Source organism: Macaca fascicularis, chromosome X, assembly GCF_037993035.2.
Source record: "Macaca fascicularis isolate 582-1 chromosome X, T2T-MFA8v1.1".
NCBI classification, from domain to species: domain Eukaryota; kingdom Metazoa; phylum Chordata; class Mammalia; order Primates; family Cercopithecidae; genus Macaca; species Macaca fascicularis.
In genome coordinates this window covers 78,299,685-78,370,946 of record NC_088395.1, presented here as the reverse complement: position 1 = coordinate 78,370,946, position 71,262 = coordinate 78,299,685, and the positions used below count along the sequence as shown (strand labels likewise).

Sequence of the window (71,262 nt, the reverse complement as noted above, 5' to 3'; positions counted from 1 at the left end):
TACTTATTTAATAAAAATCCTTAATATATACAATTTTATTAACTCTAGTCCTCATGTTGTAGCTTAGGTCTCTAGACTTGTTCATCCTACGTAACTGCTACTTTAAAATCTTTCTCCTACATTTCCCCATTTCCTCCCCTTCCCCCAACCCTCCCCCTGGTAACCACTGTTGTATTCTCTCTATATGTATTTGACCTTTTTTAAGATTCTACATGTAAGTGAGTTCATGCAATATTTTTATTTCTGTGTCTGGCTTACTTCACTTAGTATAATGTACTCCAGGTCTATCCATGATGTGGCAAATGGCGGGATCTCCTTTTTTAAGGCTGAATAATATTCCTGTGTGTGTGTGTGTGTGTGTGTGTGTGTGTGTGTGTGTGTGTGTAGGTGAAAATGGATAAAGAAAATCAACTTAGGTTGTTTCTATATCTTGGCTATTGTGAATAATGCTGCAATGGACATGGCAGTATTGTGATTTCATTTCCTTTGAGAAGGAGGTGAAAGATCTCTAGAAGAAGAACTACAAAACACTGCTGAAAGAAATCAAAGATGACAAAAACAAATGGAAATACATCCCACACTCATGGATTGGAAGAATCAAGGCTGGGTGCAGTGGTTCACACCTATAATCCCAGCACTTTGGGAGGCCAAGGCAGGTGGATTTCTTGAGCCCAGGAGTTCGAGACAAGCCTAGGCAACATGGTGAAACCCTGTCTCTACAAAAAATACAAAAATTAGCTGATCATGGTCGCATGTGCCTGTGATCCCAGCTATTTGGGAGACTGAGGTGGGAGGATCGCTTAAGCCCAGGAGGCAGAGGTTGCAGTGACCAAGATCACACCATTGCACTCTAGCCTGGGCTACAGAGTGAGACTCTGTCTCAAAAAAAAAAAAAAAAAAAAATTGATATTGTGAAAGTGACCATACCGTCCAAAGCAATCTACAAATTCAATGCAACTCCTATCAAAATACCAAAATCATTTTTCGGAGAATTAGAAAAAGAGTCCAGGTGCAGTAGCTCTTGCCTATAATCCCAGCATTTTGGGAGGCTGAGGCAGGAGACTCCCTTGAGCCCAAGAGTTCAAGGCCAACCTGGGCAACAAAACAAGACCCCATCACTACAAAAAAAAATTTAAAAATTAGCTGGGCATGGTGGTATGTGCCTGGTGTCCCAGCTACTCAGGAGGCTGAGGTGGGAAGCTCACTTGAGCCCGGAAGGTTGAGGCTGCAGTGAACCATGGGCATACCACTGCATCCCAGCCTGGGTAACAGAGTGAGACTGTCTCAAAAAAAAAAAAAAGAAAGAAAGAAAAAGAAAAACAAAAGAAAAGAAAATCCTAACATTCATCTGGAGCCAAAAAAGAGCCTGAATAGACAAAGCAATCCTAAGCAAAAATAGTAAATCTGGAGGCATCACATTACCTGACTTCAAATTATATTACAAGGCTATAGTAGCCAAAACAGCATGGTACAGGTATACAACTAGATACATAGACCAATGGAACAAAATAGAGAACCCAGAAATAAAGCCAAATATTTACATACAACCAGTGGATTTTCAACAAAGCATACAAGAACATAAACTGGGGAAAGGATACCCTATTCAATAAATGGTGCTGGGAAAACTGGATAGCCACATGTACAAGAATGAAACTGGACCCCTATTTGTCACCACATACAAAAGTCAACTCGAGATGAATTAAAGACATAAAGCTAAGACCTGACACCATAAGAATTCCAGAAGAAAACTGCCGGGCCTGGTGGCTCACGCCTGTAATCCCAGCACTTTGGGAGGCTGAGGTGGGTGGATCACCTGAGGTTGGGGGGTCGAGACCACCCTGGCCAACATGGAGAAACCCCATCTCTACCAAAAACACAAAATTAGCCGGGTGTGGTGGCACATGCCTGTAATCCCAGCTACTCGAGAGGCTGAGGCAGGAGAATGGCTTGAACCCAGGAGGCAGAGGTTGCAGTGAGCCGGAGAGCATGCCATTACACTCTAGCCTGGGCAACAAGAGCGAAACTCCATCTCAAAAAAGAAAAAAAATTCTAGAAGAAAACCTAGGAAAAACTCTTCTGGACATAGGCCTCGGCAAAGAATTTATGACTAAAACCTCAAAAGCAAATGCAACAAAAGCAAAAATAAATAAATGAGACCTAATTAAACTAAAAACTTGTGCTACAGCAAAACAAATCATCAGAGTAAACAGATAACCCTCAGAATGGGAGACAATATTTGCAAACTATACACCCAACAAAGGACTAATATCCAGAAATCGGCAAGGAACTCAAATAAATCAGCACGAAAAAAAATAAAAAAACAAATAATCCTGTCAAAAAGTGGGCAAATGACATGAATAGATGTTTCTCAAACAAAGATATACAAATAACCAATAAACATATGAAAAAATGTTCAACATCACTAATCATCAGGGAAATGCAAATTAAAACCACAATGAGATACTACCTAACTCCAGCCAGAATTGCCTTTTTTCTTTTCTTTTCTTTTCTCTTCTTTTTTTTTTTTTTTTTTTTTTTTTGAGATGGAGCTTCACTCTTGTCACTCAGGCTGGAATGCAGTGGCACGATCTCAGCTCACTGAAACCTCCACCTCCCGGGTTCAAGTGATTCTCCTGTCTCAGCCTCCCAAGTAGCTGGAATTACAGGTGCCTGCCACCATGCCCGGCTAATTTTTGTATTTTTAGTGGAGACGGGGTTTCACCATGTTGGCCAGACTGGTCTCGAACTTCTGACCTCAGGTGATCCACCTGCCTCAGCCTCCCAGAGCGCTAGGATTACAGGTGGGAGCCACCACACCTGGCCCAGAATTGCCATTATTAAAAAACCAAAATACAAAGGATCAACAAATTACAACCCAGAGGCCAAATCAAACCCACCGCCTGTTTCTGGATGGCTTGTAAGCCGGGCATGGTGGAGCACGCCTGTAATCCCATAGATGTTGGCATGGATGTGGTGAAAAGGGAACAGTTATATGTTGCTGGTAGGAATGTAAATTAGTACAATTTCTATGGAAAACAGTATGGAGATTTCTCAAAGAACTAAAAGAATCTACCGTTCAATCCAGCAATCCCACTACTGGGTATCTACCCAGAGGAAAAGAAGTAATTATACAAAAAAAAAAAAGACACCTGCACACATATGTTTATCACAGCACAATTCACAATTGGAAGGATGTGGAACCAACCTAAGTGCCCATCAACCAACGAGTGGATAAAGAAAATGTGGCATACACCATGGAATATTCAGCCATAAAAAACGAACAAAATAATGTCTTTTGCAGTAACTTGGATGGAGCTGGAGGCCATTAAGTGAAGCTAAGCTATAGGTACACAAAAGCGTACAGAGTGATATAAGGGACATTGGAGACTCAGAAAGGGGGCTGGTGGGAGGGGCGAGGGATAAAAATATGCATATTGGGTACTATGTACACTACTCAGGTAATGGGTGCACTAAACTCTCAGATTTCACCACTATATAATTCATTCATGTTACCAAAAACCACTTGTACCCCTAAAGCTATTGAAAATTTTTAAAAAAGAAGTCACAAGGGAAATTAGAAGATACCTTGAGGCAAATGAAAATAAAAACACGACATACCAAAACTTATGGGATGCATCGAAAGCAGTACCAACAAAAAAGTTTATAGCTGTAAATGCGTCGTACATTAAAGAAAGATCTCAAAGAAACAGACTAACTTTACACCTCATAAAGCTAGAAAAAGGAGAACAAACTAAACCTAAAGCTATCAAAAGGAAGGAAATAATAAAGATTAGAGCAGAGATAAATTAAATAGAAAAACAGTAGAAAAAAACAATAAGGCCTGGCACGGTGGCTCAAGCCTGTAATCCCAGCACTTTGGGAGGCCGAGACGGGCGGATCACGAGGTCAGGAGATCGAGACCATCCTGGCTAACACGGTGAAACCCCGTCTCTACTAAAAAAAATACAAAAAACTAGCCAGGCGAGGTGGCAGGCGCCTGTAGTCCCAGCTACTCGGGAGGCTGAGGCAGGAGAATGGCGTAAACCCAGGAGGCGGAGCTTGCAGTGAATTGAGATCCAGCCACTGCACTCCAGCCTGGGTGACAGAGCGAGACTCTGTCTCAAAAAAAAAATAAAAAATAAAAATAAATAAAACTGATTTTGTTTTTTGAAAAGATCCACAAAACTGACAAATGCTTAGCTAGATTAAGAAAAAAAAAAAAAGAGGAAAGACTCCAACTAAAATCAGAAATGAAAGAGGAAGGCTGGGAGCAGTGGCTCACACCTGCAATTCCAGCACTTTGAGAGGCCGAGGCGGGCGGATCGTGAGACCAGGAGTTCGAGACCAGCCTGGCCAACATGGTGAAAACCCATCTCTACTAAAAATACAAAGATTAGCTGGACATGGTGGTGGGTGCTTGTAATCCCAGCTACTCAGGAGGCTGAGGAGAGAGAATCGCTTGAACCCGGGAGGCAGAGGCTGCAATGAGCCAAGATCATGCCACTGCACTCCAGCCTGGGTGGCAGAGACTTTGTCTCAAAAAAAAAAAAAAAAAAAAAAGAAAGAAAGAAAGAAGAGAAGAGAAGAGAGAGACATTATAACAAATGTCACAGAGGTTGCAGAGAGCCGAGATCTCGCCACTGCACTCCAGCCTGGGCAACATAGTGAGACTCACAGTTGAGTCTATATATATAAATACATATATAAAATTTTGTTTTGCTTGAGTCAGAGTCTCACTCTGTCACCCAGGCTGGAATGCAGTGGTGCCACCTCAGCTCACTGCAACCTCTACCTCCCAGGTTCAAGTGATTCTTGTGCCTCTCAGCCTCCCAAGCAGCTGAGACTACAGGCACACACCACCAAACCCAGCTAATTTTGTGTATTTTTAGTAGAGACAGGGTTTCGCCATGTTGGCCAATCTGGTCTCGAACTCCTGGCCTCAAGTGATCCGCCTACCTCAGCCTCCCAAAGTGCTGGGATTACAGGCATGAGCCACTGCACCCAGCTAGTTTTTACATTTTAAATGTTTATATAAAGACCTACAGAATTGCTTTGATTTTGCCTCTCGGCACACAAAGTCAAAGAGATTTACTCTCTGACATTTAGGAAAAGTCTGCCAAGGCCCCGTCAAAACCATGAGGGTAGAGGTGCTCACCAAGCGAGTGGTGTCGAGAGAGGAGCATCATGCTTGAGGAAGAGAATAGACAGAGGTAAAACCACAATAAAGCAGCAGTGGATATCAAGGAAGGAGAGTGTTTCAAAAAAGACAGGTGGGCCAGGGTGCCAAGTGCTAGACAGAGGATGAAGACTGCTGCCTGAATTTGGGAGGCGAGAGGTCGTCATGTTAGTGGTCGTTAGGTTGGTGATCAAGTAGAGTGGTGGGAGTAGAAGTCAGATTGCAAGGGATTAACAAGTGAATAGTCGATCAGCAGGTTGAGGAGCATGTGTAGATTATCCTTTGAAAGAGTTTAATAGGCCGGCACGGTGGCTCATGCCTGTAATCCCAGCACTTTGGGAGGCCGAGGTGGGCGGATCATGAGGTCAGGAGTTCAAGACTAGCCTGCCCAACATGGTGAAACTCCATCTCTACTAAAAAGACAAAAATTAGCTGGGCATGGTGGCGTGCTCCTGTAATCCCAGCTACACGGGAGGCTGAGGCAGGAGAATCACTTGAACCCGGGAGGCGGAGGTTGCAATGATCCAAGATCGTGCCACTGTACTCCAGCCTGGGCGATGGAATGAGACTCTGTCTTGAAAAAAAAAAAAAAAAAGAGAGTTTAATGAAGGGATAGGTCAGCATAGGGTGGTATCTGGCGTGGAGCTGAGAAGGTATCTATAGAATGGAGGAGATCTGAGTGTATTATAAGCAGAAGGAAAGGAGATGTAGAAAGAACAACTGAAGAGGCAAATGAAATGTAAGATCATGGTTGGAACAAAGCCTGGAGGTAGCACTCTGGGGTGAGAGTCAGAGGACACTGTTGTTAAGGAAGGGGATGATTCTTCCTCAGCCATGACAGGAGGAGACCAAGGAGAGGCAGAGAGGCTTTCTGGTAATGGGAGTGGCCCCATAGCATAAGAGGGAAGGACTTTTTCTCCTGCAAACTTGGACATTTGGAAGTTAAAACAGTAAGCAGGGGTTACCTGGGCCTGGAAACCACCCAGAGACAGGGAGTGTGGAAATGCAAAGTAACAGTGAGCGCACAGTGAAACGTCTGGCCACGAAGTTCTGTCTTGGCAGAGAGGTGACAGACCAGAAAAAGATGGTCTGGGAGAATGAGAATGGTTCAAGGGGCTGGAACCCAAGCTAGAGACAGAGTGAGTTTGGTGGAAGGAAGAGAATTGAAAGAACCAGAGGTTGGCCGGGCGAGGTGGCTCATGCCAGTAATCCCAGCACTTTGGGAGCCAAGGCAGGCAGATCACCTGAGGTTGGGAGTTTGAGACCAGCCTGGCCAACATGGCGAAACCCTATTTCTACTAAAAATACAAAAAATTAGTCTGGCATGGTAGTGCATGCTCGAAATCCCAGCTACTCGGAAGGCTGAGGCACGAGAATCGCTTGAACCTGGGAGGCAGAGATTGCAGTGAGTCAAGATCATACCATTGCACTCCAGTCTGGGCAACAAGCATAAAACTCTGTCTCGAAGAAAAAGAAGAAGAAGAACCAGAGGTTATACTCAAATAAGAGGATTTCCAAGTTTAAAATCTTGAAAACGAAACAATGATTGACTGAAGAAGAAGGCATCCTAAGTGTGATTAAATGTGTGGGAGGCTGAATGAGAGTCAAGATGGAGATGACTGAAATTGAAAGGAATAGTCACAGGGTCTCATTTAATCCTCATCATATATGTAGGCCATAGAGATGAAAAAAACTGAGGTACTGAGAAGTTAAGTAACCAGTCCAAAGTCATGCAGCTGGGAAATGGAGGAGGTGAGCTTTGACCAGATCTGTAACTCTCAGGTCGAGTTGATCGTGTCATGAAAGGAAGATGGTGCTTTGCTCTCACTGAAGATAAGATCTGGGAAGGGGGTAAAAAAAGATGACATGGAGAGGGGAGGACAATGTCCTGCCGACGAAGGCAGGTCGAGGCAGAATTAAGCTTGAAGTTAGTTTAAAGACTGGGAAAGGAATAGGGAGGATTTAATCTGTATGAACAAGTTCCTAACTTAGGAACTTAATTTTTTTTCATTTCTTTTTCTGGGCCACATTTAACTAACTTGGTTCTTTGGAGGTTATCAGTGTGCAGCACTTTCACTTCATCTCTCAGTATCTGCACAACAGTCTCTGAGGGTAGCTATTATTATTTTGCTCATTTTACTGAGGAACAAACAGCCTTAAAGACTGTGATCTGTCCATGATCACACAGGAAGTGACAGATACAGGCATGCAGTCCAGATATCGTGTTTTTTGGTTGATCCATCTGAGTGAAAGCAGGACTTACTGCCTGTGCCACCCCTCTGGTGTTGAAGTCATCTCTAACTCCAGTCCCTTCAGCTTGAGGTAACTGAGACCAGAAGGAGGTGATCTGGGAGAATGAGGAGCAGAGCCCCAGGGCCTGAAACCAGGTCCTTGGAGAGAATCATTGAGAATCTTTTTTTTTTTTTTTTTTTTTTTTTTTTTTGAGACGGAGTCTGGCTCTGTCGCCCGGGCTGGAGGGCAGTGGCCAGATCTCAGCTCACTGCAAGCTCCGCCTCCCGGGTTTACGCCATTCTCCTGCCTCAGCCTCCCGAATAGCTGGGACTACAGGCGCCCGCCACCTCGCCCGGCTAGTTTTTTGTATTTTTTTTAGTAGAGACGGGGTTTCACCGTGTTAGCCAGGATGGTCTCGATCTCTTGACCTCGTGATCCGCCCGCCTCGGCCTCCCAGAGTGCTGGGATTACAGGCTTGAGCCACCGCGCCCGGCCTATCATTGAGAATCTTACAAGATGGTGGGAATATAGAGCTACCAGGCATAGCCTGTACCTTCAAAGCATTCTTTAAGTGGAAGAGAAAGAATTTTTTAAAAATTTACAATCCAGAAGGCTGAGGTAGGAGGATCACAGGAGCCTGGGAGACAGAGGTTGCAATGAGCCAAGATGGTGCCATTGCACTCCAACTTAGGTGACAGAGCAAGACCGTGTCTCAAAAAAAGAAAAAATTAAAATCCAATATCCAAATTTCTATTCTATGCTGGTGCACACTGTCCTGTGGGAGCCCAAAAAGAAGCAGTCACTACTGCATTGGATGTTTGAGGCCAACTTCTGAAAGGAAGAGATTCCCAATGGATAAGGCAACTGAGTTAGGACAGAGCACATGGGAACAACATGCACAGAGGCATGGAGAGGAGCCTGTTGACCCATTTGGTGAACAAACTTGACAGTATGCTTAGTAAGTGGGACTCTTGTTAAAGAGCCAGGCCACTGGGGCCTTGTGTGTCAGGCTCAGGGCATCGACCTATATACACAGGGCCATGGGGAAGAGCACTGTTGAGTTTTGAACAGGGAAATGATATGATTAGATTTGTATTCTGAGCAATCTTTCCCTATCAAAGCAGACTGGGCACAGGGGAATCAGGTAAGAGGGGCTGTCGCGGTGGGCCAGTTGAGAGATGCCAGCTTGAGCCTCGGGAGGAAGGGCAGAGAGGAGGGAACCTATTTAAGAACATAGGTTTCTGAGCACTTGTGCTGGTAGGGCTGCTGAATCATCACAGATGCATCTGTTGCCTAAATACTACCCAAATGCTCTCCAAAAATGTTGCACCAATTTACATAGGAAATGTTCTTTAGAGCATCCCAGCTATTTTTCATTCTCTCTCAGTCTTCCCATAATGCTATTGCATATCAACTGCCCTGTGAAGGAGAATCATATTCTCTGATGATAAAGAAAATCAAAAGCTTCATGTTAAACTTGTGATTCCCCGTGTAGCACGCATGGCTCGTCCCTGCTTTCTCTTCTACTATGCTCAGGCTCCTCAGTACATTGAAAGGTGTATCTTTCTTTATTGTTAGTCATCCCAGACTATAAATCTAGGTATATAAGAAACATGGCCTCTCTTTATGTTTTTCTATATCAATCTAATTTCAATTCTGCACTCCATCTTGGCAGAGTCTGGGAAATTCACCCTGAGTCATCTTCACAGTTCCTGCTTCCCTGATGTCAAGAAGAGGTCTGGGGACTTTTCACAGTATCAGACATCTAGGAGCAGAGGGGTAGAGGGTCTTGTTGTCTGTAAGTTTCTGCTATGCCATTCATTCTACCCTGTTCATTGCTGCTTTTGTGGCTGAGGAAATCCACCAGGCAGCTGGGAGGCCTGCAGTTTCTGGTGCATCTCTCTGCACACACCAGGGGACCACTCCTCTTTGGGGAATTACCACCTCCTAATAGTGTTACTAGGAAGCAGGGCCCAGGGACCCACAGCTCTCTCTCTTCTCCCTCTTTTCCTTCTACTCAGGCTGTATACCTCTCCTGAGGCAATAAAGCACATAGCAGGCTTCATTTTGATAAAGTGTGGGGAGAAAGAGGGAAACACAAGGAGGGAAGATACAGGCTTCAGCCTATGGCACCTAAAGGGATAAACTGATTTTCTACTAAAAATACAAAAAAAAAAAAGTAGCCAGGTGTGGTGGCACGTGCCTGTAGTCCCAGTTACTTGGGAGGCTGAGGCAGGAGAATCGCTTGAAGCCAGGAGGCAGAGGTTGCAGTGAGCCCAAATCGCACCACTGCACTCCAGTTTGGGTGACAGAGCGAGACTCTGTCTCGAGAAAAAAAGAAAAATAAAATAAAATAAAATGTCAACATCCAATCTAACGTTAAAATACTTAGGCCAGGCACAGTGGCTCATGCATGTAGTCCCAGCACTTTGGGAGGCCAAGGTGGGAGGATCGAGACCAGCCTAGTCAACATAGTGAAACCCGGTCTCCACAAAAAGAAAAAACCAAGCTTAAAATACTTATAAGTGGGAGTGTAGCCCAGCATCACGGATTCACAGGAAATCTTCCAGGGGACTTTGCCACTTTTCCTCTTAGAATGACGACCCTTTTCTTCCTAGGCCTGTGTGGTAGGCAGAATAATTCCCCAACTACCAAAGATATCCACATCCACATCCTAACCCAGAACCTGTGTGTGTGTGAGATTACATGTCGAAGGGGAATGAAGGTTGCAGATAAAATTAAGGTTGCCAGTCAGCACACTTGTGACAGGGATATTCTCTTGGATTATCCAGGTAGGCCCAGTGTAATCTCAGTGCCCTATAAGTAGAAGAGGGAGGCAGAATGAACGAACCAGAGAGATGGCCGTGTGAGAAGGACTTGGCCTGATGTTACCAGGTTTTAAGATGGGGAAAGGGGGCCGGCCGCGGTGGCTCAAGCCTGTAATCCCAGCACTTTGGGAGGCCGAGACGGGTGGATCACCAGGTCAGGAGATCGAGACTATCCTGGCTAACACAGTGAAACCCCGTCTCTACTAAAAAATAAAAAAAAAAAAACTAGCCGGGCGAGGTGGTGGGCGCCTGTAGTCCCAGCTACTCGGGAGGCTGAGGCAGGAGAATGGCGTGAACCCGGGAGGCGGAGCTTGCAGTGAACTGAGATCCGGCCACTGCACTCCAGCCCGGGCGACAGAGCGAGACTCCATCTCAAAAAAAAAAAAAAAAAAAAAAAAGATGGGGAAAGGGATCATGGGCCAAGGCATCCAGAAATTGGAAAAGGCAAGGAAATAGACTCTTCCCTAGAGCCTCTAGAAGAAACACCAAGCCTGCCAACACGTTGATTTTAGTCCAGTGAGACGCATCTCAGGCTTTTTTTTTTTTTTTTTTTTTTTTTGAGACAATTTCGCTCTTGTCACCCAGACTAGAGTGCAATGGCAGGATCTTGGCTCACTGCAACCTCCGCCTCCTGGGTACAAGCAATTCTCCTGCCTCAGCCTTCCCAGTAACTGGAACTACAGGTGCGTGCCACCACACCTGGTTAATTTTTTATTTTTATTTTTAGTGGAGACGGGGTTTCACCATGTTGGCCAGGCTGGTCTTGAACTCCTGATCTCAGGTGATCCGCCCACCTCAGCCTCCCAAAGTGCTAGGATTACAGGCATGAGCCACCACACCCAGTCCACATCTCAGACGTCTGACTTCTAGAACTATAAGATAATAAATTTGGGCCGGGCGTGGTGGCTCACGCCTGTAATCCCAGCACTTTGGGAGGCCAAGGCGGGCGGATCATGAGGTCAAGAGATCGAGACCATCCTGGCTAACACGGTGAAACCCCGTCTCTACTAAAAATACAAAAAATTAGCCAGGCGTGGTGGCGGGCGCCTGTAGTCCTAGCTACTTGGGAGGCTGAGGCAGGAGAATGGCGTGAACCCAGGAGGCGGAGCTTGCAGTGAGCCGAGATGGTGCCACTGCACTCCAGCCTGGGCGACAAAGCAAGACTCTGTCTCAAAAAAAAAAAAAAAAAAAAAAAGATAATAAATTTGTATTGTTTGAAGCCACTAAATTTGTCATAATTTTTTACAGCAGCAGTAGGAAATGAATGCAAGCTACAAAAGGAAATTCATGGTTTTTAATTTCTTCTTATGATTTTCAGTGTAACTATTTCCATTCTGGGGCTTGAAGGTAGCCCTGAGCATGGCTGGTATCCTGTTTTCTCCCACACCTTAGGGTGGTGGAGGATGGGGATAGGACACATGGTCTGCCTCTGGCCCTGGCCTCGTGGGCTCATAGAAACCCATGTCTCCCCTTTCCCTCTAAGCCATGTAAAAGCCAAGTCTTGACTAGAGATGAGTGTTGACAGCTGCTGAATCTACAAATAGGTCCTCCTTCCAGGCCTGTGGTAAGATTGCGCATCCCAGGGAACCTCTTTAGAATTGGATGTGGACATGTGGCTTGCCTTTGCCAATGAAGCTTTAAGACACAGTGTACAATCCATCTCATTCTCATCCCCCTGCTGCAATGAGCATGAGCGAATGTGCCAAGATGGGGCCACTGTCAGCGCCTGGGTCCCTGGGTGACAACAGTGAGCCAAGCCTTCGCTAACCTGTGCTGTACATTTAATGTGAATAAAAAACAAAGTTCTGTTTGATTAACGCTCTGAGGTTTGGTACTTTTTGTTTTACAGCATAGCCTAGTCTGGCTTGGCCTGACAAATCTGGGTCTTTTTTTTTTTTTTTTTTTTAAAGAGCCAGGGTCTCAGTCTGTCACCCAGGCTGGAGTTCAGTGGCATAATCATGGCTCACTACAGCTTCGAACTCCTGGGCTCAAGTGATTCTCCTGCCTCAGCCACCGGAGTAGCTGAGACTACAAGCCACACCACCACACCTGGCTGATTTAATTTTTTTTTTTTTCTTATAGAGACGGGCTCCCACTATGTTGCCCCGGCTGGTCTCGAACTCTTGGGCTCAAGCGATCCTCCCACCTCAGCCTCTCAAGTACCTGGGACTACAGGCGTGTGCCAGCACACCAGGCTCTGGGTCTTACCAGATTCTCTGTCTCCTAGTCAGCCTCTTCACTCATGTGGCCACGAGAGGCAGTGCCTGAGCTTTCCTCATTTCAGGCACAAACATGTGCAACACAGACTCTGGCCCCAGCCTCACAATAAAAAGTGAGAAAAAAAAAGAATCTGCCTGATTTCTCTCCCCAGGGAGCTGGGAGGCTGAGGGAGCTAGGCCCTGCATAGGACCCAGTAGAGAAAGGAAGGAGCATTCCTTTTTGGAAGTGCCAACCTCAAAAGGGTGGAAGTAAATCCTTCGTGAGGCCTCATACCAGTTAGCTTGAACCTCACATGTACATTTAATATTTTGGCACCAAAAGCACTGGCCCATCCTAAAGGTCAACTTCTCTTGCAGGGAATCAGAGGAGAGATACTGCAGTCCCTCGCCTCCAGCCTCGGCGGTCATGACAGGGTTGTCCCAATCCCCCAGGGGCAGAAGGGAGTAGATGCCGCTGACCACTGAGCCCAAACCAGGGGCTTCCCTTTTAAAAAAACAGAAACAGAAACTAACAAACAACAACAATGAAGAACATCTCTTTCTTCTTCCAGGCAACTCCTGGCAGCTCTTGCTGGTCCCCTACGTCTCCGCCGCCCCTGGCCCTGTAGTCTCCATGTAGGGGCCAAGGCTGTGGAACATCAGTGGCTCCAGGCACCCTTTTTCTCTTGTGCTTTTCACTGCCCCTCATGCTTGCTGAGACTTTCTCCCCAGAGCAGCCAGTGCTCTTGGTCTTTCACATTCATTATTATCTCATTGAGAAGGTCAAGAGGGTTAATTATTGATGACAATGTTATGAAACTTGTTACTACTCTTAAAGATAATATTCATTAACAGCTGTTTTGAAATTCTCATTGCCTCAGCACTATTGTCTAGTGGCTTTCCACTCTTGATGTGCATTACAATTACCTAGAGAGCTCTTGAAAACTACCCAGAGCCAGACACTCTCCCCGGCCTAATTAAATGAGAAGCACTGCATCCTCATTGCTCTCTATCAGACATAATTACCTCTCCATGTCTTTGTGCGCTGTGGGTCCTAGTCCTTGACACACAAAAAGAATCAGCAGCAGCACTTGGTCGATATCCAGCCCCATCCCTCCCATCCTGAGGAGGTCTGGCAAGTGTAGCATTCTTTGAAATTTCTGAGAAATGGTTTCCTCCTGTACTCTATTCCCATCTCCACCCCATTCTTTCTAAAAGCCCATTTCCTCAAGTCAACATTTCTCAGAATATATTCTGTAGAGAGTGCAGGGGAGCTGGGAAAAACACAGTAGTTAGTGACAGTAGTTAGTGGCTGATAATGGCTCCCAAAGATAAGTCTGGTACTAACCCCTGAAACCTGTGAATGCTGCTTTATTTAGGGAAAAGGGTCTTTACAGATGTAATGAAGTTAAATACTTGGCCATGAGGAGACTATCCTGGATTATCTGGATGGGACTTAAATGGCCTCACAAGTGTGTCCTTATAAAGGAGAGACAAAGAGAGAGCAGACACCCGGAAGAGGGAGCGCCCCCATGAAGATGAAGGCAGAACCTGGAGTGATGCTCTCACAAACCCAGGAATGACAGCCAGCAGCTGCCAGATGCTACAAGAGGTGAAGAATAGATTCTCCCCTAGAGCTTCTGGAGGGAACATGGCCCTGCTGGCACCTTGATTTTGGACTTTCAGCCTTCAGAACTTTGAGATAATAAATTTCTGTTATTTTAAGCCACCTAGTTTGAGGTGATTTGTTACGGTAGCCTCAGGAAGCTAATACAGTGACCAAATGAATTTGGTGACTCTGTCTATAGCAGAATGTCCTGAAAACTTTCCTATGCTAATGGGCATTGTTTTCCAAATACAGGCCCCAGACAAGTGCTCCATAGAACACACCCTGTGATAGGTCACACCTTAGCCAGCGGCCACGAACCAAGCTCTCAGCACCGCAGATTGTATGTGTGCAAGACCTTTATGCATGAGACTATTTATTCATTTTCTAACTCATTCCAATAAAGAATTATTTATTGAATATTTATTTATTTATTTGAGGCAATCTCACTCTGTTGCCTAGGCTGGGGTGCAATGGTGCCATCACGGCTCTTTGCAACCTCTGCCTCCCAGGCTCAGGTGATCCTCCCGCTTCAGCTTCCTGAGTAGCTGGGACTATAGGTTCACATCAACACATCTGGCTAATTTTTTGTATTTTTTGTAGAGATGAAGTTTTGTTACCGGAAAGGGGTCCTGATCCAGACCCCAAGAGAGGGTTCTTGGATCTCGTGCAAGAAAGAATTCAAGGTGAGTCCATAGAGTAGAGTGAAAGCACATTAGGAAAATAAAGGAATAAAAGAACGGCTACTCCATAAGCAGAGCAGCCCCAAGGGCTGCTGGTTGCCCATTTTTATTTTTATTTATTTTATTTTTTAATTTTAATTTTTTATTTTTTTTGAGACGGAGTCTCCCTCTGTCCCCCAGACTGGAGTGCAGAGGCGCAATCTCGGCTCACTGTGACCTCTGCCTCCTGGGTTCAAGCGATTCTCTTGCCTCAACCTCCCAAGTGGCTGGGATTACAGGTAGCCACCACCATGCCCAGCTAATTTTTGTATTTTTAGTAGAGACAGGGTTTCGCCATGTTGGCCAGGCTGGTCTTGAACTCCTGACCTCAGGTGATCCGCCCTCTTCAGCCTCCCAAAGTGCTGGGATTATAGGTGTGAGCCACCGAGCCTGGCCCTATTTCTTGATGATATGTTAAAACAAGTAGTGTGGATTATTCCTGCCTCTCCATTTTAGACCTTATAGGGGAACTTCCTGACATTGCCATGGCATTTGTAAACTGTCACTGGTGGGAGAGGAACAGTGAGGACAACCAGAGGTCACTCTTGTCGCCATCTTAGTATTGGTGGATTTTAGTCGGCTTCTTTACTGCAACCTGTTGTATCAGCAACGTCTTTATGACCTGTATCTTATGCTGACCTCTTATCCTCTGACTAAGAATGCCTTAACCTCCTGGGAATGCAGCCCAGCAGGTCTTAGCCTTATCTTACCCAGCCCCTGTTCAAAATGGAGTTGTCTGGTTTAAATACCTCTGACAGTTTCACCATGTCATCTAGGCTGGTCTCAAACTCCTGACCTCAAGTGATCTGCCCGCCTCGGCCTCCCAAAGTCCAGGGATTACAGGCATGAGCGCCTGCACCCAGCCTATTTATTGAATATTTAAATAAATAAAAATATATTTGTTGAATGAGCACCTACTATGCATCAGAAATGATTCAAGGCCCTGGTGATATAGTGATTTATAAAACCCAAATTATATCTCTTGTGAAAAGTATATTCTAGTGAAATAATCAATCAATAAACAAATAAGCAAATAAGTAGCAGGTAGTGATGAATGCTATAAAGAATATAAAATGGGCCAGGCACAGTGGCTCACACCTGTAAATCCCAGCACTTTGGGAGGCCGAGATGGGTGGATCACCTGAGGTCACGAGTTTGAGACCAGCCTGGCCAACATGGTGAAACCTCGTCTCTACTAAAAATACAAAAAAAAAAAAAAAATTAGCTGGGCGTGGTGGTGTGCACCTGTAGTCCCAGCTACTTGGGAGGCTGAGGCAGGAGAATCGCTTGAACCCAGGAGGCAGAGGTTGCAGCGAGCCGAGATCGCGCCACTGCACTCCAGCCTAGGTGACAGAGTGAGACTCTGTCTCAAGGAAAAAAAAAAAAAAAAAAATATATATATATATATATATACACACACACACACACACACACACACACACACACACACATATATATACACGTATATATAATGGGCCAAAAGGATAGAGAGGGATGCAGGGTGTATTTTACAGTGGGTGATCAGAGAAGGCAAGGCATTTCACCAGGTTATTTACCCAAATTAATCTCATGTAATGCTCTCAACAACCCATTTCATTATTATCATATAAAGTAGGTGTCATCTCTACTTTGTACACAAGGAAACTGAGGCTCAGAGAAGTGAAGTGATTTGTCCAAATCACACAGCTATGAATTGGTCGATATGGGATTGGGATTGAGACCTAGGCGGGTCTGACACCAAACAAAGCCCATTTACTACTACCATGCTACACGGTTCCTGTACCCAATTGAACTCCCATTGGAATTCACTAGAGCCTGCCTTGTCCTTTCTACTACAGTTGTTCACTGATTCCCAGTGGAGTTTGGGAAATCATTGACTAATGATTCTGAGGGTAAGAAATCTGGAGGCAGGGGATCAGATGGCAAAGGACACTTCTAGTCAGAGACTTGCCCTGCAGAATCGCTTCAACTTAGTTCTATATTTGGAAGGCAGTCATAGGGTACCGAAACTTCCTGCTTCCTCCCCTGGGTCTCCTCATCTTTCCTTTGTGTCCTGCACCGTCACCTGGGGCCCTCAGGCAGAGCCACAGAGTCCAGTTAAAGATACTTTTTATGCCTTTGTGGCTCTGAGCTGTATCTCTGAGTCCTGGATGGTGGGTGGGACTCCAGCAGACAGACCAGCCAAGCAGTGGAAGCTTGGAGCAGGTCTACAACAGCATGAGGCCCAGTCCAGCTGGAATATAGAATGCACAAGACAGAGTGGAGAATCGGGCTGGCCTGGAGGCTGGGGCCAGATCATGGAAGGCCTTAATGGCCAGGCCAGGAGAACAGCCTCCATTCTCTGGGCTGGTGTTTGCCAAAGCGTGTCCTGCAGACCATTCGTGTTTGGGGATAGTGATAGCAGTGACAGGAGGTAGTCTTTTGTGAGAAGGTGAAGGTTCCTTCTTAAATAAGTTGAGGTTCAGTGAACGTGAACAGATTCCTTTTGTGCATGGTTTCTCTGACCTGGCATGACGGCCAGAGGGCAAGCCAATGGGTCACGGTGAGTGCCATCCTCACAGTGAACATGGATGGAGCCCCGCTAGAGGCAGACTGGCCTGGGGATGGCCAGTCAATCCTGTGGATTCGGCTCTTTATCGCCTCCTCTCTCCGCTCTCGGCCACCCTGCTACTTCCACTTCAACTAACACCCTCCTGCCCTCTAACGGGTCTCCCTGAACCTACCTGCCCCCATACCATCTCCCCTCTTCCAGACTCACCTTCCCTGCCGGCACCACAGCCATCCTCTTCGACCATCCCATTACCCTGTGCCTCTTCAGATGAAAGCGCTTCTCTAGCTATTTTATAAGCTATGGTAATGGCTAAATACTTTCCAGTTATGTGAAAGACCACTACTCACTAGCAAATATGCTAAAAGTTCATCTGAGTCTCAAGGAGGGTTTGTCCTAAGCCATCCTTGAAAAAAAATTGACTTTTTATTTTTATTTATTTACCTATTTATTTTGAGACAGAGTTTTACTCTTGCTGCCCAGGCTGGAGTGCAATGGCACGATCTTGGCTCACTGCAACCTCCACCTCCCGGGTTCAAGCAATTCTTCTGCCTCAGCCTCCTGAGTAGCTGGGATTGCAGGCGCGTGCCACCATGCCTGGCTAATTGTGTATTTTTAGTACAGATGGGGTTTCTCCATGTTGGTCAGACTGATCTCGAACTCCCAACCTCAGGTGATCCACCCGCCTTGCCCTCCCAAAGTGCTGGGATTACAGCCGTGAGCCACCACACCCAGCCTTAACTTTTCAAAAATATCGTTTGCTTTTTTTTTTTTTTTTTTTTTTTTTTTTTTTTTTAGAACTAGACAGAGCTTTACTGCACTGTTAGTTTCCTTGGTAACCACCTCTAGTTTCTGACCCCTAGACCTGCTGTCCTCGGTAACTGCAGAGTGTCTGAGGCACTCCCACACTCCCTGGCTCCAGGAAGACGCCCTGCCGTGGTTCTCACCCCAGCCCCTGCGCTGTCTCAGTGCTCCACTCCAGAGCCCATCACCAGGTCCCGGACTGGGTGTCCTCAGCCCCTTAATTCATATCATGGTCTTTTCAAATCCAGTTGGAGGCAGGAAGGGTATTCACAAAATAAAATGTGTTTCCAGAGACAGAAGGGTGGGCTGGTTAGGAGTGTGGACTTTGAAGCCAGACGGCTTGGTTTGAAAGCCAGGCTTTGTCACTTACTAGCTGTTTGATCTTGGGCAAGTGACTTAGCCTCTTTGAGTCTGTTTTATCATCCTTAAAAGAGAAATAAAAATAGAACCTGTTTCAAAGAGTTTTCACGAGAATACATATATGTAAAAGTGCTTTTTTTTTTTTTTTTTTTTTTTTTTTTGAGATGGAGTCTCGCTCTTATCGCCCAGGCTGGAGTGCAGTGGTGCGATCTCGGCTCACTGCAAGCTCTGCCTCCTGGGTTCACGCCATTCTCCTGCCTCAGCCTCCCGAGTAGCTGGGACTACAGGCATCCACCACCACGCCCGGCTAATTTTTTTTGTATTTTTAATAGAGACAGGGTTTCACCGTGTTAGCCAGGATGGTCTCGATCTCCTGACCTTGTGATCCGCTCCCATTGGCCTCCCAAAGTGCTGGGATTACAGGCGTGAGCTACCACGCCTGGCTGTAAAAGTACTTTAAGCACCACCTGGCACTTGGGGAGCATTCCTGGTCAATATTATTGTTGTGGCCATCCATCTGTCCACCCATCTTCAGATGTTTTGGCTTAGTCAGCAGTTAGTCTGGGATTTTGTGAGTGAGGAATTCGTGGGTGCCACAAGCGAGAGCATGTTTTTAATTTGGTGTCTCCTCAAGCTTCTTCTTTTTTTTTTTTTTGAGACAGTCTGGCTCTGTCATCCAGGCTGGAGTGCAACCTCCACCTCCTGCTTCAAGCGATTCTCCTGCCTCAGCCTCCCCAGTAGCTGGGATTACAGGTGCCCACCATCACGCCTGGCTAATTTTTTTTTTTTTTTTTTTTTTTTTTTTGAGACAGAGTCTCGCTCTTTCGCCCAGGCTGGAGTGCAGTGGCTGGATCTCAGCTCACTGCAAGCTCCGCCTCCCTGGTTTACGCCATTCTCCTGCCTCAGCCTCCCGAGTAGCTGGGACTACAGGTGCCCGCTACCTCGCCCGGCTAGTTTTTTGCATTTTTTTTAGTAGAGACGGGGTTTCACCGGGTTAGCCAGGATGGTCTCGATCTCCTGACCTCGTGATCCGCCCGTCTCGGCCTCCCAAAATGCTGGGATTACAGGCTTGAGCCACCGCGCCCGGCCAATTTTTTGTATTTTTAGTAGAGACGGGGTTTCAACACGTTGGTCAAGTTCATCTCAAACTCCTGACCTCAAATGATCCACCCGCCTCAGCCTCCCAAAGTACTGAGAGCACCCAGGCATGAGCCACTACACCCAGCCCTAGACTGACTCTTAGTCCAGAAGGCAGAGAGGTGAAATAACCTGTCCGAGGTCACACAGCTAGTAAATGGCAGAGCCAGGACCAGGAACCCAATCCAGACAGCTTGCTCCAGGGTCCATGTGCTTACCCACTCTGCTGCCCTGCCTTGCGTGGGACTAGCCAGGATCTGGCCAGACTGCCACTGATGCCTATGCCTGTACAGATGGCTGACTGCCTAGTTGGAGAAATATGGGCTCCACTCTAAGAGGAGGCAGGGCCTGGGCCGCGGCACCTCGGCACAGGGCATGCGGACAAAGTCCCCAAGGCCAACACCACACCCTCTTGGGATTGTAGAAAACGAGTTTTGGCTTGTTGAGGAATTTTCCAGAAGGCCTGAGAGTCCAAGCAGGTAAAGTTCAGCCCAGAGTCAGGCCCGCAATTAAGAGGCCTCGTGCAGGTCCTGGGAGGGCAGCTTCAAGCATTATTGGGTGTCTCAGAAAGTACGGACCCCGGGAAGAACGTTACTCGGCAGCTTTGCTCAGTGAAGTGTCTGGGTTGGGCACCATGGTTTCCAGGGTGTGCCTTTCCCTGTTCCTGGAAGCCCAGCAGCAGCCAAGAGCCCCAGGCCATGCCCAGTCCAGACTACCTGCTCCTCAGGAAGGGGCCCTAGCCAGCTGTGCAGGCCCTCTTCAGTCTGGGAAAAAGAACTTCAGGCTCTCAGCTGATGACACTTTCTGAATAACACAACCCAAATCCCTTCTATTCAGCCAGTCTGAGCCAAGGATAGGGTCACCCCGGGAGCCTCTGGCATGGCCTGTATTCCTTGAGGGGCCCTGAGTGGCTTGGAGAAGCGGGCTGCTGATGCCTTGCAGCTGGAGGGCAGGCAGCCTTCCCTCCCTGGTTCAAAAGGCTGCAGGGGAAGTCAGGAGGAACTTGGTTGAGAGGTTGGAGGTAGCCAGACAGTGGGAAAAGGGAAGAAGTCCAGGACTCTAGAAGCACAAAGTGAGGCCACAAGCAGGAAAGGTGGGAACCAAGTGAATGAGGGAGTGGTGCTTTCCTGGGACTGGGATGAGGCCAGAGGCCACTGCCAGAAAAGATGTGTTCCCAGGCAGGCTTGACCCCACCTTCTTCTCAAACGGCCTCTAAGCTGATTCAGGGAATAATAGCATCCGATATCAAACCCATCCTGCCTGAGATTCTTTTGGTACTTTTTTTTTTTTTTTTTTTTTTTTTGAGACGGAGTCTTACTCTGTCACCCGTGCAATGGTGCAATCTCGGCTCACTGCAACCGCCGCCTCCCGGGTTCAAATGGTTCTCCCACCTCAGCCTCCCAAGTAGCTGGGACTACAGGCGCGTGCCACCATGCCCGGCTAATTTTTGTGTTTTTAGTAGAGACGGGCTTTCACTATGTTGGCCAAGCTGGTCTCAAACTCCTGACCTTGTGATCCGCCCGCCTCGGCCTCCCAAAGTGCTGGATTACAGGTGTGAGCCACCGTGCCCGGCCTTTTATTTTGATGTAACATAAAACTTATAGGTTGGTGCAAAAGTAATTGCAGTCTTTGCAATTAAATGTGGTTTTTGCAATACTTTTAATTGCAAAAACTGCAATTACTTTTGCACCAACCTAATACAAACAAGTTGCAAGAATAGTACAAAGATTTCCTTTATGTACTTCCTCCGTATCACCAGTTGTTAGCATGTCACCCCATTTGCTTTATCCTTTGTGCATTCTCTCTTGCTCTGCATATTTGGTTTCCAAGTCACACAAAAGTAAATTGCAGACATCATGACCCTTAACTTCTAAATACCTCAATGTGTATTTCCTACAAACAAGGACATTCTCTTACATTATCCAAATTAGCAAAATAACAGGAATATAAGGTTTTTGTCTAATCTCCAGGCCATATTCAAATTTTACCAATTGTCCCAATCTTTTAGCTTAATTTTATTCTTTTATTATTATTATTATTTTAAGACAGGGTCTTGCTCTGTCACCCAGGCTGGAGTGCAGTTGTGTGATCTCGGCTCACTGCAGCCCCAACTTCCCAGGCTCAGGTGATCCTCCCACCTCAGCCTCCCGAGCAGCTGGGACCACAGGTGTGCACCACCATGCCCAGCTAATCTTTGTATTTTTTTTTTGTAGAGACGGGGTTTCACTGTGTTGCCCAGGCTGGTCTCAAACTCCTGTGCTCAAGCCATCTGCTGACCTTGGCATCCCAAAGCATTGGGATTACAGGCGTGAGTCACAATGCCCAGCTTATTCTCCTTTTTTTTTTTTTTTTTTGAGACAGAGTCTTGCTCTGTTGCCCAGGCTGGAGTGCAGTGGTGTGATCTCAGCTCACTGCAACCTCTGCCTCCCAGGTCAAAGTGATTCTCCTGCCTCAGCCTCCTGAGTAGCTGGGATTACAGGCGCCTGCCACAAGCCTGACTAATTTTTGTATTTTTAGTAGAGACAGAGTTTCACCATATTGACCAGGCTGGTCTTGAACTTCTGACCTTGTGATCTGCCCACCTCAGATTCCCAAAGTTCTGGGATTACAGATGTGAGCCACCGTGCCCGGCCTTATTCTCCTTTTTGATGACTGTTTAATCACACAGCTAATACATGAATGCAGTCTCTGAATAAAACAATACAGACAAGGCCAAAGTAGTTCCTCTTTGAAGGACACTCTCGCTCCCAGCCCCTCTGACCTTACACAGCGTCCCCGTAGAGTGTAATGGGGGAGGGTGAGGAGCCTGTGCCACTAACTAGCTATGTGACTTGAACTTTCTGTGTTTCTGTCATCTGTGAAATGAGGATGATGATGATAGTAACGGCTGCGTAGTTACTACATAGTTGTGGGTATTAAATGAATTCATCCCAGTAAAACCCTGAGAACAGCACCTAGCACATAGGTAATCAATCAATGTCCATCCGGTGAGGTGGCTCACGCCTATAGTCCCAACACTTTGGGAGGCTGAGGCGGGCGGATGGCTTGAGTACAGGAGTTGGAGACCAACCTGGGCAACATAGCGAGGCGACCCCTGTCTCTACAAAAAGTTTAAAAATAATAATAATAAGTTGGGCGTGGTGGCACATGCCGACAGTCCCAGCTACTCAGGAGGCTGAGGCAGGAGGATCGCTTGAGCCAAGGGAGTCGAAGCTCCAGTGAACTATGATCGCACTCCTCACTGGGCAACAGAGTGCGACCTTGTCTCTAAAAAACAGAAAACAAAAACAAGCAAAAAAAAAAAAAAAAAGAACTAAAAAAAGCCCCAAAACAAATAAATGTCCTCAGTTCTTATGACCCTGGTTGACCCCATCCTGTGGGGAAACCCAAGGAAATGCAAGAAGCAAATTATGTCAACACTCCCCTCTATGGCTCCAGCCCCGCCAAGTGGGTGTCCACTCTCACCAGACAAGATGCCTGATTAGGGCTGTGTGATGAGGAAGGTGTGGCTCCTGATGAGTCCTTGAGCAGCAGGATGTTTGGAGGGCTGGCAGTGTGACACAGCCCTCCTGGCTGACTAGGCTTGGACAGATCACTTCACCTCTCTGAACCTCCATTCTGCAAAATGGGCGCAGTAGCCTCTCCCTCACTGGATGGCTGAATGGTTTAAAGGAGATCGTGTGTATGAAAGTAAAGCCTTGCAGAATGGAAGTCGTTTTATTTAATAGTTCCCAGGGGGCCGGGCGCGGTGGCTCAAGCCTGTAACCCCAGCACTTTGGGAGGCCGAGACGGGTGGATCACGAGGTCAGGAGATCGAGACCATCCTGGCTAACACGGTGAAACCCCGTCTCTACTAAAAAAATACAAAAAACTAGCCGGGCGAGGTGGCAGGCGCCTGTAGTCCCAGCTACTCGGGAGGCTGAGGCAGGAGAATGGCGTGAACCCGGGAGGCGGAGCTTGCAGTGAGCTGAGATCCGGCCACTGCACTCCAGCCTGGGCGACAGAGGGAGACTCCGTCTCAAAAAAAAAAAAAAAAAAAAAAAGTTCCCAGGGAACTGCCAGAGACAGGATGACAGGAAGGTCATTGTGCTCGGTGGTGGGGCTTGGGTCCTGAGCTGCTTTCCAGCCCCCTCTACCCTGCTGCCCTCACAAGAATGTTCCGTTCTAACCAGTCTGACCGCCCCTGGTGTGAGGAGCTCTTCCTTACTTCCTTGTCTTGGCACCTGGTGTTCCCCCAGCCTGAGAACAGCCTCGTCTCCCTTTGCCACATGACAAACAGCAGCAACGTCCTCCAAGACCAAGCTCAAACTTCATCTCCCCTGTGAGGCCTTCTCCAGTCCCCCAAAAAGCAGTGTCCCCACACGTCTGGGAACTCACCCTCATGGGTTGGGGCTGTCTGTCCCACCTCCTGGGCTCCCAAGGCCCCAGCCCATGGCCCCCAGCACTTAAAATGGACTTGCCTCCCAGGAGGGGTTAGATAGAGCTGCAGGACGTGGGCAGAGGAAGAGGCAGGCCCCAGGCCCCAGGTCTCCCTGTGACTTCAGCTATCTTTCAAGGGAAATTCAGGACCAGGAGAAGGAAGCCCAGGGTCCCAGCACTGTCTGGAGCAGATACACGCCCCTGCCCAGGGCTCGGACTCTTCTTAATTTCACGTAAGAGAGTCTCAGCCCCAGCCTGGGCCACACGGGAACCTCAGGCCTGACTGAGCCTGCTCCCCTAACAGCCTGGGGCCTGCGGCCGAGTCCAGGAGCTTTTGGAGTAGTGCTCCAAGAGGCATTCAGAGGAGCTGTGAGAGAGGTTGTGAAGCAGCTGACTCTGACAGAGAGGAGGAGGAAATGGCCCTTTTCCCGGGCTGGCCGGCGTGGCAGACAGCACTAGGGGCCCTCCTTCCTGTGAGGCACTGGGCCCAGGCCTCAACCTTTGAGCCTCTCATCTCCTCAAACCACAGCCCAGAGGTGTGAAAAAAAGAAAAAAACAGGGGGAGGGGTGGCAGAGAAGAGCCAGGTGCACATTTCACACCTTGACCACAGGTGGGGCCCGGAGCAGCTTCACTCTGACTAACTTCCTCCTCAGGCTTCCCTGTCAGCTGCTCTGGAGGGCGGAGGCAGGAGGCTCACCGGCCAGAACTCTGATTGCAGGCCCTTGGCCAGGCGGCTCTCCCCTAAGCTGGGCCTGGTTCTGTCCTGGTCTGGGAGCTGTTTGGGACCAGAAAGAACCAAATTAGACAGCTGGTCAAGGGTTTGGCTCGGCCCCGTAACGCAGGAACCTTCTAAGGCATCTTAGCTGTACATGACGGCAGAAGCCCACCACAGACTTGCGATTGGGAGGTTGGGAGGGGTCGGTTTGAAAAGTTCCTAGAGCAGGAGGAGACTGCTGCTCACTGGGCACCTACCCTGCCCCAGACACTTTCTACACATATCGTTTGCAGTCCCCAGAGCAACCCTATCAAATGTATACTATCCTTAGACCCATTTTTCAGATGAGGAAACCAAGGTACAGAGATGGAATCATTTGCCTGAGATTACACAGCTGGGCAGCCAGAGGATTCGGCTAGGACTGGCAAACCCACCGTCCCCCCTCCACCCCCAGTGAAGGCAGGAGGTGGCCTCTCTGGAAAACCAGCCCTCCGGCCAAGTCCACGCCTGTATGCCCCACAAGTGCCACCCTCTATCCCTGGCTCCCTTGATAGGAAAGGCTCCTGGTCGCTCCGGGTTTGTAGCCAACATCTCTCTCACTCAACATTCTCGATTGCACTCCTACTAAGCCCTGGGCCCTGTGCTAGAAGCCTACAGCCTTGGTTATTCCAGATCATCTTTTTAACAACCCTGCTGAGGAAACTGGCTCAACTCAGCTATGTAATTTGTCCAAAGTCACACAGGTTGAACGGGGTGGAGTCAGGGCTGGAACTCAGACAAGTTTAGCATTCTTCCCACAACATCATGGCCTCACCAGGAACAGCTCAGCCCCATAGCCCAGCTTGGGCTATCAGGACACGGCCCTGATATCAGGGTGTCCAAGCTCAGAAAGGAAAGCTCACTGCCCCTTTCCAAAGCTCTTGCCCTACTTTCTCTCATGTATCCTTGCCAGAAACCTGGGAAGGACATGCGACAAACAAGTGAGGAGACTGGAAGGACACCAGGGAGGACACCAGGGTTACCTTTTTTTCTGTTTTTTGAGACGGAGTCTCACTCTGTCACCCAGGCTGGAGTACAGTAGCACGATCTCAGCTCACTGCAGTCTCTGCCTCCTGAGTTCAAGCAATTCTCCTGCCTCAGCCTCCCGAGTAGCTGGGACTACAGGCATGTGCCAGCCTGGTTAATTTTTTGTCTTGTTTTGTTTTGTTTTTTGAGATGGAGTTTCACTCTTGTTGCCCAGGCTGGAGTGCAATGGCGTGATCTTGGCTCACCACAACCTCCGCCTCCTGGGTTCAAGCAATTCTCCTGTCTCAGCCCCCCGAGTCGCTAGGATTACGGGCATATGCCATCATGCCCAGCTAATTTTTGTATTTTTAGTAGAGACGGAGTTTCTCCATGTTGGTCAGGCTGGTCTCAAACTCCCAACCTCAGGTGATCCACCTGCCTTGGCCTCCCAAAGTGCTGGGATTACAGGCATAAGCCACCATGCCTGGCCTGGATTTTTATCTTTCACATGGACCAGTAACATTTCAACATCTATTTAGAGCAGGGCTCCCCAACCCACAGGCCGTGGACCAGTATACCAGTATACCGGTCTGTGGCCTGTTAGGAACCAGGCTGGACAGCAGGAGGTAAGCTGCAGGGCAAGGGAGCATAACTGCCTGAGCTCTGCCTCCTGTCAGATCAGCAGAGCACAAATCCTGTTGTGAACTGCGCATGGGAGGGATCTAGGTTGTGCACTGCTTATGAGAATCTAATGCCTGATGATCTGAGGTGGAACAGTTTCATCCCGAAACCATCCCCGCTCCAGTTCATGGAAAAATTGTCTTCCATGAAACTGGTCCCTGGTGCCAAAAAGGTTGGGGACTGCTGATTTAGAGGACCCACATTGGGTTGTCAACTTCTGCCATCACAAGATATTTCCAAAACTACCATCTATTTTCCCCATCATTTCACAAAGAAAAGGCCCTTTTGATACCAAAAAAAAGGGGACAAATAACATGATTGCTGAATACAAGACAGGCCTTTAAATGGAACAGATGTGGCTTTCCGTGGTCAATTTTCTCATTTGCAGAAGCCTAGGGAACTCAAACCTCTTCACAGGTCAGCACTGGGAAACTGTGGTCCCAGCTCCCATCCCTTTTCCACCCCCATAGGTAGCTACTGGCCGAGTCCTGCTCATCCTAACTGGCCTGGTTTCTGGAATCCTTCCTGTTTGCTCCACTGTCACTGCTCCTGACCTCTGCCAGGCCCTCAGTTCCCTCTGGCCTGAACCTGCAGGTGACAAGCTGTTTTAGAGCAAGGAGAGTCACATCTGTCCACAGGAGGGGAAGGGCCTTGATGCCTTGCAAGTATGCATCATGTGAGTAGGTGTAAATTGAATTCCAGGCCCTAGCCTGGAGGCTTTGGTGGAGCAGTCTGGCTGAAAACTGGCCCCAAGACCATGGGCTAGCATTTGCTTCTCTCTCTCTCTCTCTCTCTCTCTCTCTCTTCTCTCGTCTTTCTCTCCCTCCACCCCTGCTTTCCAACTGGGGGAGAAATAGAAAGAGGAAACTGCTTGGGAGAAGCAAGTTACAGGTAGCCTTGCCCACTGATAATGAGAAGAGGGCAACAGGGAGGGGAGAAGAGGGTGAAGGGGAGCGCTGAGGGCAGGTGGGGAGAGGAACTGTTCACCACTCTCCGCCATAAAGTGACTGATGTGCTGTACCAAGGCTGCCTTACAGCTTTTCCTTAAGGTCAAGAGGTTCCTATGGCCTCCTCCCCAACCCCATCCTTCTTGCCCCAGAAGCAACTGCTTTTATGAACTTGTGGTATCTCCCATCCCTGTTTTAAACTTTGAGAACAAAGAGTGTTACCCAGAACAACATGGTATTGATTTTGCAGTGGTTTTTAGAGTTTATGTAAGTGGCATCAAACTATACATGGCATTCTGTAACTTGCCTCTTCTACCATGTGATCGTTGGCTTTTCTAGATGCATCCATGTTAAAATGTGTAGCTTTATTTCATTTGTTTTTAACTGCATGAATATATCATAGCTTATTCACTTAAAAGAAACTGAAGACAGTGTCATGAGTAGGAAAGGGAGAATCAGACAGCCGTGGGATCAATCCTCACGCCCACCTTTAATTGCTGTATCTGGGGAAGGCCTGTCCCCTTTCTGAATCATCCATGCAGATAACCCCGCACTTCACAAGTGAGTTGTGTGGTTGGAATAAGGCAGTGTCAGAGAAAGCACCTAAAGCAATGTCTAGCACATAGCAAGTTCATTACTGGTAGTTCCCTTTCCTTTTCTCCATTGATTAGCAGGGAGGGGCGATGGTAAAGAGCTAGATTTAGGGTAATGACTTTTTAAAAAATATTTTAATTCCTTTTTAAGAGACAGGGTCTCACTCTGTCACCAGGCTGGAGTGCAGTGGTACAATTGTAGCTCAAGGCAGCCTTGAACTCCGGGGCTCAAGCAATCCTCCTGTCTCAGGCTCCCAAGTAGTTAGGACTACAGGCACATGCCACCATGCCTGGCTGGCTTCTTTTAGTTTTGGTAGAGATGGAGCCTCGCTATGCTGCCCAGGCTGGTCTCAAACTCTTGGCCTTAAGTGATCCTCTTGCCTCAGCCTCCCCGGTAGCTGGGATTACAGGAATGAGCCACTGCACCTGACCGAAATTTTTAAGGTGGATCTCCTCTACAGACTTATTTCTCTACCCAGTCTTTACAATCATGCAAAGATCAACTCAAGATCAGAACAGATGAGTTCCAATCTATGGAGCACTGACCCTACCAGTGCAGGCAGCAGGGCTGCCCTTCACTTCTCAGCTGCACTGGTTCTTCTTCGGACCTCTCTTCTCAGAGGACCTGCCCCCAGCCAGTCATCCTCTGCCCAGCTTTTCTGGTCCCAAGCTTGTGGCCAGCTCCTCCAGAAAGGCTTCACCCAGCCACGGAAACTCTGCGGCCTAAGGTTTAGGGAGGTCTGGTAGAGGTAACTCCCTGGAAGAGGCTGCTGCTGAGAACTGCCTGAAACTCTCACTTCCTCTGTGACTGCAGGTTTCCAACCACAAGCACCAAAGCAGAGGGGCAGGCAGCACACCACCCAGCAGCCAGAGCACCAGCCCAGCCATGGTCCTTGAGGTAAGTGTTGCTGCCCAGCAAGGCCAGGACAGAGTTCGAAGTGGAGAACCCGGGGCACTAGGGGAATACCACGGCTCGCCCACAGCCCAGGGTCACCACAGGGTTGGGTGAGTAGCTGGAGGCTGCATGGGTTGTGGCAGAAACAGCACTGGGGAATTGGGAACCCAGCTTGGCCACTGACCCTGGGTGCCTCTCCTCTCCTCTCTGGCTTTGGTGTCTCGTCTGCAAAATGGGGGAGGGCAGGGGGCAAGTAGACTCAAAGGCTCCCTTCAGGCGACTTGGAACTTTGACTCTTGCGTGCTGGATTGAATTGGCACTGGGGAGGCCTGCAGGTCCGTAGTGCTGGGGGTGAGGGGGTAAAGAAGATTCCTTCTCAAGCTCAGTGGGGGATCCCCTCGTGGGCAACTAAATGGCCGTGCAAGCCTCAGTGTAGGGAGGGGGAAGGACTGGGCAGACTGCATGCATTTGGGGGCGTGGTGACTTGTAGAGAGGCCACACGGGGAGAAGGGGGCAGGAAGTTGGGGTCCCCGGACAAGGGCCGAGGAGGGAAGAGGAGGGTCAGTGACTGGAAAAGGGGATTGTGGAGAGGCGCTGGGAAGGAAGGTGATTGAACTATGTGTTGGGGGTGGGGCACTGAGGATACAAGGCAAGCTGTGAAGGGAGAGCGGGGAGAGCGAGGACAGTGGGCAGAGAGGGCTCTGGGCACCGGGGGGACGCTCTTTCTCCTGCCCAGGGGTCCCTGGGCCTATGGGATCACCCAGAAGAGTTCAAGAGAAGCAGTCTTTGAGAAGGGAAGTTACCATTCCAGAGCCCAGGCTGAGCGGATGGAGTTGAGGAGGTATGGCCCTGGAAGACTGGCGGGGACAGTTATAGGAGGAGCTGCTCAGAGTAAATCGCAGTCTAAATCAGACTCAGTCACAAAGGAGTTCCTGGCGGGCCTTTACACAGCCCCTTCCTCTGCGTTCCCTCCCTCACAGGTGAGTGACCACCAAGTGCTAAATGACGCCGAGGTTGCTGCCCTCCTGGAGAACTTCAGCTCTTCCTATGACTATGGAGAAAACGAGAGTGACTCGTGCTGTACCTCCCCGCCCTGCCCACAGGACTTCAGCCTGAACTTCGACCGGGCCTTCCTGCCAGCCCTCTACAGCCTCCTCTTTCTGCTGGGGCTGCTGGGCAACGGCGCGGTGGCAGCGGTGCTGCTGAGCCGGCGGGCAGCCCTGAGCAGCACCGACACCTTCCTGCTCCACCTGGCTGTGGCAGACACGCTGCTGGTGCTGACGCTCCCACTCTGGGCAGTGGACGCTGCCGTCCAGTGGGTCTTCGGCTCTGGCCTCTGCAAAGTGGCAGGTGCCCTCTTCAACATCAACTTCTACGCAGGGGCCCTCCTGCTGGCCTGCATCAGCTTTGACCGCTACCTGAACATAGTGCACGCCACCCAGCTCTACCGCAGGGGGCCCCCGGCCCGCGTGACCCTCACCTGCCTGGCTGTCTGGGGGCTCTGCCTGCTCTTCGCCCTCCCAGACTTCATCTTCCTGTCGGCCCACCATGACGAGCGCCTCAACGCCACCCACTGCCAGTACAACTTCCCACAGGTGGGCCGCACGGCTCTGCGGGTGCTGCAGCTGGTGGCTGGCTTTCTGCTGCCCCTGCTGGTCATGGCCTACTGCTATGCCCACATCCTGGCCGTGCTGCTGGTCTCCAGGGGCCAGCGGCGCCTGCGGGCCATGCGGCTGGTGGTGGTGGTCGTGGTGGCCTTTGCCCTCTGCTGGACCCCCTATCACCTGGTGGTGCTGGTGGACATCCTCATGGACCTGGGCGCTTTAGCCCGGAACTGTGGCCGAGAAAGCAGGGTAGACGTGGCCAAGTCGGTCACCTCAGGCCTGGGCTACATGCACTGCTGCCTCAACCCGCTGCTCTATGCCTTTGTAGGGGTCAAGTTCCGGGAGCGGATGTGGATGCTGCTCTTGCGCCTGGGCTGCCCCAACCAGAGAGGGCTCCAGAGGCAGCCATCGTCTTCCCGCCGGGATTCATCCTGGTCTGAGACCTCAGAGGCCTCCTACTCGGGCTTGTGAGGCCAGAATCTGGGCTCCCCTTTCACCCACACAGTCTGACTTTCCCGCTTTCCAGGCTCCTCCCTCCCTCTGCTGAGCCAGTTCTGGCTCTCCCCACATCCTCGCTCCCGGGACTCACTGGCAGCCCCAGCACCACCAGGTCTCCAGGGAAGCCACCCTCCCAGCTCTGAGGACTGCACCATTGCTGCTCGTTAGCTGCCAAGCCCCATCCTGCCGGCCGAGGTGGCTGCGTGGAGCCCCACTGCCCTTCTCATTTGGAAACTAAAACTTCACCTTCCCCGAGTGCTGGGAGTACAAGGCATAGCATAGAGGGCGCTGCCCCACGAAGCCGCAGCCCAGGCCTCCAGTTCAGCAGTGACTGTGGCCATGGTCCCCAAGACCTCTATATTTGCTTTTATTTTTACGTCGAAAATCCTGCTTAAAACTTTTCAATAAACAAGATCGTCAGGACCAGGGCGTGTTCGTGCATCATTACAGCCAGCCCACCTGGGCTCCAGGGGCACTTCTGCTTCTCCCTGCCTGGCCCTGGGTCTGTGCCAGCCCATCCTGCCTTCATCAATGTCTGTCTGTAGCTTTGTCTCCGCCCCCGTGGGCACTCCTGTTCTACTCACAGGGAAACACCCAAGTACATGGGTGCAGAGTGACCAGTTAGGCAGCTGGTTGACATAATTGGGGAAGGGGCCATCAGACATGAACACGAGAGCTCTGCACTCCAGCAGCTCAGGACAGGAGGCAAGATGTGTACGAAACTACTGAAACCCAGCAGCCTGGGCCATGGGGCAAATAAGTGGCACAGTGAACCCACAGCTCAGGGCACTGAAGGTTGGAGCCATTTGGGAAGGCTTCTTGAAGACTTAAAGGGCAGGTATTTTCAGGCATAAGGGAGGGTAGTAGCAAAGGTGGGAAGGCTGAAAGTAAGACTGAAAGGTTAATTTGGGATCAGGTGATGATATTGGAGACCATTCAGAAGGCCCTACTGGTTTTTCAGGTGAGTGATACAAGCGCTTACTAGGGAAATGGCTGCGGGCTTGAAGAAAAGCAAGGCCAGATGCTTGCCAACAGTCATTAGCACACAGCCACCTGGAGGCGGGCTGTGGGGAGCATTTTTCCAGGACTATCAATGAGGCTGAAGTGAGGGGAAGAAATAACTGGGGTTTCCCAGAAAGGCAAGTGACAGGGCTACTGAGTTAAAACAGAAGGTGACGGGTGGGTCTACTGCACTGTCAGTGCCCCCTAATTAAGTCACCAATGTGCTAGGATCCAGTTTCACAGGCCAGCTGGGCCCCTGCTGAAACTTCAGATACGGCTGGAGGTGGGAATGGGGAGGAAGAATCTCAAGAGTTAGCTGGGGAAGCTCGTCCCACCATATAAACACACCATCCCGCTTTGTGGCCACCAGACACTCCAAGCTTTTACAAAATGAAGAAAGGCAGGGAAATGACAGAACGCACCCTGCCTAGAAAAAGTATCAGGGTAGTCAAGATGCTTGTGGCCGGCTGAAAATGTGGCCTCCAAGACGTCCGCGCGCACCACTGCACTCCAGCCTGGGCGACAATAAATACATACATACATACATACATACATACATACATACATACATACATAAAAATAAAAGCGAAAGAGGGAGGCAGCAGGGGAGTCAGAGAGGGAACTGTTGCTGCCTCTGGAGGACGGGACCATGAACCCAGGAAATGTGAGCAGCCTCTAAAAGGCAGAAAAGGCTGGGTGAGGTGGCTCGCACCTGTAATCCTAGCACTTTGGGAAGCCAAGGTACGTGGATCACTTGAAGTCAGGAATTTCAGACCAGCCTGGCCAACACAGTGAAACCCTGTCTCTACTAAAACTACAAAAATTAGCTAGGCATGGTGGCAGGTGCCTGTAATCGCAGCTACTCGGGAGGCTGAGGCAGGAGAATCACTTGAACCCAGGAGGCAGTGGTTGCAGTGAGCCAAGACCGTGCCACTGCACTCCAGCCTGGGTGACAGAGTGACTCTGTCTCGAAAAAAAAAAAAAAAGGAAAATACAAGGCAACAGATGCTCCCCCAGAGCCTCCAGGAAGGTACACAGCCCTGTCAACACCCTGATTTTAGCCCAGTGGCACCAGTGATGGACTACCTGACCGCCACAACTGTATATGTGTGTTGTTTTAAGCCACTATGCTTGTGGTAATTTGTCGTGGCAACCATAGGAAATGAATACAATGTGGATCCCAGTCCATATCCTGAATTGCTCCAAGAAGTAGGGAGGCTGCTAAGTCCTTATGGGCTGTCACAGAAGCCAGAGAGAAACACGGAGTGCAGCGTACTCCTCTAGACAAGTCCTGGAGGGCTTCAGATGTCCGGAGTCTTGGACAAAAGACCAGAGGGTCTGTTCTGCTCTAGGTGCAGGGAGTCAATGAACAGACTTTGCTAACAAGTGAGATGCAGAAAACTTTATTTGTTGATTACATGGCTCAGATAGTTTCAATCAATACCATCAGCAACGAATTTTATGAAACACGTTTGTCTTTCCTGTCTACATAGATGTCACAGTAGCCCTGGTATTTAAGTGTTGCCTCTAAAACTTGTCCTCTTTCCAGCGTTCTCCTCTTTCTCTCAACCTGCCACTCTTGAAAACTCACTTTTCTTTTGCATTTTGTCCTACATGTGAAAAATATGGAACTCAAGTAAGACCCAAGGTAGATCCCAAGGGCTTCAGAAATACCCTGTCAAGGGCACAGAATAGTTAGCAACAGAGTCCCTGGTTAAGATCAATTATCATTAATAACATGAATCTTAAATTCTACTACTACTTACTTAACAGTACCTAAATTCTAATATTCCTAACTTCACAAAAACAAATTTTTCTAAAACTTCTTACCAGTAAAGGATATAGCTCACATGAATATACTCTCAGATAACTTTAAGAATTCTTCACTGCCTTGTAATTCCTGCCAAGTGTTTTCATCATATCCCCGTGGCTAATCCTAGCCATCTCCTGCTTAATTTTTCTATAATACTTCTGCACATACACAGCAAATGGTCATACGTGGGGCACAGAACGGGTCCCATGTTTCTGAGTTAACGGCACCATGACCAGAGACCCCTTGCATTTGCCACAGAAGAAGCGGCTGGTGTCCAGCGATTTGGTGTAGCGGCCAATCCTGGGAAGGAAAGGAACAACACACAACAAAAGAATCAGTCACTGCACCTCAGCATCGGCTCTGAGATGTTGGCCTTGGGCCCAAAGCAATAATTTTCTCTGGGTTGTCAGAGACCCAGGCACCAAGTGGCAGCAGCGGTCAGACCGGCTCAAATTACTGAAGAGAAAGGAGAAAGAGAACATGGAAAGGAGGAGAGAGGTTCTCCTCCTCAATTCAGACAGCCATCTACTTATGAAATCACTCAAGAGCCACTTGGAGGCCCCAGCAAAACGTAACTGGGAAAAGTCTGAGGAGAAGAGTCTTACCTGGTTTTGCACCCAGTACATTCATAATGGACCTTGTAGTTAATCTTATAGTTATGGCAACGGGTGACCTTGGGCAGCTCCGGGTGTATCCTGTTGGATTTCCTGGCATAATACTTCCATGTGTCACCATGAGAATCACGGATACCATCAATCAGCCAGGAGGCAGCATGGCATATTTCATGGATCAAAGTATCCCGGATTCGGTCTTGAAAGAAGAATGAAAAGAAATTGTGAGCACTAAAACCAATACTCTTTTTTTTTTTTTTTTTTTTCTTTTTTGAGACAGTCTTGCTTTGTCGCCCAGGCTGGAGTGTAATGGCGTGATCTCGGCTCACTGCAACCTCCACCTCCCGGTTTCAAGTAGCTGGGATTACAGGCGTGCACCACCATGCCCGGCTGATTTTTTGGTCTTTTGTTTTAGTAGAGACGGGGTTTCGCCATGTTGGCCAGGCTGGTCCCGAACTCCTGACTTCAGGTGATCCACCCACCTCAGCCTCCCAAAGTGCTGGGATTACAGACGTGTGCCACCACACCCGGCCCCAATCCTCTTCTTATCTGCTACCCAACAACCCCTCGACTTTCAGCCCCACCAGACACAAGGTTATCTTACAGAAGCACATGCAGGTAAGTATGAGTGTTACCTTCCCAGGATTCTCAAAGTGAATAGTGAACCTACTTCAACCCGATATTGTTTACGGCAAAGAGCCTTCGGTGAGCAGGTCTTTTCAGAGCAGCTCCAACATGCTCATTTTTTGTGAGGCACTTCTAGAAAAATATCCAGACAAGATCTAGTTTCTGCCCTCCAGGAACAGAGGTGGACAGGGTGGGGAGCAATCGCTATGGCCGTGGGATTTGGTTAGAAGCTCCTGGCCGGGCGCGGTGGCTCAAGCCTGTAATCCCAGCACTTTGGGAGGCCGAGACGGGCGGATCACGAGGTCAGGAGATCGAGACCATCCTGGCTAACCCGGTGAAACCCCGTCTCTACTAAAAAATACAAAAAACTAGCCGGGCGAGGTGGCGGGCGTCTGTAGTCCCAGCTACTTGGGAGGCTGAGGCAGGAGAATGGCGTAAACCCGGGAGGCGGAGCTTGCGGTGAACTGAGATCCGGCCACTGCACTCCAGCCTGGGCGACAGAGCGAGACTCCGTCTCAAAAAAAAAAAAAAAAAAAAAGAAGCTCCATGGTGAAATTGGGATCTCAGGGGTTCTTACTAATTGATTGAATTTAGAAAGGCCATTCTGGGTATGGCAAAACATGAGTATATGGCACATTTTTAAAAACATTTTGGAGACTGAGTCTTGCTATGTTGCCCAGGCTGGAGTGAAACTGCTATTCACAGGTGTGATCATAGTGTACTACAGCCTCGAACTCCTGGGCTCAAGCGAGCCTCTCACCTCAGCCTTCCAAATAGCTGGGACTACAGGTGTGTGCCACCGCACCCAGCCTGTGGTATGTTTTGAAGGCCAGTGTGAAGACAGCCTGTCTGGGGCGTGGGCTAGTGGTAGAATACTGAGAGACAAGATTGGCCAAGCCAAACAGGAGCACATTACAATGGCCTCAAAAGCCAGGCTCTAGGCCTTGAAAAGCCCTGGTTTCTCAGCAGGAAAGCAATGTAGTTACATATGGGAGACGAAATGGAGCAGGGATGAGGGCCTGTCCTTGGATGGAGGCACAGATAGAGAAGGAATGGTGAGCTACTGTGAAGGAAGATTTGGTGACTGGCTAGACATAGGGGACCTTGAACCTCAGCTCCTGAGAGAATGAAGATGCTACTGCTGGCAAGGGGGAAATGCAGAGAGAAAGGCAGGCCTGGTATAAAGATCGATGGGTTTGATTCACAGGGATGGTGAGACATCCAATAACTATGTCCTCTAAGCAACACACAGCATGCCTGCCCACCCAAGAATGACAGTTCGAGCTGTGACACAGGCTACCAGCTAGGAGTGATTTCATAGGCACAGTGTCAGAAGGAAAGAGCATAGTAGTGAAGCTACCACACTCCTGCCATCACCTGCAGAGTCGCAGACTTTCAAGCCAATCTGGATCTCGGCAAAGCGCTGCCTCTTTGGGTGCCACATCTCACCAGTGCTGCATGAGCCAGCAGTTTTCAACATCTTGTTATTCCAGCCTATCCGTAGTTTCTCTGGCAGCTGAGAATGAAAAGCAAATGGAAGGAATCAGAAAGCAGTTTTGTTTTGTTGTTGTTTTTTTGAGATGGAGTTTTAGCTCTTGTTGCCCAGCCTGCAGTGCAATGGCACAAACTAAGCCCACTGCAACCTCTGCCTCCCAGGTTCAAGTGATTCTCCTGCCTCAGTCTCCCAAGTAGCTGGGATTACAGGCGTGCACCACCACACCCAGCTAATTTTTCGTATTTAGTAGAGACAGGGTTGCACCATGTTGATCAGGCTGGTCTCGAACTCCTGACCTCAGGTGATCCGCCTGCCTTGGTCTCCCAAAGTGCTGGGAATACAGGCGTGAGCCACCATGCTGGGCCCAGAAAGCAGTTTTAAGCAGACCAGAAAATATTAACTCCAGAGTTTTTACCCTCTAATAAAAAGGAAAAGGAACTTTCTCCCCCAGGTTCTTGGCTCACAGCAAGTTTGAGAAGAAATTTATTCAAAGAGAATACAAATCAAAACATTCTGAGGAGAATAAAAGCCGCATTGAAGTCTGGGTAAAGACAATAAACAGGCAATCAGGACACAAGGGAGACTGATAGAACATGTGAGTGCAGGACTTGGGCTCTCTTGTCCTTGGTGCAGCCAAGGAGAGAAGGACAACCCTGCTGAGGTGGGCGAGGCTGAACTGAAAATGCAACTCAGAACACTTCAGGTTCCACCCATCTGATGTGACATCACTGTCATCCGGAAGGGCACCAAAGGCTGGGGAACCTTTAGGAATATGTAAGAACTTCCCTCCATAAAGTGTTGTCACCAGAGATGATAAAGTCTGAAAAATCTAATGACTAACAGGTCTCTCTGCCTCCAGATTTTATCCAATCCAGTCCATACCCACAGGTTACTGTCAGGTTAATTTCTTTCAGCAGGTTAATTTCATTCACTCCCTGATGCACCCCATCCCTGTGCAGTGCTGCCTACTCACGTAAATTTCACCTCCTCCAACCTGATTCCCAAGGCCCTCCAGTATCCAGTCCTACACTATCAAAAAATAAGAGCTTACTATGTCCTAGACCCTGTTCTAGGCACTGTATGTGTATTAACTTATGGAAGGGTAACAATAATCCTGTAAGGTAATATGTACCGTGTTGTCCCCATTTTACAGATGAAGAAACTGACGGAAACTGAGGTCAAGTAACTTGTTCAAGGTCACACAGCTCTTTTTCCATTATCCTTCCACAAGAATCCTCTCTTCCTGATTGTCAAGCCTCAACTCTCCCTCTCCCCCATCCTGTTGTTCTCGCCACTTACCATCCTTTAAGAAGCAGAGTCTCACTTCCTCCAGGTAATCTTACTTCCTGGCTGTTGAGGCTCTCAGTGATTTCTCCCTCTGCTGATCTCCTGTGGTAATAGCCATCTGTCCTATACATTATAACTCATACACATTCTCTATTGCTTTCACCTGTGCCAGGGCTCATCTCCCAACCTCAACCGCCTCTGCTCAAGGGCGGGAAGTATATATGGTTAGTGCACCTCACAGCACCAAGAGTACTGGTGTATAGTAGGTGCTCAATCAGTGCTCATTCATTGATCCTACCTTTTTATCACAGACGGATCTGTTAAACAGATCATAGATTCTCCGAACCAATTCATCCCTATTTCGCTTTAAATTTTTTCCAGAGTATTTCTTTGATTTTTCAAGGCCATGCAAGAAACATCCAGGGACTTTGCACTTACGAGTCCTGTAAAGATAAATTCAGCTGAAGTTTATGTAGCTAAAGAGAGAGAAGGAATGCACATGTAAGCGTCTTGTCAAGACCTGTCGCTCCCTCTTCCATCCAGCTCCTTAGATGAGGGCATTTCCCAAGCCTTCATTTGCAGCCTTTTCTCTTCACTCTTTGCAACCCTCAGAGGTATAAAGCCCATGGTTTCAACCTCAAAGACACTTATCCCCACATCTGTATTTGCACTCTGGAGCTCTCCTGAGACCTAGTTCTGAATTTACAACTGCCCAGTGCAAACTTCCAACTGACTAACACGAATGTATCTCCAGCTAAACATGTGTTCAATTATCAAACTTGTGTTACAATTGGCTGAACAACCTCAAAGACATTTTTAAATTCCTTTTCTCGGCCGGGCGCGGTGGCTCACGCCTGTAATCCCACCACTTTGGGAGGCCGAGGCGGGTGGATCACGAGGTCATGATATCGAGACCATCCTGGCTAACACAGTGAAACCCCATCTCTACTAAAAATGCAAAAATTGGTCGGGCATGGTGGCGGGTGCCTGTAGTCGCAGCTACTCAGGAGGCTGAGGCAAGAGCATGGCGTGAACCCAGGAGGCAGAGCTTGCAGTAAGCCGAGATCGCGCCACTGCACTCCAGCCTGGGCAACAGAGCGAGACTCCGTCTCAAAAAATAAAATAAAATTCCTTTTCTCTCTTTATTGGGCACAGAGACAGACTATCTTCTTCACACTTTCTCTTCAGCCCCTCCTTTCCATCCCCCTGGTTCCTACTCTAGTTCAAGTTCTTGTCCTACCCTTTATGCCTGGATATGAGAACATTCCAGTGTTCCTTACCTCCAGGCTCTTTCTCTTCTCATCCAATCACACACACTCCTCCAGATTCATTTTCGCAGGCCATGCTCCAATTACTGTCCCCCTCTGGTTTTTCACTGCCTGGCCTGACATTCATGGCCAGGGTCAACCCTGTCCAAAGCTCTATTCCCAGCTACCACTGCCACTCTAGCCAAAGTGGGCAACTTAAATGTTTCCTGGACACAAATCGCAATTTCCCACATTTGTGCCTCGGCACAATCTATTTTCCCACGGCTTACAATGACTACATCTCCACCACTACTGAGAATAACTATCTGCGCAGCACTTTATCATTCGCAAAGAACTTCCTTTTGCATTGTCATATTTAATCCTCACAACCGCCCTTCAAAGAAGCTATTACTATTTTTACGATCTCCACTGTGCTCAGAGGTCAAGTGACTTGCCCAACGGTCACAGAGACAGTGAATCTCCTGATCCAAATCTCATGGTCTTTTGATTAAACCACTATCGCTGCCCCATCTTTCAAGGCCTAATTCAAATGGCACAAAGAATAATGCTGAGCACATAAAGGACTCATACTGCAATAACTACCATTTAAACAGAAGCATTTTTATCTTAGCTGGAACAGTCCACTAAGTCCAGAGATGAGCCCAAAGAGCTGGAAAGATAAAAGGGGAGCAAACGCAGCAAGTTTCTGACTTAACAGAACTCCTAAGACTGAGATTTTGCCAGAACAGTTATTAACCCTTAAGTCACAAACTAAACCCTACGTGAGGAAGTTGGGCTGCAGAGAGGGGAAGTACCAGACAAGACAGAGGTTACGGAAGGGTCTTCATCCCAAGCCTGAAATGGGGGACTGAAATATTTCTGCCTCCAGTTACTTAGGTCTGAAAGCAAACTTACATCAGTATGTAAGGTGGCAGATGCAAACCTGAACCCTCTGCAGACTTTGGCAGAGCCCAGACCCCTGTGTGTTTGTGCTCACAGAACGCCAGCCTTGTGGCTCAGCATACTTTCACCTCAAGGCCTGTGGCTCTTTACTGCAGACTGAGCACCTTCACATCACAGGAACCGACAAGACCCCAAACTGGGAAAATCAGACACTATGACCAGCAAGCAGCCTACACAGGAACAATGCTAAGCATAACAGGAAGCCTCCAGACGACACAGGAAGTGCTAAACAACAGTTAAGAGTCCAAATAGGCTAGCCTCCTTTGGATAATGCAGACTGACAATGACACCAAGGGACAGCTTTTCCCTTCTTTTGTCACGCTCTAGCAAAGCAACCTGGGAGCTACCCAAGACACATGTCCCTGGAGGCAAAGTAGCTTAAATATGTAGTTAGGAGCCTGGAGCAGAAACCTTCCTGAAAGGGGATCCAGCTAAAAGAGCACTTGGCAAGCTGCTACCGGCTACCTCAGCCAGTGCAGAAACAGACAGCCCTTCTGTTCAGGTCCAGGGTAAGCTGGTGCCCCTATGCCTGACATAATCAGTCTTTTTCCCCTCCCTTAAGATATACTTATTGTCCCCAAATATTCGTTAAAAAATAACATAGTCTGGCCGGGCGCGATGGCTCAAGCCTGTAATCCCAGCACTTTGGGAGGCCGAGACGGGCGGATCACTAGGTCAGGAGATCGAGACCATCCTGGCGAACACGGTGAAACCCCGTCTCTACTAAAAAAATACAAAAAACTAGCCGGGCGAGGCGGCGGGCGCCTGTAGTCCCAGCTACTCGGGAGGCTGAGGCAGGAGAATGGCGTAAAAACCCGGGGGGCGGAGCTTGCAGTGAGCTGAGATCCGGCCACTGCACTCCAGCCCGGGCGACAGAGCCAGACTCCGTCTCAAAAAAAAAAAAAAAAAAAATAACATAGTCCTTCAAATACATTCCTTGTCTTGTAAGACAATTCAGATGTGAGTATACATTACTCTTCAATGAAAGTAAAAACAAAGAAAATTATGCAAATTAGCTGGGCGTGGTGGCGGGCGCCTGTAGTCCCAGCTACTCAGGAGGCTGAGGCAGGAGAATGGCGTGAACCCAGGACGCGGAGCTTGCAGTGAGCCGAGATCGCGCCACTGCACTCCAGCCTGGGCGACAGAGTGAGACTCTGTCTCACAAAAAAAAAAAAAGAAAAAAGAAAAAAAAAAATTATGCTTACTATATCAAATTTTTAAGGGAAAAACTAAGAAATTCCTGGAATCTAAATAAGAAAACACATTAATTTTTTGTCTTTGGTCTACAGGATCAGTTGTTGTTTTCAGTATCAACTATATATAGCTTAATAAAAATAAAGGAATGATAAGCAATCCATTTCATCCTAACATTTAAGCTGAAAAATTCATAAGGATATACATAGTAGTAACAGTAACTGGGTTCAGCCAAAGCACTAGAAAAACCTGGAAGACAATCTTGACCACTCTCCCTCCAACTCCAACAGATCAATGTGTTGCTTCTGCCTTCTCACCATTTCCAGTGCCTTTGCCTTGGTTTAGCATAAACTGGTGGCCACGAAGCTATATCAAGCCTGAAAAAAAGTGTCTTGCTTGGCTACACATAGTTCTTTGATCTGAGTTGAAGGCCATGGGCAATCTCAGAGGCCAGAGCTGCTGTGGGTGCAGAAAGGCCCCCTCTACCCAGGTAACTGCAGGCACCTTGGCGGAGAGCCCATGCCCAGCCTCAGAGAGTGGGGAAAGAAGTGGGAAGGGAGCCAGTGGGTGGTATTCTCCCTTGCTTGGGCCCTCCTACTGAAGGACAGAAATCTTGTCCCCCCCATTCCATCGCAGCCAGACTCCATCTCCTTATAGACAACCCCCATCCAAGTGCCCAGTGGACTGCCCAGTGTGACAACTGTGCAATAAATTCCTGTTCAACGGAACATGGGTAGTACATACCTAGTTTTGCGTTTTTTAACTTTTGCCGCACCGTGTTTCTTCTTTGAAGGTCCACGCTTCTTACGTCCTTTACCAGCTGAAAAAATAATAGGTTACTTGTACCCCAAAAATTGGTACCATCAAGAGACTAACAGAAAGGTAAACCCAAAAGGAGCCCTCACTGCCAAGCCCAGTGCAACATCTCTAAACAAAACTGTCTGAAGTGGCATACTGCCGCTGTCATCATTCTCAACCATCTCACCCACGTGAATTACAGAGCTGCCAGCAGCATGAGCTGGGCAGGATTCTGTCACAGGCACCAAGGACTATGAAGGTCCAGGAGTGTGCCCTTAGGAAGCTAGGTGGTGTGGGCAACTGAAGCGTGCACAGTCGAAGGGGTGGTACGGTACAGCTCACACACCTGCTCCGATGAGTGGCTCATATCCTAGGCAGCACCTTCACTCAGTGTGCAGGGCAAGGCAGATCTTTCTGCCTGGGCCTAGGACCCATCCTGCCAGCTGCTCTAGCTAAAGGCTTATGTATCAATAGTCAGTGTCATTCATATATCCAAAAAATTTATTGAACCTCTATCACGTGCCAAGCACCAGGCCAAACCCTGAGAGAGAGTAAAAGATGAGGAAGAGTCCTCCCACGAAGAGGCTCACAGTCTACCGGGGCGGGGTAGGGAAGGGGACCGACTCAGGAACATATTCTAACAGTATGACTAGTGCTTTCGTAGAGATGGGCTCTAGAACTTTGGTAACTCAGGAGACAGGAGCCACTCTGACTCACGACTTCATAGAGGAAGTGATCATTGGGCTGGGTCCTAAGAAAAATAAGACATCCTCAGAACAGAAAGTTCAGGGAGACAGCACTCCAGGCTAGTGAACAGCAGATACCAAGATACAGGAGCATGAGAAAGATGTGGGCATTCCTCCCCTGTTCCCAGAACCATCCTTTCACTGGATGGATGCCTCCTTGGGCCACAAGGAAGTTGTTGAAATGGCACAGGGTTGACAGGGAGGACAGGCAGACTGGATAAGACAGGCACATTCGGCAGGCAAGGCACATTCAGTGGGACAGGCGTACTTGGCATGACTGACTTACCAGGTGTCACAGATACATTTTTGGTTTTTGCCTTCCTCTTCTTCAGTGGCTCCACTATATTTTTGGTCTTTGCCTGCCTTTTCCTCAGCGGTTCCACAATAGTTTTGGTTTTTGCCTTCTGTTGTTTTAGTGGCTCCACAATAGTTTTGGTTTTTGACTTCCTTTTCCCTGATTGTTCCACCACAGGTGCAGGCTCTTCCTCAGCTGGCAGCTTTCTCTCTGAAACTTCAAGGTTAGCCTCAGGATCATTTGGTGGTTCGCTGAGATTCTCACCAAGATTCTGCTCACCAGCATCATCAGATGAATCGTGCTGGGAGACAGCAGCCTCACCCAGCTCTTCTTCATTTGAGGCAATCTGGCCTTCATTACACAAATCTTCTGCTGGCACAGGAACTTCCAAATCATTACTATTGTTGTCGGGAACTTCCAAATCATTACTATTGTCGTCGGGAACATCTGAATCATTACTGTTGTCGTCGGGAGTTCCCGAATCATTACTGTTGTCGGGAACTTCCGAATCATTACTGTTGTCCTCGGGAACTTCCGAATCATTACTGTTGTCGTCGGGAACATCCGAATCATTACTGTTGTCGTCGGGAGTTCCTGAATCATTACTGTTGTCGTCGGGAGTTCCCGAATCATTACTGTTGTCGTCGGGGGTTCCCGAATCATTACTGTTGTCGTCGGGGGTTCCCGAATCATTACTGTTGTCTTCGGGAGCTTCCGAATCATTACTGTTGTCGTCGGGAACATCTGAATCACTACTGTTGTCATTGAGAACTTCCGAATCACTACTGTAGTCGTTGGGAGCTTCTGAATCACTGCTGTTGTCGTCGGGAGCTTCCGAATCATTGCTGTTGTTGTCGGGAGCTTCCGAATCATTGCTGTTGTTGTCGGGAGCTTCCAAATCATTGCTGTTGTTGTCGGGAGCTTCCGAATCGTTGCTGTTTTTGTTGGGAACTTCCAAATCATTACTGTTGTTGTCGTCATTGTCATCATCACTAATAACTATTGGAGGTTCCTGGATGGCAGGCTTCACATAACAACACTCTGGACTCTCATCTGAAATTCAAGAGACACAATCATATATGAATATACTCCCTCCACCACCTCCTTTATACACTGAATTTCAGCAGATTATTTCGCACAAATTAAACAAGACAGGAACTGTGGCGTTTCGAACAGCAGTTAAGAATCAATTATTTTAAAGGGGACACCAACAAATGGAAAGATTCCATGTTCATGGATTGGAAGAATCAATATTGTTAAAATGCCCATACTACCTAAAGAAATGTACAGATTCAATACAATCCCTATCAAAATACCAATGACATTCCTCACAGAACTAGAAAAAAATTATCCTAAAATTTATATGGAACCATGAAATGCCCAGAATAGCCTAAGTTATCCTGAGCAAAAAGGACAAAAGTGGAGGAATCACATAACCTGACTTCAAATTACACTACAGAGCTATAGTAACCAGAACAGCATGGTACTGGCATAAAAACAGATAACATAGGCCAATGGAATAGAATAGAGAACCCAGAAACAAATCCACACACCTACAGTGAACTCATTTTAGAAAAAGGTGCCAAGAACATACACTGGCAAAAAGGAAGTCTCTTCAATAAATGGTGCTGGGAAACTTGGATATCCATATGCAAAAGAATGAATCTAGACTCCTATCTCTTGCTATACAAAAACCAAATCAAAATGGATTAAAGACATAAATCTAAGACCTCAAACTATGAAACTACTACAAGAAAACATTGGGGAAAATCTCCAGGACATCAGTCTGGGCAAAGATTTCTTGAGCAATACCCCACAAGCACTGGCAACCAAAGCAAAAATGGACAAATGGGATCACATTAAGTTAAAAAGCTTCCGCACAGCAAAGGAAACAATAAACAAAGTGAAGAGACAATCCACAGAATAGGATAAAATATCTGCAAACTACCCATCTGACAAGAGATTAATAACTAAAGTATATACAGAGGTCAAACAACTCTATAGGAAAAAAAAATCTAATAATCCAATGAAAAAATGGGACAAAAGATCTGAACAGACATTTCTCAAAAGAAGACATACAGATGGCAAACAGGCATATGAAAAGGTGTTCAACATCATTGATCATCAGAGAATTGCAAATCAAAAAACTATAATGAATGACCGGGCATGGTGGCTCACACCTGTAACCCCAGCAGTTTGGGAGGCCGAGGCAAATGGATTATCTGAGGTCAGGAGTTTGAGACCAGCCTGGCCAACATGGCGAGACCCAATTTCTACTAAAAATACAAATATTAGCCACGTATGGTGGTGCGTGCCTGTAGTCCCAGCTACTTGGGAAGCTGAGGCAGGAGAATTGCTTGAACCTGGGAGGTGGGGGTTATACTGAGCTGAGATCACACCACTGTACCCCAGCCTGGGTGAGAGTGAGAGTGTCTCAAACAAAACAAAAGCCAAAAAAAAAAACTATAATGAGGTATCATCTCACCCCAGTTAAAATGGCTTTTAGCCAAAAGACTGGTGAGAATGAGAAGAAAAGGGAACCCTTGTACACTGCTCGTAGGAATGTAAATTAGTACAACCACCCTGGAGAACAGTTTGGTGGGTCCTCAAAAAACTAAAAACAGAGCTACCATACAATTCAGCAAACCCACTGCTGCATACGTACCCAAAAGAAAGAAAATCAGTATATCAAAGAGATATCTGCACTCCTGTGTTTGTTGTAGCACTGTTCACAATAGCCAAGATTTGAAACAACCTATGTGCCCATCAACAGATGAATGGAGGTCGGGCACGGTGGCTAGCGCCTATAATCCCAGCACATTGGGAGGCCAGGGCACACGGATCACTTGAGGTCAGGAGTTTGAGACCAGCCTGGCCAAAACGGTGAAACCCCATCTCTACTAAAAATACAAAAATTAGCCAGGTATGGTGGAGGGTGCCTGAAGTCCCAGCTACTCAGGAGGCTGAGGCAGCAGAGTCGCTTGAACTCAGTAGGCAGAGGCTGCAGTGAGCTGAGATTGCGCCCCTGCACTCCAGCCTGGGCAGCAGAGCAAGACTCCGTCGCAAAACAAAAACAAAAACAAAAACAGATGAATGCATAAAGAAAATGTGGTATATATGCACAATGGAGCAATGGAGTACTGCTCAACCATAAAAAAGAATGAGATCCTGTCACTTGCAACAACGTGGATGGAACTGGAGGTCATTATGTAAAGTGAAATAAGCCAGGCACAGAAAGACAAACTTCACGTTTTTTTCGTTGCTGTTGTTATTGTTGTTTGAGACGGAGTCTTGCTCTGCCACCAGGCTGGAATACAGTGGCACAATCTTGGCTCACCGCAATCTCTGCCTCCCGGGTTCCAGCAATTCTCCTGCCTTAGCCTCCCGAGTAACGGGGACTGCAGGCGCACACCACCACACCCAGCTAATTTTTGTATTTTTAGTAGAGATGTGGTTTCACCATGTTGGCCAGGCTGGTCTCGATCTTTTGACCTTGTGATCCACCTGCCTCGAACTCCCAAAGTGCTGAGATTACAGGCGTGAGCCACTACACGCATGTTCTCATTTATATGTGGGGTCTAAAAATGAAAACAATTGAACTAATGGAGATAGAGAATAGAAGAATGGTTACCAGAGGCAGGGAAGGAGAGTGGAGGGGTGTGGAAAGGCAGGGATGGTTAATGGGTGCAAAAAAATAGAAAGAATAAGATCTACTATTTAATAGTGCAACAGGATGACTATAAGTCAATAACTTAACTGTGCATTTTAAAATAATTAAAAGAATATAACCGGATTGCTTGTAACACAAAGGATAAATGCTTGAGGAGACAGATACTGCATTCTCTATGATGTGATTATTACACATTGCATGCTTGTATCAAAACATCTCATGTACCCCATAAATATATACATCTATTATCTACTCACAAAAATAAAAAATTAGTTTTTAAAAAAGAAAGTTGGCCGGGCGCAGTGGCTCAAGCCTGTAATCCCAGCACTTTGGGAGGCCGAGACGGGCGGATCATGAGGTCAGGAGATCGAGACCATCCTGGCTAACACAGTGAAACCCCGTCTCTACTAAAAAATACAAAAAACTAGCCGGGCGAGGTGGCGGGCGCCTGTAGTCCCAGCTACTCGGGAGGCTGAGGCAGGAGAATGGCGTAGACCCGGGAGGTGGAGCTTGCAGTGAGCTGAGATCCGGCCACTGCACTCCAGCCTGGGCAACAGAGCGAGACTCCGTCTCAAAAAGAAAAAAAAAAAAAAAAAAGTTATTTTAGATTGTTTTTCCCTCTATTTTTTATTTCACTGAGAGCAGTGACAGATCAAATAGCAACCAAACTCATGTGGCAATTTTCAAATCATAGCCTCTAAGTAGCAAGATGTAGTAGTTGCTCCGGGCTTCCTAAACACAGGTCTACAGACTTGAATATTTTCACTGGTCCACAGCAAAATAAGACAAATTAGAATAATAAAGTGGTATTTTTCCCCCATCAAGTTAAATTTCTATAATTTAAAGGACTGTCCTTTATTTTGTGATTACGTCTTGGCTAAACTTTTGGTGTTCTTTACAAAATTACAAAGATAGTAAATGGTAGCTGAAGTTTTTTTTTTTAATTTCCTTCATTAGACAAATTAAAAACTGACAACTCTGTGTTGGTCACCAAAATTTCATTCTTTAAATTAGTTCATAAGTGCAAAGCTCTCAGAACCACTGATATGAGTCAGGAGTACGTCCTGATGTCAGCACTCTCTGAGAGGCCTCAGGAACATTTGGAACATCACAGCCTGCACTGAAATGAAGGCCAGTGTGTCTGACGCCACACACTCTTTGGAGTCTGTTTGGAGCTCCAGTTCTAGCTTTCTATGATTCTGGATGTAAAAAAAAAATCTAAAAATCTAAACCATGGCATAGGCAAGATGTGAAAGATATACTTATGGTGCAAAAACTCTTTATCCTAAAACTGCAGATTTGAGACAATATATTTTGAGAATCTTATCTGTTACTTGAATTAATTGTGAAAAAACTTCAAATATGCAGTAAGGGAAGAGAAAAGGAGTGGATGTTCCTATGGTAAAAAGCCTTCCCTCCTTCCTAGAAAACTTAAAAGATTTGCCACCTGCAGTTGAAATGAAAAATTAGAAAAAGTAGGGACACACTGCTTACAACATATTTAAAAATGACTATACAGCGACAAAGGTTGGAGGTATGTTTTAGAGTTCACTGGGCCTTGTTTTCTGTAGAATTGCCTAAATTCATTATAACAGAAAGAAATGCCACATAGAGAACAATAAAGAAACGTACAAAGCCAGTCCTATAGGAGCATTCTTCATCCCTCCATTGCTGCGATGGATGCCCAGTTACAGTCTACAGGCCAGCAAGGTAAGAGCAGCCCTGGCTAAAAGTTCACTCTTAAAAGAATCTGTCTCTTCTGATTTAAGGAGTCAAGCACCTGGCGGCCTCTGGTTGTGAACTGGTTTCTGGCTCTGTTACTCCTGCCTGCCCTCAAGCTGCCTCCTTGGAGTTCCTTTCACATTTGAACGGCTTGTCATGTCAGACCCTCTACTCTATACCCAGACCGCTGTCCTGCTCAGGCACAGCCATCCAGAGCTAGAGAGAGGAAGCAGGGAAAGAAATCCAAAAGGATAAGTGGTAGAACAATAGGAGACCAGCGTTTCAAACGACCTCTCCCTTCCCTGCTCTGATATCCTGGCTTAGCTAAGAAACTCTGGCCGGCCGGGCGCGGTGGCTCAAGCCTGTAATCCCAGCACTTTGGGAGGCCGAGACGGGCGGATCACGAGGTCAGGAGATCGAGACCATCCTGGCTAACACGGTGAAACCCCCGCCTCTACTAAAAAATACAAAAAACTAGCCGGGCGCGGTGGCGGGTGCCTGTAGTCCCAGCTACTCGGGAGGCTGAGGCAGGAGAATGGCGGGAACCCGGGGGGCGGAGCTTGCAGTGAGCTGAGATCCGGCCACTGCACTCCAGCCTGGGCGGCAGAGCGAGACTCCGTCTCAAAAAAAAAAAAAAAAAAAAGAAACTCTGGCCAACAATAGCTCTGGGGTAGTTATCTAAGAAGTAGCTGGTGCTGGTCAGGCCCAGTGGCTCACACCTGTATCCTAGCACTTTGGGAGGCCAAGGCAGGCAGATTGCTTGAGGCCAGGAGTTTAAGACCAGCCTGGCCAACATGGTGAAACCCCATCTCTACTAAAAATTAAAAAATAAAAGAATAAAAAAATTAGCTGGACATGGTGGCGGGCGCCTGTAATCCCAGCTATTCAGGAGGCTGAGGCAGGAGAATCACTTGAGCTCAGGAGGCAGAGGTTGCAGAGAGCTGAGATCACGCCACTACACTCTAGCCTGGGGGACAGACTGAGACTCTGTCTCCAAAAAAAAAAAAAGTAGTAGTTGGCGCTTTAAGCATCTCCCATTTTCAGTTGAGTTCAGCTCAGCAAACATTAACTAAGTGCCCCACATATCATGCCCTGTATCTGTACTGAGAGAACAAAGGTCAATGAAATACTGTCCCTAATGCTTAAAAAGTTTCTAGTCTTGCCTGTAATCCCAGCACTTTGGGAGGCGGAGGCTGGTGGATCACAAGGTCAGGAGATCAAGACCATCCTGGCTAACACAGTGAAACCCCGTCTCTACTAAAAAATACAAAAAAATTAGCCAGGCATGGTGGCGGGCGCCTGTAGTCCCAGCTACTCGGGAGGCTGAGGCAGGAGAATGGCGTGAATCTGGGAGGTGGAGCTTGCAGTGAGCCGAGATGGCGCCACTGCACTCGAGCCTGGGCGACACAGCGAGACTGTCACACACACAAAAAAGTTTCTAGTCTTCCTGTGTTTCATCCCCATTGAGCAGGTAAGTTCTGAATTGAGTTAAGCTCCAAGCCACCCAGAAGGTTAAAGGGGCTTCTGAATCCAAACAGGTAAGGATCTGCCATGGGAAACAGGCTCTAAAGAAACACAAGAATCTCTAGAAAATACAGAAGGACTGGCAAACAGCAAGGACCAGCAGCTCAATGGAGAAAGTAAGAATTTTCTCAACACGACACTGCCAGCTGGCCCACAACCACCACCCTTCAAGATGGAAGGAAGAATGAGCCAGGCCTCTTACTCCTTTTCTCTTCCTCATCATTCCCACACATAGAGGGGGGAAGAGGGAGTCACAGAGCAGCCTCCATACTTCCCAGCCTCAATTCTTGACCCACCACCCCAATCCCGCTTCACTGATGTAGCTCTAGGCAGGTAAGAACTCTACTGAGGGGGCCCCCAAGGTCTCAGGCAGCAACAACAGTTGCTGCTGCTGGGAAATTGACCAGAGGGTTATAGGGAACCCAGCCATATCCACATCCAGCACATACGAGGAAAGAAACGGTGGCATTCACTACTGAAGGATTCTGAATAGGAAGTCTGCAGACTCTGATCCTGAAACTACCATGTGTGATGAGGCTTTGGATTTCAGCTACTTATCTAACAAAGTAATATATACTTGCCGTCGCTGTTTATTTCCAATAACTTAGCTTTCTTCTCCTCATAGGTGTAACATTCGTCATCAGAATCAGAGTCAATCACTACCACAGAGCTGAGGGATGAGACAGGAGAAAAACAAGAGAGAAGTATGAACGCAACAGTCTTCTTTTTCATGGCATTTCTCACCTTTTCTGATCTTGACCACTCGTCAATTTTTTGTTTCCCACAGTAACTCTGTTCCCCTCCTTTGGAACCACTCAATCTTTCCATTCTACCTAATTTTCTATATTTTTCCATCTTCCTACTACATCTTTCCATCTGTCTCACATCCTTCTAAAAAGGAGGAGTCTGTCACATACTGAGAGTGAAATGAGTTCTGTCCTATTTTATGTATTCAGATAGTTTTGGCACAGGGGAAACATTGATCAGGGAGCTCTCATCTTTCTTTATCAAGTTTGAGATCCAGTTGTCTGAGAAGGGTAGAGGGCCACAGATGGAGAGAGGCACCTCAAAGTAGGGAGTTTCTGTTCAGTGCTACTCTCTGCAGCCCCACACCAGCACCACCCTCTTGAACTGACGGACTGCTCTGGTAGGTGTCAAACTCAGCAGTGCACCTGCACCACCCAGGGTGCCAGTGGTAAGCACCCCCTGGGGTCCTCATCCTCAGCTGATCCTGGTATTTGGCTCAGAAGTTCCAGCAGGATGAAATTGGCCACCTTCCTGTCTCCAAACAGTGTATAGTAAGTATAATATACTTTCATAATGAAAGAAAATATTTAAAACACTGTTACAGGACACGTCTGTACCTGCTACAGACACACATGTTCATCTGCTTCCACCATGTTTACCACTTTGACACTGCCAAGTTGATGTGCTTTTGCTATCCTATTGACCACTCCATCCTTAAAACTCTTTTCTTGATTTCTGGGATAAAGTCATCTTTTGGTTCTCATCTCACCTTTCCATTCACTCCTCCTCACTCACCTTCCTCGACTCAATCCCAGGACTTATTCCCAGCCCTCTCATGCCAATGCAATCAATTATTAATTATACCAGTCCAATCCATTATATTGAGCCCAACTTCTCTTCCGACTTCTAGTTTCACAGTTCCAACTTCCTACCTGGATATCCTGTGGGCAGAGCTGATATCTAGTCAGTATGCAGAGATACGGCCTTACCGATTTGTTTATTGATGGTGTCTGTCCTGACCAGCAGGAAACCACCCTGACTAATTCCTGCCTGTGCTCTGTTGGCTGTTAGAAAGTTTTGAATATCAGCCCTGCCTACAGGCTCCTTGATTCTAGCATGCCCAAAACCAAACTCATCACCTTCCTCCCAAATCTACTCTTCCTATAGTATCCCATATATAGACGGCACCTGGGACTGGACCAAGACTTGTGGGCACTCCTTTCAGGCCCCTTAAAACTGATTTTCTTTAAATATTTGTTCACCATCTATCTAGCAGAGGCTGGAAGAAACTATTTTTTCTATTTAAAACTCAGATACATTTTAATTTCAAAAACGACTTCATTATGTATAATATTATATACTGGAATACTTCTTAGGCGCCATGATAGAACATTTAACATATAAATAACAGCAATGGAAATACTCTGCATCTTGACAGTGGTGATGGTTACACTACCGCATATGCTTGTCAAAATCCATCAAACTGTACACCTAATAAGGGTGAATTTTGCCATATGTAAATCATACCTGAATAAACCAGACTTTAGAAATACAATTAATAAAACTGATCATCAATGATTAATAGTTTTATACAATGCATAATTTGGCTCTAGAATTTCAGTTGATTGCAACTGCTGACTTTATTTATTTATTTATTTATTTATTTATTTATTGAGACAGTCTCACTCTCACCCAGGCTGGGGCGCAGTGGCGCAATTATGGCTCCCTGCAACCTCCCCCTCCAGGTTCAAGTGATTGTCGTGCCTCAGCCTCCTGAGTAGCTGGAATGAGAGGCACATGCCACCACCACACCCTGCTAATTTTTGTACTTTTAGTAAAGACAGGGTTTCACCATGTTGGCCAGGCTGGTCTCGAACTCCTGATCTCAAGCGATCCACCCACCTTGGCTTCCCAAAGTGCTGGCATTACAGGCATAAGCCACCGTGCCCGGCCTGCAACTGCAGACTTTACATGACATTTCACACATTGGTGTCAGGAGTTGGTGGCTTATATGTTGTAAAAACACTCAACAGAGATAAATCAGAGAGAGCCAGAACAAAAATTTTCCCACTTGACAGCACTATTTGGCTTGATGGGGAGAACAAGAATGACCAGTTCGCATTTGTACAGTAATTCAAGGAGTCAATGTGGAAAACAGTTATGTAGCACCATACTTCATATTTACTCCAGCAATTTTTTTCAGCACCCCCTACAGTTTGGCACCTGGGAAACACCCCTCCATCAAGATCTGGCTAGAGCAGAGGATTCATTAATAGGAACAGTAGCAGATGAGGCTGAAAGAGAGGTTATGGCCAGATCACAGAAGGCATTAAATATTGGGGTCAAGAGCTTGATTTTTCTATTATGACCTATTTGAATTGGGGATTGATATGATCAAAGCAGTGCCTCAGGAGATCCAGCTGCAAGTGGTACACAGACTGGATCAGAAGTAAGAGATCAAGGTGAGGATGCCACTTAAAAAGAAGAAACAAGCTGGGCACGGTGGCTCACACCCGTAATCCCAGCACTTTGGGAGGCCAAGGCAGGTAGATCGCTTGAGGTCAGGAGTTCAAGACAAGCGTGAACAACATGGTGAAACCCCATCTCTACTAAAAACACAAAAATTAGCTGGGCGTGGTGACGTGTACCTGTAATCCCAGCTACTTGGGAGGCTGAGGGGAAGAATCACCAGAACTCAGGAGGTGGAGGCTGCAGTGAGCCGAGATTGCACCACTGCACTCGAACCTAGTCGAGCAAGACTCAGTCTCAAAACAAAACAAAACAAAAAATTAACTAATCTAAAAATAAAAAGGAGTAAACACTGATAAGGGCTTAGACTAGTAGAGCCTGGATGTTAAGGCATAGTTCACAGAGATACCTCAAAGAAGAAACTGACCAGTTAGATAATGGATCAGGGATAAGGAATCTAATGTTTTGAACCTGGTTGTGATGTCAAACAGCCATCATGATCCTGCTGAGAACCACAGACTGTCCACAGAGGAAATGTGAAGTTCACTCTTAAATTTCCTCAGTCAGAGCATTGGGTTTTTCCCCCACTTAAAAAAAAAAAAAAAGTTTAATTAATTCTCCTACTCACATGGCCTGTCTCTTCGGAGGTCTTCTGGTCACAGCTAAATCAGAGAAAGAGGGCATTAGAAAACATCTGAAGCATGATAAAATCTGGTTGCCTATGTCTTGAACTCCCTAAAACCAAAGTCTATAAATTAGAGCTGCTTAAAATGTACATCTCCCATGAAGGATAGAAAGGAAATAAAAGTAAGGAAACCCAGAGCCAAAAAAAAAAAAAAAAAAGAGGAAAGGAAGTAAGTTGGAAAAAAGGCGGAGAACCTCCTCCACTCCTGACGGTAAGGAAATTTCATTTCACCAACCTAAAGAGAGCCCTAGAGGTGATAAACTTAGAACCAACTTAGGCCAGATATCCCAAATCACAGCTGAGTCATCTCTACAAAGATACTTCAAAATATTCCCACTTCGAGTGGACTCTACTTACAAGACCCATTGGTGTCACCACTCCTTGACCGGACATTAAGGATGCAACTGCAAATATACAAGAGGTACTTTATAAAAGGAGGGCTGCCGGCACCGTAAGCAACCAAATATCAAAAATCCCAAATAAGTGAAGAAAACAACCAATCAGAATTCCCGAAATGCAAAAAAAGTTTTAAGGGCTTTAAGCCCTTAGGAAATTAGGATCACAACAGCACAAGTGAACAAAAATTGGAAGCAATGAGCTACTCTGCCTTTACTGCTGAATCAAAGACAGGGGAAGAACCTTAGCTGAGTATCGTTAGCTATCAGCGAGAAGTCTATTTTCTGCCAAGAAATTTATTTCTATTTAAAAGTATGAAAGTGACGCCAGGCATGGAGGCTTATGCATATAATCCCACCAACTCGGGAGGCTGAGCGGGGAGGATGGCTTGAGCCCAGGAATTCAAGGTTGCAGTAAGCTATGATGGTGCCACTGCACTGCAGTGTGGGCGACACAGCAAGACCCTGTCTCTAAAAAAAAAAAAAAAAAAAAAAAAGACATGAAAGTGAGTCTATCACCCAGGCTGGAGTGCAGTGGCACAATCTCGGCTCACTATAAGCTCCATCTCCCAGGGTCACGCCATTCTCCTGCCTCAGCCTCCCAAGTAGCTGGGAATACAGGCGCCCGCCACCACGCCCGGCTAATTTTTTGTATTTTTAGTACAGAAGGGGTTTCACCGTGTTAGCCAGGATGGTCTCGATCTCCTGACGTGCTGGGATTAGAGGCGTGAGCCACCGCACCTAGCCGAAAGTGAGTCTTAAGAAAGGGGCCTTGGTGGAAACGACTTGAGGATGAAGAGATTGCAGTCAAAAATTCAAAGGGCAAAAGGGCAAGGAGGTCCCCTTTCCGGGTTTACTTCTTGGAGACAGCCTACTGTTTGGGATTGCTATCTAGGTAAATGGATAAGTACTGAACTCCGTTTCATGGGGAGCCAGTGAACGGACGGTTTCTAAGCTGCCACTGCTCCCTGCAGTGAGCCACGATGCTGGGGCCTCTTGCTTCTCCGCCTCATCTGCCAGGGGCCCCAGCACTCACTCTCCACCGCTCCGTGGCAGGCTCCTTTGCCTCCTGCCATCGCTTACCAGACAGCCATGCGGCACTGCCTGAGGTGAAGCCAAGCACTTCCTGCTCGGAACCCTTCAGCTCACCAGACAGCAGCCGGCTGGACATCCACTGTCAGCCAGATCCAAACTCCAGCCCAGAGGAGTCACACCACAGTGACCCCACTGCCACTCCTCCGATGTGGCACCTGGCTACATCATAGGTCATCTTGTTACTAGTTATGGTGACACACAGTCCACAGAGGATATCAAAATGCTAAAGGAGGGGGATCTAATAGCTATAAGGAAGTCCAGATTCTACATATTAAAAGTTAGACTTAGGCCAGGCGCGGTGGCTCACGCCTGTAATCCCAGCACTTCGGGAGGCCGATGTGGGTGGATCACTTGAGGTCAGGAGTTCAAGACCTGCCTGACCAACATGGTGAAACCCCGTCTCTACTAAAAATACAAAAATTAGCTGGGCATGCTAGTATAATCCCAGCTACTCTGGAGGCTGAGGCAGAAGAATCACTTGAATCCGGGAGGCGGAGGTTGCAGTGAGCTGAGATCGTGCCACTGTACTCCAGCCTGGGCATCAGAGCAAGACTCGGTCTCAACAAAACAAAAATAAACTAACGTAAAAATAAAAATAAAAAGGAGTAAACACTAATAAGGGCTTAGACTAGTAGAGCTTGGATGTTAAGGCATAGTTCACAGAGATACCTCAAAGAAGAAACTGACCAGTTAGATAATGGGTCAGGGATAAGGAATCTAATGTTTTGAACCTGGTTGTGATGTCAAACAGCCATCATGATCCTGCTGAGAACCACAGAGTGTCCACAGAGGAAATGTGAAGTTCACTCTTAAATTTCCTTAGACAAAGAATGGGGATTTTCCCCCCTTAATTAAAAAAAAAAAAAAATCAAGTTTCATTAATTCTCCTACTCACCTCGCCTGTCTCTTCAGAGCTCTTCTGGTCACAGCTAAATCAGAGAAAGAGGGCATTAGAAAACATCTGAAGCATGATACAATCTGGTTTCCTACATCTTGAACTCCCTAAAACCAAAGTCTATAAATTAGAGCTGCTTAAAATGTACATCTCCCATGAAAGATAGAAAGGAAAGAAAAGTAAGGAAACCCAGAGCCAAAAAAAAAAAGAGGAAGGGAAGTAAGTTGGAAAAGAAGCAGAGAACCTCCTCCACTCCTGACGGTAAGGAAATTTCATTTCACCAACCTAAAGAAAGCCCTAGAGGTGATGAACTTAGAACCAACTTAGGCCAGACATCCCAAATCACAGCTTAGTCATCTCTACAAAGACACTTCAAAATGTTCCTGCTTTGAGTGGACTCTACTTACAAGACCCATTGGTGTCACCACTCCTTGACCGGACATTAAGGATGCAACTGCAAAAATACAAGAGGTACTTTATAAAAGGAGGGCTGCCGGCACCGTAAGCAACCAAATATCAAAAATCCCAAATAAGTGAAGAAAACCACCAGTCAGAATTCCTGAAATGCAAAAAGGTTTTAAGGGCTTTAAGCCCTTAGGAAACTAGGATCACAATAGCACAAGTGAACAAAAATTGGAAGCAATGAGCTGCTCAGTCTTTACTGCTGAATCAAAGACAGGGGAAGGCCGGGCGCGGTGGCTCAAGCCTGTAATCCCAGCACTTTGGGAGGCCGAGACGGGCGGATCACGAGGTCAGGAGATCAAGACCATCCTGGATAACACGGTGAAACCCCGTCTCTACTAAAAAATACAAAAAAACTAGCCGGGCGAGGTGGCGGGCGCCTGTAGTCCCAGCTACTCGGGAGGCTGAGGCAGGAGAATGGCGTGAACCCGGGAGGCGGAGCTTGCAGTGAGCTGAGATCCGGCCACTGTACTCCAGCCTGGGCAACGGAGCGAGACTCTGTCTCAAAAAAAAAAAAAAAAAAAAAAAAGACAGGGTAAGAATGCTAGCTGGGTATCATTAGCTATCAGTGAAAAGCCTGTTTTCTGCCAAGTAATTTATTTCTATTTGAAAGTATGAAAGTGACGCCAGGCATGGAGGCTCACGCCTGTAATCCCACCAACTTGGGAGGCTGAGCGGGGAGGATGGCTTGAGCCCAAAATTGAAGGGTGCAGTGAACTGTGATGGTGCCACTACACTGCAGTATGGGCGACACAGCAAGAACCCGTCTCGTAAAAAAATAATAAAATTAAAAGTAAAGACTTGAAAGTGAGTCTTGAGAAAGGGGCCTTGGTGGAAACGACTTGAGGATGAAGAGATTGCAGTCAAAAATTCAAAGGGCAAAAGGGCAAGGAGGTCCCCTTTCCGGGTTTACTTCTTGGAGACAGCCTACTGTTTGGGATTGCTATCTAGGTAAATGGATAAGTACTGAACTCCGTTTCATGGGGAGCCAGTGAACGGACGGTTTCTAAGCTGCCACTGCTCCCTGCAGTGAGCCACGATGCTGGGGCCTCTTGCTTCTCCGCCTCATCTGCCAGGGGCCCCAGCACTCACTCTCCACCGCTCCGTGGCAGGCTCCTTTGCCTCCTGCCATCGCTTACCAGACAGCCATGCGGCACTGCCTGAGGTGAAGCCAAGCACTTCCTGCTCGGAACCCTTCAGCTCACCAGACAGCAGCCCGCTGGACATCCACTGTCAGCCAGATCCAAACTCCAGCCCAGAGGAGTCACACCGCAGTGACCCCACTGCCACTCCTCCGATGTGGCGCCTGGCTACATCATAGGTCATCTTGTTACTAGTTATGGTGACACACAGTCCACAGAGGATATCAAAATGCTAAAGGAGGGGGATCTAATAGCTATAAGGAAGTCCAGATTCTACATATTAAAAGTTAGACTTAGGCCAGCTGTGGTGGCTCACGCCTGTAATCCCAGCACTTTGGGAGGCCGATGTGGGTGGATCACTTGAAGTCAGGAGTTCAAGACCGGCCTAACCAACATGGTGAAACCCCGTCTCTACTAAAAATACAAAAATTAGCTGGGCATGGTAGTATAATCCCAGCTACTATAATCCCAGCTACTCTGGAGGCTGAGGCAGAAGAATCACTTGAACCTGAGAGGTGGAGGTTGCAGTGAGCTGAGATCGTGCCACTGCATTCCAGCCTGGGCAACAGAGCAAGACTCGGTCTCAAAAAAAAATAAAAATAAAAACTAAAGTAAACTAAAAATAAAACGAAAACGGAGTAAACACTGATTAGACAAGTAGAGCCTGGATGTTAAGGCATAGTTCACAGAGATACCTCAAAGAAGAAACTGACCAGTTAGATAATGGATCAGGGATAAGGAATCTAATGTTTTGAACCTGGTTGTGATGTCAAACAGCCATCATGATCCTGCTGAGAACCACAGAGTGTCCACAGAGGAAATGTGAAGTTCACTCTTAAATTTCCTTAGACAGAGAATGGGGATTTTTCCCCCTTAATTAAAAAAAAAAAAAAGTCAGGTTTCATTAATTCTCCTACTCACCTGACCTGTCTCCTTGGAACTGTTCTGGCCACAGCTAAATCAGAGAAAGAGGGCATTAGAAAACATCCGAAGCATGATAAAATCTGGTTTCCTACATCTTGAACTCCCTAAAACCAAAGTCTATAAATTAGAGCTGCTTAAAATTTACATCTCCCATGAAAGATAGAAAGGAAAGAAAAGTAAGGAAACCCAGAGCCAAAAAAAAAAATAGAGGAAAGGAAGTAAGTTGGAAAAAAGGCGGAGAACCTCCTCCACTCCTGACGGTAAGGAAATTTCATTTCACCAACCTAAAGAGAGCCCTAGAGGTGATGAACTTAGAACCAACTTAGGCCAGACATCCCAAATCACAGTTGAGTCATCTCTACAAAGACACTTCAAAATGTTCCTGCTTTGAGTGGACTCTACTTACAAGACCCATTGGTGTCATCACTGCTTGACTGAACATTAAGGATGTAACTGCAAAAATACAAGAGATACTTTATAAAAGGAGGGCTACCGACAGCATAAGCAACCAAATATCAAAAATCCCAAATAAGTGAATGAAACAACCAATCAGAATTCCTGAAATGCAAAAAGGTTTTAAGGGTTTTAACCCCTTAGGAAACTAGGATCACAATAGCACAAGTGAACAAAAATTGGAAGCAATGAGCTGCTCAGTCTTTACTGCTGAATCAAAAACAGGGGAAGAATGTTAGCTGAGTATTATTAGCTATCAGTGAAAAGCCTGTTTTCTGCCAAGTAATTTATCTCCCTTTAAAGGTATGAAAGCGACACCAGGCATAAAGGCTCACACCTGTAATCCCACCAACTTGGGAGGCTGAGGGGGGAGGATCACTAGAGTCCAGGAATTCAGGGTTGCAGTGAGCTATGATGGTGCCACTGCACTACAATGTGGGCAACACAGCATGACCCTGTCTCTAAAAAAAATAATAATAATAAAATAAAGACATGAAAGTGAGTCTTGAGAAAGGGGCCTTGGTGGAAACGACTTGAGGAAGAGGAGATTGCAGTCAAAAATTCAAAGGGCAAAAGGGCAAGGAGGTCCCCTTTCCGGGTTTACTTCTTGGAGACAGCCTACTGTTTGGGATTGCTATCTAGGTAAATGGATAAGTACTGAACTCCGTTTCATGGGGAGCCAGTGAACGGACGGTTTCTAAGCTGCCACTGCTCCCTGCAGTGAGCCACGATGCTGGGGCCTCTTGCTTCTCCGCCTCATCTGCCAGGGGCCCCAGCACTCACTCTCCACCGCTCCGTGGCAGGCTCCTTTGCCTCCTGCCATCGCTTACCAGACAGCCATGCAGCACTGCCTGAGGTGAAGCCAAGCACTTTCTGCTCGGAACCCTTCAGCTCACCAGACAGCAGCCCGCTGGACATCCACTGTCAGCCAGATCCAAACTCCAGCCCAGAGGAGTCACACCGCAGTGACCCCACTGCCACTCCTCCGATGTGGCGCCTGGCTACATCATAGGTCATCTTGTTACTAGTTATGGTGACACACAGTCCACAGAGGATATCAAAATGCTAAAGGAGGGGGATCTAATAGCTATAAGGAAGTCCAGATTCTACATATTAAAAGTTAGACTTCGGCCAGGTGCGGTGTCTCACGCTTGTAATCCCAGCACTTTGGGAGGCTGAGGCGGGTGATCACCTGAGGTCAGGAGTTTGAGACCAGCTGGGCCAAGGTAGTGAAATCCTGTCTCTACTAAAAAATACAAAATTTAGCTGGGTGTGGTAGCACATGCCTGCAATCCAAGTTCTTGGGAGGCTGAGGCAGGAGAATCACTTGAACCCTGGAGGCAGAGGTTGCAGTGAGCCAAGATTGCACCACTGCACTCTAGCCTGGGCGACAGAGTGAGACTCCGTCTCAAAAAAAAAAAAAAAAAAAAAAAAACAAGGAAATATATGCAGGCCAGGTACGCTGTAGTCCCAGTTATGCATGGGGTAGGAGAAGATTGTATGAGCCCAGGAGTTGGAGGCCTCAGTGCACCATGATCACACCTGTGAATAGCCACTGCACTCTGGCCTGGGAAATACAGCGAGACCCCCACCACACCTCATTAAAAAAAAGAATATATGCATTGAAGGAACAAGAACCAGAACTCTATCATGAAAGGGCTAAGAAATAACATTGGAAGGCTTTAAAGATACATTAAAAAAAAAAAAAAAACACACCTCAAAAACTGTAGAAGAGCTGGGAGCAGTGGCTCACGCCTATAATCCCAACACTTTGGGAGGTCGAGGCCGGAGGATCACTTGGAAGCAGGAGTTCAAGACTAGCGTGGGCACCATAGCGAGACTCTGCCTTTACAAAAAATATTTTTAAATTAGCTGGATGTGGGATCCTCCCAGCTACTCAGGAGGATCCCTTGAGCCCAGGAGCTCGAGGCTGCAGTGAGCTATGATGGTATCACTGCACTTCCATCTGGCTGACAAAGAAAAAAAAAAACTTTAAAAAAACAACTTATAAAAGGTAAAAAGAAGATCTATTTTATTTTATTTTATTTTATTTATGAGGCAGAGTCTCGCTCTGTCACCCAGGCTGCAGTGCAGTGGTGCAATCTCGGCTCACTGCAACCTCCACCTCCTGAATTCAAGTGATTCTCCTGCCTCAGCCTGTGGAGTAGCTGGGATTACATGCGTGTGCCACCACAGCCGGCTCATTTTTGTATTTTTAGTAGAGATGGGGTTTTACCATGTTGGCCAGGCTGGTCTTGAACTCCTGACCTCAGGTGATCTGCCCGCCTTGGCCTCCCAAAGTGCTAGGATTACAGGTGTGAGCCACTGCACCTGGCCAGATCCCTCCTTTAAAAGGCCATAAATCATAAAGATTATGTATGCTTTTATATGACTACAGAAAAATCTTTAGAAGAAACACTGCCAAATTATTCAAAAATATTACCTCAGAAGAATGGGAGGATGCATGCATGTGAAGGCAGACTTTCAATTTTTACTTTATATGCTTCTGTACTGTTCATTTCCACCACAGACCTATATTCCCTTAGTAATTTTTACAACTCAATAAATATGTTATAATATGATGAGGATATCTGTGGTTCATTCATTCACTAATTCGACATTTATCAAGCATCTACTATATACTTGGTACTGGGGCTACGAAAAAGAAAAAAAAGAATGACTTTCAGGGATCTCACAGTCTAGTAGCAAAGACAAAAAAACAAATAGACAATATTCATGAGCCTTATTCTAGAACAACAGAAATCAGAAACTGCATTTTTGGCTGGATGCAGTGGCTCACACCTGTAATCCCAGTGATTTAGGATGCCAAGGTGGGTGGATCCCTTGAACCCAGGAACTCTAGACCAGCCTGGCCAACATGGCGAAACCCCATCTCTACTAAAAAGACAAAAATTTTAATAGCCAGGCGTGGTGGCATACACCTGTAATCCCAGCTACTGGGGAGGCTGAGGAACAAGAATCACTTGAACCCAGGAGGCAGAGGTTGCAGTGAGTTTGCAGTGAGCCGAGATTGTGCCACTGCACTCCAGCCTGGGCGACAGAGCAAGACTGTTTAAAAAAAAAAAAAAAAAAATCCAACAAACTGCATTTTTAACAAGCACCCCCACTTTCAGGAACACCAGTTAAGTGTGACAGCCTTCTTTTCCTTGAAATCAGGAATTGAAAATATCAATAGAATGCTAATTAGGTAACTTTGGCATTGTCAAGAAATTTAAAACATAGCCAACCCACTAGGTGACCCACTTGCTTTTCTGATTATTTTAAATTCAGCCTAACAGGATAATTTTTAAAACACAATATTTCTGCATATCATCAAGGCTATCTTGTAATAGTATTGACAAAACAAAGAATCTTGCTTGGGCTAAAAAAGACTAGTCAGTGGGCATCAGAGAGTACTAATTAGGCTTATCAATGAAAATCAGATCCCCACCTCTTGCATTATGCATTTCGGTACAACTTCTGCCTTTGAAGTGCCAATCCCTCCTTCCCCACCCCCTTCACCGTGTTAATGACCTTGTCTCATAAGACACTAGGATAATAGGAGTTCAAGACCAGCCTGGCCAACATGGTGAAACCCCATCTCTACTAAAAATACAAAAATTGGCCGGGCGCGGTGGCTCAAGCCTGTAATCCCAGCACTTTGGGAGGCCGAGACGGGTGGATCACGAGGTCAGGAGATCGAGACCATCCTGGCTAACACGGTGAAACTCCGTCTCTACTAAAAAAAAAAAATACAAAAAACTAGCTGGGCGATGTGGCGGACGCCTGTAGTCCCAGCTACTCAGGAGGCTGAGGCAGGAGAATGGCATGAACCCGGGAGGCGGAGCTTGCAGTGAGCTGAGATCTGGCCACTGCACTCCAGCCTGGGCGACAGAGCGAGACTCCGTCTCAAAAAAAAAAAAAAAATACAAAAATTAGCCAGGTGTGGTGGCAGGGGCCTGTAATCCCAGCTACTTGGGAGGCTGAGGCAGGAGAATCGCTTGAACCCAGGAGGCGGAGGTTGCAGTGAGCCAAGATCAGTAGGCGACAAGAGCGAAACTCCGTCTCAGGAAAAAAAAAAAAAAAATACAGCCCTACCCATCTCAGTCAATGGCACCACCATCTACCCAGTAATGCCAATAACTTAGGAGTCATCCTTGATTTCTTTCTTTCCCTTACCTCCCATATCCAATCCATTTGCAAGACCTGTTGGCTCCACTTCTCTAATATATTTCCTCTAATCTAAGATATTATTATATATACCTCCTCCATGAAAGAAAAAAAACACTGCCAAACTACAACCTGCCATCATATGTATGATACATGCCAATTTCAGAAATGCGAAAATGTGAAAAGACATCTCCGAATTTATGAACTACAATATATTACATATTCATCCAAATCTCTCCAACTCCACTAGTAGTACCCTACTCTAAGCCACCATCACTTCTAGACTTTTATAATACCAAGTTCTTGGGCCTCAGTTAAAAAAAAAACAACATTTATTTCATAGGGCTATTGTGGAAAGTAAACAAGATCCTGTCTACCCTCCTCTATACTTCATGCACTTCTGCCCCATCGCAGCGTTTATCACACTTTACTACCTGTTTACATGTTTCTAACCCCCACCCCAGACACTAAGCTATGCAAGGACTTGGGAGTGTATTTGTTTCACATTGTTCCATACAAAGTCAGGATTCAGTAAGTATTTTTTAAATGAATGAATGTATGAATGAATCTCAAAGAGTGATTCCAAAGACCCCTTCTATTATTTTCCATCCCCTAAAAAAACCTCAAGTTGTGAAAGAATTCCGCCTACTAGATCTCACTAAGTAATAATTTTCTGTGTGTAAACATGTAATTACACATATATGCCCATCTATGTGAAGGTTCGAGGTAAAGAGTCAGCCCAAAATAAAAAACAAAAAAGCTAACAATCTTATCTTCATTAACGAAAATACAATGCCCACATCAAGGGAAGTAGCAGTCCCAATTTGGAGCTAAGATGGGTTAGAGACTGGCAGCTTGGTGTCTGGCCTCAAGGGCTATCTCCAACCGGAAGCTCAAGATCTGCTTTTTGGACCTGTAGCTTCAGAAACTCAGATTTATCAATTCATCAAATGCTAAAGGCATGACTCCTGTCAACCAAATTCACAAGGGGCTAATAAAACACATAACCCATTTACCTCTCAGGACAACTGAGACTAACAATCCACCCTGGGTACTCCCTATTTGAAGGCAAGTGACTGAGGGTCATGGAGCTGCAATTTGACCTTTTGCTTTTTTTCTTTTTTTTGAGACAGGGTTTTGCTCCAGTCGCCCAGGCTGAAGTGCAACGGCGCGATCTCAACTCACTGCAACCTCCACCTGCCGGGCTCAAGCAATTCTCCCGCCTTAGCCCCCCAAGTAGCTTACAGGTGTATGCTATTGTGCCTGGCTAATTTTTTTTTTTTTTTTTTTTTTTGGAGAGACAGGGTTTCACCATGTTGGCCAGGCTGGTCTCAAACTCCTGGACTCAAGCCATCCGCCCACCTTAGCCTCCCAAAGTGCCAGGATTACAGGTATGAGCCACTGGGCTTGGCCACCTTTTGCATTTTTGATCACACACATAATTTTTTTTTTTAGATGGAGTCTCACTCTGTCGCCCAGGCTGGAGTGCAGTGGTACGATCTCGGCTCACTGTAAGCTCTGCCTCCCAGGTTCACGACATTCTCCCACCTCAGCTTCCCAAGGTAGCACCTGCCACCACACCCAGCTAAATTTGTTTTTGTATTTTTAGTAGAGATGGGGTTTCACCATGTTAGCCAGGATGGTCTCGATCTCCTGACCTCATGATCCACCCGCCTCAGCCTCCCAAAGTGCTGGGATTACAGGCTTGAGACACCACGCTCGGCTGTTAATTTAGTTTTTAAATTAAATGCTACGAGGCTGGGTACAGCAGTCACGCCTATAATCCCCGCACTTTGGGAGGCTAAAGCAGGCAAATCGCTTGAGTGCAGGAGTTCTAGACTAGCCTGGGCAACTTGGCGGCAAAACCACATCTCTACAATAAAATACAAAAATTAGCTGGGCATGGTGGTGCATCTGTAGTCCCAGCTACTCTGAAGGCTGAGGTGGGAGGATCACTTGAGACCAGAAGGCAGAGGTTGCAGTGAGTCATGATCATGCCACTGCACTTCAGCCTGGGTGACAGAGTAATACCGTCTCAAACAAACAACAAAAAAATTAAATACTACGAAAAGCACCTTTGGGCATTTAATTGGCTTCATAAACTGGATTTTCCTATGCTTGGTTGCCAAAAATCAAATTACTCAATCAAAAGTATGTCCAGCTACGCACAGTGGCTCACACCTGTCATCCCAGCACTTTGGGAGGCCAAGGCAGGTGGATCACTTGAGGCCAGGAGTTCGAGACCAGCCTGGCCAACATGGTGAAACCCCATCTCTACCAAAAATACAAAAAAAAAAAAAAAAAAAGAGCCAGGCATAGTGGCACATGCCTATAATCCCAGCATTTTGGGAGGCCAAGGCAGATGGATCACTTGAGGCCAATAGTTCAAGACCAGCCTGGCCAACATGGAGAAATCCCATCTCTACTAAAAATACAAAAAAAAAAAAAAATTAGGCGGGCGTGGTGGCATGCGCCTGTAATCCCAGCTACTCAGGAGGCTCAGGCACGAAAATTGCTTGAACCCAGGAGGCAGAGGCTGCAGTGAGCTGAGATCGCGTGACTGCACTCCAGCCTTGACAACAGAGCAAGACTCTGTCTCAAAAAAAAAAAAAAAAAAAATCTAAAAGTATGTCCAATTTTATAGCTCTTGGTACATCTGCTTAATCATTTCTAAAGGGTTGTCAGTTTGTGATGTCAGCAGCATTACTATAATAAGATTAAATATTTTAAATTTGCTAATAAATGATTTTTAAATTAGCATTCCTTTTTATTGTTAAGACGTATATTTTCCAATGTTGGCTTCATTCTTTTGCTAATCCCCTCCACCCCTCCCCGTTTTTTTAAACAAAAAATAGAGATGAGGTCTTGCTATGTTGCCCAGGCTGGTTTCAAACTTGTAAGCTCCAGCATTCCTCCTGCCTCAGCCTCCCAAAATGCTAGGATTACAGGCGTGAGCCACCCCACCCCCTACCCCCATTTTTAATAACTATGGCAAAATAATGTTTACCAGGTCGTTTTTTTTCTAACTAATAAAGAACTCTGAAAACAGCAGTGAGTGACACTCTCTTTTTCTTCCCAGAGACAATGTATATTATTTATCCTTTTAGAAAGTTAAGTGTAAGCACACATCATAACAAGTACACACACCATTTTCTCTTTTTTTTTTTTTACAAATAATATGCTATATGCATTGTACTGCAACTTGCATTTTTCACTTTATATTTCTTCATAGTCTTTTCATTATCAGTACACATAGCTCTCACCACATTTTTGCAATGAACCATAATTTATTCAACTAGACCCTTAGGATATTTCAGCTCTTTTCAAATTTGTGCTATTACAAACAGTGCTGCAATGAATGTTCTTGTACATATTTCTCTATGTCCTGGTAATTAAATCATATATCCTTCTTCTTTTTTTTTTTGAGACGGAGTCTCACTCTGTCGCCCAGGCTGGAGTGCAGTGGCCGGATCTCAGCTCACTGCAAGCTCCGCCTCCCGGGTTCCCGCCATTCTCCTGCCTCAGCCTCCCGAGTAGCTGGGACTACAGGCGCCCACCACCGCGCCCGGCTAGTTTTTTTTGTATTTTTTAGTAGAGACGGGGTTTCACTGTGTTAGCCAGGATGGTCTCGGATCTCCTGACCTCGTGATCCGCCCGTCTTGGCCTCCCAAAGTGCCGGGATTACAGGCTTGAGCCACCGCGCCCGGCCCATATATCCTTCTTTCACAAAAGCGAACAAAGACCAAAATAACCTGTAAATGTCTATATATGATTACATGAACATGGAGAAAAGTATAGAAGGCTAGCTACATAAATATTTAGCATGGGTTACAGGGAGAAAGGCCATGGGAGAAGGGGGGGGAAAAAGTCAAGAAAAAATAGGACTGAATTACAATTACTGAATTACACGTATGATATAATCACATTTATGCACTCATGTATATGGGAGTACAAGTATCAAGAAATTAAATAAAATTATTTTAAAAGAAAAAGTCTCAGTAGTGGAACTGCTATTTCAAAGGACATGGGCATTTAAAATGTGATACTGCCAGACAGCCCTCCAGAAACGTTATACCAAATATATATTCCCACAAAGAGTGTAGGAGATTTTCTGTTTTCCTATAAATTGACAACACTGGGTATCATCAAACTTTTTGCAAATTTATAAAAAATAGTATCTTATTTTAAAAGTTATCATTTCTTTACTTTTCCAAATGGGAGAAAAAAATAAATAATAAGATGTATCATTCCTTTCATGAGAAGCAATATAATTAAAAGTTATCACTTATTTAATGAGAAGCAATATAATTAAAAGCTGATTTTTTTTTTTTTTTTTTTTTTTTTTTTGGAGAGAGGGTCTCACTTGGGTTGCGGAGGCTGGAGTGCAGTGGCGCAATGTCGGCTCACTGTTGCCTCGACTTCCCGGGCTCAGGTGATTCTCCCACCTGAGCCTCCTGAGTAGCTGGGACTACAGGTGCGGCCGCCATGCCCAGCTAATTTTTTTTATTTTTTGTAGAGGCGGAGTTTCACCATCTTGCCCAGGCTGGTCTCAGGACTCAAGTGATCTGCCCGCCTCTGCCTCCCAAAGTGTGCCCGGCCAAAGCTGAAAATTTTAATGTCTGAGGTCCGTTTCTGTTTTTTTTTTTTTCCTAGACAGCTACCTTCTAATATTCTTTGTCATGTTCCATGCGTTTGTTCACCTTTTTCTAAATTACTGATTTATAGAAAGCTTTTTGTTAAGGAAAATAGCCCTTTATATACGTAATACAAATATTTTTTCCAGTTTATTTACCATATATTTTGTTTGATATGAAACTTAGACCTTTCTACTCCAAAACTATTGGAAACAAAATCCATCTATTGTTTTCTAACATTTTAATGGTTTCATTTTTTATTTTAAAATATTTGATCCGGCCGGGCGCGGTGGCTCAAGCCTGTAATCCCAGCACTTTGGGAGGCCGAGGCGGGCGGATCACAAGGTCAGGAGATCGAGACCACAGTGAAACCCCGTCTCTACTAAAAATACAAAAAATTAGCCGGGCGCGGTGGCGGGCGCCTGTGGTCCCAGCTACTCAGGAGGCTGAGGCAGGAGAATGGCGGGAACCCGGGAGGCGGAGCTTGCAGTGAGCCGAGATCGCGCCACTGCACTCCAGCCTGGGCAACAGCGTGAGACTCCGTCTCAAAAAAAAATATATATATATATTTGATCCATGGCCGGGCGCGGTGGCTCAAGCCTGTAATCCCAGCACTTTGGGAGGCCGAGACGGGCGGATCACAAGGTCAGGAGATCGAGACCACAGTGAAACCCCGTCTCTACTAAAAATACAAAAAATTAGCCGGGCGCGGTGGCGGGCGCCTGTGGTCCCAGCTACTCAGGAGGCTGAGGCAGGAGAATGGCGGGAACCCGGGAGGCGGAGCTTGCAGTGAGCCGAGATCGCGCCACTGCACTCCAGCCTGGGCAACAGCGTGAGACTCCGTCTCAAAAAAATATATATATATATATTTGATCCATGGCCGGGCGCGGTGGCTCAAGCCTGTAATCCCAGCACTTTGGGAGGCCGAGACGGGCGGATCACAAGGTCAGGAGATCGAGACCATCCTGGCTAACACGGTGAAACCCCGTCTCTACTAAAAAAATACAAAAAACTAGCCGGGCGAGGTGGCGGGCGCCTGTAGTCCCAGCTACTCGGGAGGCTGAGGCAGGAGAATGGCGGGAACCCGGGAGGCGGAGCTTGCAGTGAGCTGAGATCCGGCCACAGCACTCCAGCCTGGGCGACAGAGCGAGACTCCGTCTCAAAAAAAAATAAAATAAAATAAAATAAAAATAAAATATTTGATCCATTTGTAATTTATTTTGGCATAAGGAATAATAAAGAAAAAACCCAAGTCTCATTTTTTTCCAGATGGTTAGCCAGTTATCCTCAAATGGTTTGTTGACTAATCCATATTTTTCCCCATTGATTTGAAATGTCGTTTTTCTTGTTTAGTAAATTTTCTTATGTACTTAGGTCTATTTCCAGACTTTCTGTTGGTTTGTACCTTCCCCCATATCATACCCTTAAATGCGGATCTGTGAGGGAAGAAAACAGGGTAGTGTTCCAAAAGAGAAAAAACTTAGAGACAGGCAGCTATCTTAAAAATAGCTCCTGATCACATCACTGCACTCCAACCTGGGCAACAGAGCAAACCCTGTCTCTCACACACACAAAAAAATACCTCATGTTGGAAGCTCTCTGAACCTTTATTGGTTCAGGGTGCATCTCCATAAAAAAATTTAAAACAAAAACACCCTGTGTTATCATGGAGAAGAAAAATACTTGTGTACCTCTAGAGGGCAGCACTATCGATACTGGCGTGGAACAACAGGTTTTAATTGCATCAGAATGAAGAACTTTCTAGAAACCACATATATTCAAAGATGCACTGTTGCCTCAAGTGTCATCATTTCCTGGCCACTAACAGAGAAATTATATAGCGGATTCATAAATTTCATAGGAGGCTGGACTCCTAGTTTGTAAAATCCTTCTTTACAATTCTCATTTTATGACAAACCAAGTTATACGCTCTACAGATACTAAAGGAAATAAATATACTTCTCGAGAAAGCTGTTCTGCCAATACAGTTAAGACTAAACTAAAAGAAAACATAACTTTCCAAATCTCACCAATCCTCGTCCTCCTCTGGGTCTTGCAAACGGGGCAGCTCTTCTTTGTACCCATCCATGTCTGTAGTAAAGACAAAGATACACTTTCTTAAGAAAGCCAGAACTCGGCCGGACACAGTGGCTCACGTCTGTAATCCCAGCACTTTGGGAGGCCGAGGCGGGCAGATCACGAGGTCGGGAGATCCAGACCATCCTGGCTAAGACGGTGAAACCCTGTCTCTACTAAAAATACAAAAAAATTTAGCTGGGTGTGGTGGTGGGCGCCTGTAGTCCTAGCTACTCAAGAGGCCTCATGAGGCAGGAGAATGGCGCGAACCCGGGAGGCAGAGCTTGCAGTGAGCCAAGATTGTGCCACTGCACTCCAGCCTGGGCAACAGAGTTAGACTCCATCTCAAAAAAAAAAAAAAAAAAAAAAAAAAAAAGAAAGCCAGAACTCAAAACCAGAGACATCTCACATTCTGCATTTATCTTTGGGTATCTTCCCCCACCTTAAAGCCGAAACTTTGCTCTGCAAAATGAAAAGTATTTAAATTTGTTTTATTGCAAACTTTTCCCACTCAGGCCTCTACCACCCCAATCCCTTCCCACCCTCCACGCGCCCCCACTTCCCACTCCCTCCACTTCCACCTCAACTTGCCAGTCTGCCATGTACCAGGGCTCGACCACCCCCACATCCCACTGGCCCTCCACCTCCCTACACCTTCAGTCCCCTACTCCCACTCCAAGGAAGTCTCCCACCTACCGGTTGTCAACCTCTTCCCCCACCTCTACTCCCCACTGTCAATCTTACCCAGAATAGGCTACCACCGCCCCCTCATCACCTTCCTCCTTCTGCCCAACCTCCACTGCCCCCTTACCCCCCGCCACTCTGGCTTCTCACTGGTCTTACATGAATCCGGCCACCCGCTTCCCGCTCCCTATTCCTGCCTCCAGCCTCCAGTCAATCTTCCACCAAACAGGCCTTGCCCCTCCCCAGCGCCTTCCTCCTATCAGGTCTGGACCCTACCCCCACCATGTTCTCGCCTCAGTCTTCCACCAATCAGGCCTCAATCCAACCACCCTTCCCCCACATTCGCACCTCCAGCCACCTCCAGCCACGTTCAACTGCTTCCAACCGGTTTTCCAAGCAGGCTTCCACTCCCCCCACACCTCTATCCAACTTCTGCCCTACTCCACTCCTGTCTCCCACCACCACTCA

At 46.9% G+C, this 71,262-nt stretch overlaps 2 protein-coding genes across 3 annotated transcripts; one reads left to right on the top strand and one right to left on the bottom strand.

The window, feature by feature from the left end:
- Positions 1 to 28,796: 28,796 nt before the first annotated feature.
- Positions 28,797 to 31,395, top strand: CXCR3 (C-X-C motif chemokine receptor 3). 2 transcript variants are annotated; one of them, XM_074030231.1, is made up of 3 exons: positions 28,797 to 28,870; positions 29,848 to 30,462; positions 30,800 to 31,395. In XM_074030231.1, exons 1-3 carry the CDS (start codon positions 28,859 to 28,861, stop codon positions 31,016 to 31,018), a joined length of 846 nt encoding a protein of 281 aa, XP_073886332.1. In that variant the 5' UTR covers positions 28,797 to 28,858; the 3' UTR covers positions 31,019 to 31,395. The 2 variants fall into 2 exon arrangements, with proteins under 2 accessions (XP_073886332.1, XP_005593988.1); XM_005593931.5 differs by having other exon boundaries at positions 29,848 to 31,395.
- Positions 31,396 to 33,358: 1,963 nt separating this feature from the next.
- On the bottom strand, positions 33,359 to 70,230 carry GCNA (germ cell nuclear acidic peptidase). The gene is made up of 14 exons (XM_005593921.5): positions 70,065 to 70,230; positions 59,184 to 59,230; positions 58,775 to 58,808; positions 56,657 to 56,703; positions 56,250 to 56,283; positions 54,222 to 54,268; positions 53,808 to 53,841; positions 50,545 to 50,633; positions 43,039 to 44,100; positions 41,953 to 42,028; positions 38,103 to 38,247; positions 36,400 to 36,538; positions 34,390 to 34,594; positions 33,359 to 34,084 (listed from the first exon to the last, which is right to left on the bottom strand). The coding sequence occupies exons 1-14, from the start codon at positions 70,121 to 70,123 to the stop codon at positions 33,964 to 33,966; spliced, it is 2,139 nt and encodes a 712-aa protein (XP_005593978.3). The 5' UTR covers positions 70,124 to 70,230; the 3' UTR covers positions 33,359 to 33,963.
- Positions 70,231 to 71,262: the final 1,032 nt, after the last annotated feature.

What these genes read in the sequence shown, in the direction of transcription:
- GCNA (XM_005593921.5), bottom strand. Translation starts at nt 70,123, where the DNA reads ATGGATGGGTACAAAGAAGAGCTGCCCCGTTTGCAAGACCCAGAGGAG. An exon ending in AAATGTATCTGTGACACCTG is followed by an intron (nt 42,029 to 43,038) that starts GTAAGTCAGTCA and finishes TTATTTTTTCAG; the next exon opens with CTGGTAAAGGACGTAAGAAG. An exon ending in GTTAAAAAACGCAAAACTAG is followed by an intron (nt 38,248 to 41,952) that starts GTATGTACTACC and finishes TTATCTTTACAG; the next exon opens with GACTCGTAAGTGCAAAGTCC.